The 60,948-nt window shown below is 40.9% G+C and overlaps 1 protein-coding gene and 1 pseudogene across 2 annotated transcripts; both read right to left on the bottom strand.

Annotated features, from left to right (window-relative positions):
* Positions 1-12,269: 12,269 nt before the first annotated feature.
* LOC113019242 (uncharacterized) lies at positions 12,270-20,918 on the bottom strand. Its single transcript, XM_026162804.2, has 3 exons — positions 19,968-20,918; positions 19,353-19,430; positions 12,270-15,097 (listed from the first exon to the last, which is right to left on the bottom strand). The coding sequence occupies exon 3, from the start codon at positions 15,087-15,089 to the stop codon at positions 13,986-13,988; it is 1,104 nt and encodes a 367-aa protein (XP_026018589.1). The 5' UTR covers positions 15,090-15,097; positions 19,353-19,430; positions 19,968-20,918; the 3' UTR covers positions 12,270-13,985.
* An 11,983-nt stretch (positions 20,919-32,901) lies between these two features.
* LOC113019241 (uncharacterized) lies at positions 32,902-49,909 on the bottom strand (annotated as a pseudogene). The gene is made up of 3 exons (XR_013903053.1): positions 49,461-49,909; positions 35,758-35,835; positions 32,902-33,800 (listed from the first exon to the last, which is right to left on the bottom strand). The product of XR_013903053.1 is annotated as an uncharacterized LOC113019241 (transcript).
* Between the last annotated feature and the right edge of the window lie 11,039 nt (positions 49,910-60,948).

The raw sequence follows: 60,948 nt of genomic DNA, 5'->3' as shown, positions 1-60,948 counted from the left end.
TACTTCCTTTCAGGTTTTATTCAAATGTTAGTCTTTTCAGTTGTTTCCCCATTTTTTTCCAGTTTCAAAATCAAACACCAGTTTGTGAGAAGATTATCTTCTTTTTTTTAACAGGCATTGGTTTTGCATTGGCATTGGCTAATTTGCCAATTGTATGTTAAAAATGTTCGTATTTTAATATTCAAAAATGTTTTTGCCCAAAACATATGTGCACTACATGTCAGTAAAAATACTATGCAAATATTGATGTCCTTGACTGCTGAATAAACACTGACTGATTGTATCTCTTGTACTTTATCAACGCAGTATCTAAAAACTTTGCACCATAGTGGTTAAAATCTCATTCTAATAAGAGTTAAAAGCGCATTCGGTTATTAGGTTTACAGGGTTATTGAATTATGGTTAACGGTTGGTAGAATTGTTTTTAACATTATCTGCCATTTACATCTGCTACCCTTCTCCAAATCTGTGCCTCTACCTGGCCCCCCCAACAAAAATTTTCTAGACACGCCACTGCTTGGCAGCTGCACGCTTGACTTTTCTCAGTTCATGGGCAGTTATTTTGCGCCTTGGTTTTTCCACCTGCTTCTTGCGACCCTGTTGACTATTTTGAATGAAACGCTTGATTGTTCGATGATCACGTTTCAGAAGCTTTGCAATTTTGAGACTGCTGCATCCCTCTGCAAGATATCTCACTATTTTTGACTTTTCTGAGCCTGTCAAGTCCTTCTTTTGACCCATTTTGCCAAAGGAAAGGACGTTGCCTAATAATTATGCACACCTGATATAGGGTGTTGATGTCATTAGACCACACCCCTTCTCATTACAGAGATGCACATCACCTAATATGCTAAATTGGTAGTAGCCTTTCGAGCCTATACAGCTTGGAGTAAGACAACATGCATGAAGAGGATGATGTGGACAAAATACTCATTTGCCTAATAATTCTGCACTCCCTGTATAGTTATTATATTAATCATTCTTAGTTATTATAGCAGTGAGTTTGAACTGGCCAATATTATATGTATTGTCAGATTATTATGATATATATATATAAACACCCAGCACGCCCCTGCGGGCGGTTTATCCTTCAAGCTCGGGTCCTCTACCAGAGGCCTGGGAGCTTGAGGGTCCTGTGCAGTATCTTAGCTGTTCCCAGGACTGCGCTCTTCTGGACAGAGATCTCCAATGTTATTCCCGGGATCTGCTGGAGCCACTCGCCTAGCTTGGGAGTCACCGCACCTAGTGCTCCGATTACCACGGGGACCACCATTACCTTTACACGTTACTGACATTTTTGTAGTAATTTGCACCTAAAACCTTTTTCATTTGATGAGTAACACTATAAAAGAGTTAATATTAAATTTAATTCTAGTTATGAGTTAAATTTTACTCTATATGGTAGTAGAAATTTTACTCCATGAGAGTTTAGTTTTAACTCCTATAAAGAGTTGAAAAATCAACTCCCGGAAAAGAGTTACTCTAACTCGGCACTAGAGTTCATTCGATGGTCACGCATGTACACTCAAATGTAGTTAATCTGAACTCCCAGAGAGTTTATTCCAAAGACCAGAATTTGCTGTGTAGGAGCTATTTGTTCTTATTTTTTATTATTTTGAAATTAGTTAAAGTTTGTTGTTAGTTTACTTATATTTTGGGGTTTATTTACAAGTTTATTTGTAGGTTAATATTTGTTTCAATGTTTTGTTTGTTTGATGTTACCTTGTTAAATTAGTCAGTAAGAGCTGTAGGGCCATTTTGTTTCTATAAATAAAGAGACTGGTATAGGACCTGAGACCTAGCTAGTTAAGATGAGCACTCGGCTGTCAGGGTTCGTTTAGCTAATCTGTGCAGGTGAATGAATTTACCCGACTAAAGAATTCAAGAGAAACGCTCCGGGCTACTCAGTCACTAATTACTGTTACTGTACTTTTATTACAAGTATGATACTGTAAAAGCAACAGGCTGCACCCTGCCTCAGCTCCTGTGCAGAGCTGATTATTAAATATGTGCAAACAACAGCATGTTTTCAGTCTCTTGCCACATCTGTAAAGACAGAAACATTTTTTTTTTTTAAAAAGCTTGTACTTCAGTAACTCCTCATTAATCGGGAAGTATGGATTAAAGTACAGTAGTGTACTGTAATACTGAAAAAAGAAGAGAAGAACTTCAGATCCTGAGTGTGTGAGGACAGAAGAATCAGCTTTATTTCAATTTTGAGGGATACAATTTACATTTGAGTTTGTGATGATTCTGTTGTCTTTGTGACTACAGGGGCTGCCCTCAGATTCAGACCTCAGCACCACCCAGTGACAGCAGACAGATCATCCAACATGTTCACATGTTAACTGCAAAATGAACTGATGAAAACAGTACAAAGGTTAAAGTACCACATGTGCTGTGGTGAAAGCTGCAGCTTTATTGATACAGTTAAAGACAAAAAACAAAAGGATTAATCACTCATGTAACTGTGTCACTATATATCAGCATTAACAGGACCTCAGTTTGGTGTTTCACTTAGCTGCTGATCTCAGACCTGCACAGCTTCCATTTTAAACACTTTATGTACTCAGCTGCATGAAGAGCACGTTTGAGTTTCTCTGACACAATTAAATAAAACCTGATGAAGGTCAAAGGTCGTCACTTGTATGTTGAACTACAAACTTGTGATCTGGAATTCTTTCACAGTTTTTTGCAGATACTGTGTTATTTACCACAAAGTGATTCAAAGTTATTCATACCAGAGTAACCAGAGAGGATCATATGTTTTTAAATATATAAGTTTCTACAGGACTGAATATAATATCTTTATGTAAAAGTCCGGAGCCTCTGGGGAGTATCCGAGTATTTATAACATTACACAAACCAAAGGTCTCCATCACAATGTTCATGAAATGCTGGGTTTATCCATCTCCTGGGGCGGGCCTACGGGGGAGCTCTGAAGATTTCCCTGTGAGGGAGCTGTTGGTGAAGGTCATGAGTCCTGCTTGATCAATGCGATGAGCTTCAGTGTTCCTGTTGTTTCTTAAATGATGCCTCTCTCAGTGGGTCAACAGAACATCTGGCACAGGACAGCTGTGATGAAAGAAAGGGAAGAAGTTTCTCCAAACCTTTGGACCCAGGAAACCCAGGTCTCCCTCACTAGTTTCTGTCCAGGGTGAATGTAGCCATTGATATAATATGGACTCTATTATTAAATGAAAAAAACAAATTAGACTACACTACTGAAACATTCTGCTGATGTTTTTAAAGTTTCCATGTCACCAGGCTGTAGAGGGCTCTGAAGATTTAAACCGTTTTAGATCCATTACACTCACAGTTTTATGTTAAAATCTCAAAGGACAGCATTATATTTTTGATATTAACAGTAACTCTGAGCCTCTGTAGAGTGTGCAGATGATCTCATCGCTGTCTAAAAATGGATAAAAAAAAAAACCCTAAGAAGTGCTGAATCATTCAATAACACAGACTATTAGAGTAACAGGTGTGTAGCATTTCTAACTAGCAACAAGCCTCCAACACAGTGCGTATGCTAGCGGCTAATCTAGCTAACGAATTAACAACAGAGTGATTTTAGAAACCTGCATCTGCAGCATCTGAGAGATGTTAGTTTTCAGCCCGTGTAGGGTGAGAAAACCGACATCTCACAGGTTCTGATGTGTCGGGTCCGCACTTTGTGTTTACGTCTTTGTTTTTACGTCTTTGTGTGGAATCCGTTTATCTGCTCATTTTTGCCGTTTTAGCTGTTTGGTGATTGTTGAAATGAAAGCTTTAACCTGAGATTCTGGCATTTCTTGCTAAATACATTAATATTTAAAAATGGATTGAGGATTTAATTAATTGATTTTGCTTTATTCAAGCTAAATTCGATTTTAATCAGAAATCACATAACTGAAACCCACCCCTAGTGGAAACAGGAGTATTTTTCAAACAGAACTTCTGTAATTAGGGAGCTTTCCTCATACCTTGCACCGACACCTTTTATCGCTTTTCCATGGCTGCTGCGGAGACTCAGGTCTTTTGGATTCTACTGGGGTGGCAACATCTCTGTTGGGGACAGGAAAAGACTGAACAGGCTGATCCTGAGGGCCAGCTCTGCTCTAAGGCGCCGTCTGGACACAGTGGAGGTGGTGAGTGACAGGAGAATGGTGGCTTAGCTGTCATCCCTGTTGGACATCCAGGAGACTCTGATAGCACTGAGCAGCTCCTTCAATGACAGGCTGCGGCATCCATGGTGTGGGACGGAGAGATATTGCAGGTTTTTCCCTCCAACTGCTGTCAGACTCTGAAAACTTGTCTCTGCAGATTACCACACATGTGCAGACAGACAGACAGACACACACACACACTTGTAACCGTCACCCCGATTTCCTACTATGAAATCAAACAAAACAGATTTCATTTAATATTTTATTCCGTTTTATTCCATTAATATTATTCTGTTAACATTTTTCAGTTTTATCTACACAGTGCCAAATTGCAACAACAGTCACCCAATTGGGTAGCATACAGTGTTCAGGAGTAATGGAATATATGTACGACCATTACGTATTTAAAACAAAAAATATGAGTAACTGTATTCCATTACAGTTACCGTTTAAAAAAGGTGGTATTCAGAATAAAGTTGTTTTATTGAAATAAAGGAATTACACGGCGGTATTTTCCTGTTTCATATGTTGAGCTATGCTCTCTCTATTTTTTTTGGTAATTCCACACTGGTGGAAACCCAAACAAAACACGCATTAAGAGGCGCAAATGCCTGTGTCTCAATCTCACATCTCATAATGATGTAAAGAAATATTTTTTAAAATGATTTCATATAAAGCCAAAAGGCAGAGTGTTACAGGTATCACCCTAAAGAATGTAGCCTCATGGGCAGTGTAGTTCGTGCTGCAGGGAGAATGGACTGCTATACCCGTGTCTGTGAGCACCAGGGAGGGAGAAAAAGGAGAGTGTAAAAGTACGAGCTGTCACCGACCAGAAACAGGAGCTGGAACCATGTAAATATAATAACAACCACTGCAGCCAAAAAGAGAGCCTGATGAGCCCAGTTGTAAGTAAGCTATTAAGACTGGACGGTACACTTTTTTGTGTTTTCCTCTGAAACAATAAGTTCTGTTGGAGCAGCCTTTCAACGTCTCTCTCGTAATCCAACATTGTGGACCTCATACTGTACTGTACTTACTTACAGAGCAATTCAGGATGACAGTTTCAGCCACCCTGTCCAGTACCAAAGTCCCTCTGTATGCGAGTGAATGTTAGACAGAAGCACTAAAAACCTTGGATAAAGTGCTTGTGTGAATGGGTATGATTGGGTGAATGCATGAGTTTTATAAAGCGCTTTGAGTGCTTATTGTCAAGGCTGTGTGCAGGCAGGCAGGATAAAGAACCCAATATGCAGACTCATGGAGGCGGAATTCAAAGTCCTCTGCTTTATCGTAGGCCAAGTTAAAAAACAAAACAAAAACGGAACAAAACTTAAACTGAGCCACGAACACTGAGAACAGACACAGCCATGCCAGTCTGAGGGTACAACATGACACTTACAGAAAGGAACACGGGGCTTAAATACACTGAGGGAGTCATCAAGGAATTACAGACAGAAGGGGAACACAGCTGAGAGGAATGAGACCTAATGAGACAGGGGAGTGACGCTAGCAACACTGACATAAGACATAACCCTTCAAAATTAAACAGGAAACTACTCACGAAGACACAGACTTGACACAGAACTAAACCTACAGTCGTGGCCAAAAGTTTTGAGAATTACATAAATATTGGAAAAGTTGCTGCTTAAGTTTTCATAATAGCAATTTGCATATGCTCCAGAATGTTATGAAGAGTGATCAGATGAATTGCATAGTCCTTCTTTGCTATGAAAATTAACTTAATCCCAAAAAAAACTTTTCCACTGCATTTCATTGCTGTCATTAAAGGACCTGCTGAGATCATTTCAGTAATTGTCTTGTTAACTCAGGTGAGAATGTTGACAAGCACAAGGCTGGAGATCATTATGTAAGGCTAATTGGGTTAGAATGGCTGACCTGACATGTTAAAAGGAGGGCGATGCTTGAAATTGAAATCATTGTTGTTCCATTGTTAACTATGGTGAACTGCAAAGAAACACGTGCAGCCATCATTGCGTTGCATAAAAATGGCTTCACAGGCAAGGATATTGTGGCTACTAAGACTGCATCTTAACTCATTCACTGCCAGCCATTGGCAGTGAATGAGTTAAACCCATTGACTCATTCACTGCCATTGACGGCTATAGACGTCAATGGCAGTGAATGAGTTAATCAACAATTTATAGGATCATCAAGAACTTCAAGGAAAGAGGTTCAATTCTTGTTAAGAAGGCTTTCAGGGCATTCAAGAAAGTCTCCTAAAGAGGATTCAGCTGCGGGATCGGAGTGCCACCAGTGCAGAGCTTGCTCAGGAATGGCAGCAGGCAGGTGTGAGCGCATCTGCACGCACAGTAAGGTGAAGACTTTTAGAAGATGGCCTGGTGTCAAGAAGGGCAGCAAAGAAGCCACTTCTCTCCCAAAAAAAAAAAACCCATGAGGGACAGATTGATCTTCTGCAGAAAGTATAGTGAATGAACTGCTGAGGACTGGGGCGAAGTCATATTCTCCGATGAAGCATCTTTCCGATTGTTTGGGGCATCTGGAAAAAAGCTTGTCCAGAGAAGAAAAGGTGAGCACTACCATCAGTCCAGTGTCATGCCAACAGTAAAGCATCCTGAGAGCATTCATATCTGGGGTTGCTTCTCATCCAAGGGAGTGGGCTCACTCACAATTTTGCCCAAAAACACAGCCATGAATAAAGAATTGTACCAAAACACCCTCAAACAGCAACTTCTTCCAACAATCCAACAACAATTTGGTGAAGAACAATGCATTTTCGAGCACGATGGAGCACCGTACTATAAGGCAAAAGTGATAACTAAGAGGCTTGGGAAACAAAATGTTGAAATTTTGGGTCCATGGCCTGGAAACTCCCCAGATCTTAATCCAATTGAGAACATTGTGGTCAATCAAAAACCCACAAATTCTGACAAAGTCAGTGAAGTGATTATGACAGAATGGGTTGCTATCAGTCAGCATTTGGCCCAGAGGTTGATTGAGAGCATGCCCCATCGAATTGCAGAGGTCCTGAAACAGAAGGGCCAACACTGCAAATACTGACTCTTATCATAAATGTCATGTAATTGTCAATAAAGGCCTTTGAAATGTATGAAGTGCTTGTCATAATATTTCAGTGCATCACAGAAACAACTGAGACAAAGATCTAAAAGCAGTTTAGCAGCAAACTTTGTGAAAACTAATATTTGTGTCATTCTCAAAACTTTTGGCCACGACTGTACACTAAGGCACAAGACACATACAAGACACAAAACCTAAGAACAAAACCTGAATAAACTGTAACATGGAATTATACTAATAAACAACAAAGCATAACAAAAACATCAGATTACAAACCATAATACAAAGGAATATAAGAAACTGAAAATGCTGGGTTAAAATGACCCAGAACCGTGACACATTGAGAGTAGAAAAGCGCTATTTAAGAACCAGTCCATTAACCATTTATACCCAGGGAATGCCATACCCTGCATTTACAGATCCACAAAGAAGGTGTTCCACTCAGACCCATTGTTAGCAGCATAAACTCAGCCACTTACAACATCTCGAAACACCTTGCTACCATCCTAGCACCTCTTGTGGAGAACACCCACAAGAACTCCACCAACTTCACCGACAAGGTCCAGAAACTTACCCTGGATCCAGATGAAACTATGGTGTCCTTTGATGTAGTCGCTCTCTTCAATTGCATAGCTACTACGGAGGCAGTGGAGACTGTCAGAAAACGACTACAAGAAGACAGCACCTTGGAAGACACAACCAAATTCACCTTGCCAATCAGATTTGCACATTGTTGGACCTCTGCCTTACCACCACATATTTCAAATACAACAAGGGTTTCTACAGTCAAAAACTTGGATGTGCCATGTACTCCCCGGTGTCACCTATTGTAGCCAACCTTTATATGGAGAAGGTGGAAAGAAAGGCTCTTGGCTCGTTTAGAGGGAGAGTACCTTAATCAAATCCCAAGCAGTGGAATCCTTCACTGCTCACATTAATGCCGCGGATAAAAACATCAAGTTCACCAGAGAACACACAGAGGATAACTGTTTGCCATTCCTGGACTGTGCCATGCGCATTGAAAAGAATGGAAACCTCAAAATTTAAGTTTACCGGAAGCCCACACACACGGACCAGTACCTCCTCTCTGACTGACACCACCCCATGGAACACAAACTCGGAGTAATCAGGACTTTACAACACCATGCAGGAAATTTTCTGCTCTAAGCCTGAAGGGAAAAAGAAGGAACACACACACAAGGAAGCTCTTAAAACATGTGGTTATCCTAATTGGGCTTTCATCAAGTCAGTAAAGATGCACAGAAAAGAAGATGAGACATTAGCTAGGCAGGATAAGAAAGACAAAGGCAACAACATTGACATCCCCTATGTAGCTGGTGTATCAGACAAAACTCCTAAACACAAACTTAACAATGTAGTGTTGGTATTAAAAAATTTGCATTGCCTCAATAAAGCTATGCTTTTTTATTAATAAGTGTTAAAAAGTTATACAGTGTAGTATTAAGTAGACACAGCCCTGAAAATAAAGGCATTAGACTATGTGTCCTTGGGGAGTAGAAAGCTGTAGACTTTCGCCCACGCTTGCCTGGGAAAATGTAGATAAGAGGGGACCATCTCTAGTGGACAGTTACTGAGACACAGGGTGGGCCATTTGTATTGTATTTGTATGCCATGGATCTCAAAATGGTGGTGTGCCCCTAACACTTTTATTACAGAAGCTTTCTCATTCTACAAGGTGGGCCATTTATATGGATACACCGTAATAACATGGGAATGGTTGGTGATATTAAAGTCCTGTTTGTGGCACATTAGTATATGTGAGGGGTCAATGCAACCCTCTTCTCCCACTCTTCACACACTGATAGCAACACCGCAGGAGAAATGCCAGCACAGGCATCCAGCATCCATAGTTTCAGGTGCTGTATCTTCACACCATAGACAATTGCCTTCAGATGACCCCAAAGATAAAAGTCTAAGGGGGTCCGATCGGGAGACCTTGGGGGCCATTCAACTGGCCCACGATGACCAATCCACTTTCCAGGAAACTGTTCATCTAGGAATGAACGGACCTGGCACCCATAAAGTGGTGGTGCACCATCTTGCTGGAAAAACTCAGGGAACGTGCCAGCTTCAGTGCACAAAGAGGGAAACACATCATCATGTAGCAAATTCAAATAACCAGTGGCCTTGAGGTTTCTATTGATGAAGAATGGACCCACTATCGTTGTACCCCATATACCACACCAAACCATCACTTTTGTTGTTCCAACAGTTCTTGGAGGGATCCATCCAATGTGGGTTTGTTTTGTTTGTTAACTTCACCATTCACATAAAAGTTTGCCTCATCACTGAACAAAATCTTCTGTGTGAACTGAGGGTCATGTTCCAATTTTTGTTTTGCTCATTCTGCAAATTCTGTGCGCCGATCTGGGTCATCCTCGTTGACATGCTGCAGTAGCTGGAGTTTGTAAGGGTGCCATTTGTGGGTAGCTAATATCCGCCGAAGGGGTGTTCGACTAATGCCACTCTCCAGTGACATGCGGCGAGTGCTACGCTGTGGGCTCTTGCTGAATGAAGCTAGGGCAGCCACTGATGTTTCTTCATTAGTGACAGTTTTCTTGCGTCCACATTTTGGCAAATCCAACACTGAACCAGTTTCACGAAACTTAGCAATCAGTTTGCTAACTGTAGCATGGGAGATGGGTGGTCTCGTAGGGTGTCTTGCATTGAAATCTGCTGCAATGACCTGGTTTCTGCGTTCACCAGATATCAACACAATTTTGATCCGCTCCTCACGTGTTAACCTCTTCGACATGTCAATGGCTGTGAACAAAGAGAAACTTGTAAATAACTCATGAAAGAATAAAGTTACGTTGAAACCAAGCACACCATTGTTTTTCTTGTGACATTACCAATAAGTTTGATGTGTCACATGGCCCTCTTCCTATTGAAAAAACAAAAGTTGTATCCATGATGGCCGACTTCTAAATGGCCACCATGGTCACCACCCATCTTGAGGAGTTTGCCCCCTCACACATACTAATGTGCCACAAACAGGACTTTAATATCACCAACCATTCCCATGTTATTACGGTGTATCCATATAAATGGCCCACCTTGTAGAATGAGAAAGCTTCTGTAATAAAAGTGTTAGGGGCACACCACCATTTTGAGATCCGTGGCAACGTGTCATGCAGGACGCATATCCCTTATAGAAGTAATAAAGCGTTAAATGGCCTATTGAGCAGTGTTTTGTCTTCCATTGGATGCCTCTGAGGAATCAAAAGAACTCAGCGAAGTGTTGATATTTACAATAGTGTAGAGCTGGGCGATAGAACGATAACGATATGTATCGCGATATAACTTTTACTCGATAGAGAAATTAAGCTATCGCGATAGACCTCGCCGCTCGTCCTCTTTAAAAAAAAAAAAAAATTAAAAAAAAAGGTCAGCCGATCCAAATTCAGTAGCGCAGAGCCGAACCAATAACAGCCGCAGCGTCACGTCGCGTGACTTGTTACGTACAGCACAAGTGCCAAGCCGCACGTGTGTTTGTTTGGGAAGCAGCCAGCGGGTAATGGAGGAAATGAGTGTGCCGACTAGAAAAATCAACCGAAGAGAAAACAGATGATGGTTCCAATGCCGGAGAGATTGTCGAACGGAAGAGCCATAGAAGTTCCGTAGTGTGAAGGTATTTCGGCTATTTCAAGTCTGACAAAAAACAGAGTAGCGTGCACTGTAAATTGTGCTGAAAGCAAGTCTGGAAATACAATAAACTGGTGCATGCGTCACACTGCGCGCCACGTTATTGTTTCGGTGAAATGAATTTCTACAATACTGTTAATTCTACTCTCTGCAGTGTTTAAATGCTTACATATACACACAGTTACTGTCCGTCCACACATACGACTCGGTTCTGCTTCTATGCCCCAGCTTTGTTTACTTTTTCCCACCGAGGCTTCTAGACTTCTGATTGGCCAACATTTCGGCACGGTTAGGAATCTAGCGCCACCTGCTGCTTTGGCATGTTCATAGCAGCGTTTTCCTTCATTTCTGCCTTTATGTGTGGACGGGATTATTTTTTAAAACGAAAACGGAAAATCTCCGTTTTCAAAAATACCCGTGTACGTGTGGACGTAGCCTCAGTCTCTGACTGGAAGCGCTAATTCGTCATTCGGCTTTTGTCAGACTAAAGTAACTGTTAAAAGTGTTTGAAAAGCTCAGCTATACAACAAGGAGAGATTGAGAATTTCCTTTTAGTTCTCAGTTTATTTGATATTGACAAAAGTTAGTCAGTTTTGTCTGTTCTTCTGTAAAACAAACTAAGATTTATTTTTAGAATTAATACTTTATTTCTAAGTGGAATTGACAATTTAGTCTGTTTCATTTGTTCTATTTTGAAACTTAAACGCTTTAGCGGCTGCCTTTTGTGTAGTTTGCAATATTTGCCTTTATTTATCTGAAAAAGTCTCATGTTCCTTAAGTACATCTACCCTGTTGAACTTATTATGGGAAATAAATATTTAAAAACAAGCTGCTGATAATTTCACATTTTACTTGTGAGCAACGGCACATTTAAATCTTACAAATATAGTTATTTGGCTTATATCGTGATAGATATCGTTATCGCCTGAAATGAAAAAAACATATCGTGATATGAAAAAATCTCATATCGCCCAGCTCTACAATAGTGTATGCAGTAGTGTAGCGAGGAATTCCCAGACCTCTACATTGGATAGACCAAACAACCACTTCATAAATGCATGTCACAACATAGAAGAGCCACCTCAATGGAACAAGATTAGGCTGTCCATCTCCATCTAAAGGACAAAGGTCACTCGAGGATGCCAATGTTCACATTTTGGACAGAGAAGACAGATGGTTTGAAAGAGGAGTGAAAGAAGCCACCTACGTCCACTGTGAATAATTATCTTTGAACAGAAGAGATGGTTTACGACACCAACTGTCTGCCATTTCTAATCCAATTTTGAGATCCCTTGCCAGACGCCTTAACAACCACGGTCAGAATACGGTCCTCTCAAGTTAGTATTGTCATGATGGTACTGAGTGACAGACAGAAGAAAGGACTCACAGACAGGGAAATAAACACAAAGAGGCAGATTTATTGTTGTAGCAAAAAAATACTCTCAAACACCAAAACATACAAAAACACTAATAAACAAAACCACACACATACACAACCCAAGAATTGGAGGTTTCATTAGGAACATAATAATGATGAAACAAGAATAGGTATGTCCCAACTGCTGAACACAGAAACTAAAACTAAGAAACTAAGCTGGGAAAAGGGCAAACTGGGAAGACAGAAGAGCAACACCAAACGCAGTTCAGACACAAGCATTTCATTGCATATCGTAGTTTGTATGACTGTGCATGTGGCGAATAAAATTAAAACTTGAAAGTAAAACAAACTTGGAGAAAAGGTTGATAAAACAATGTGAAAAAGAGGGTGTCAGGTTTATATTGTTGATTGTCATTTATGCTTAGAAATATTTACTCATATATGCTTAAGAGTTTATAGTCGATGTCATATTGATAGGGGTCTGATCCTTAGTAGTCTACAAGGCTTTGTGTGCATTCCAGAGTGTTCTGGCATTCACACCCACATCCTGGGAGCATGGGAGAGGTCGTACCTTCTTTTATTGTTTCATGGTAGGATAAACACATCTATATCTGTTTTAGTATAAGTGCCTTATGTTTAGATGGACTGCTGGACTTCCAGACCAGCAGGTTTAGGGAAGTCGTTTATGGGGTCACATTCTGACCCCACACACACACATACTTACACACACACATACCTACTCACACACACACACACACACAGACAGTACTCTTTGTTCACATATATACCTACGTAAGACGTCATGTGTTAATGAGCCTATGCATATTCATGTAACCTCAATAAAAGAGCAGTGTTACGAGGGAGCAGACGAGAGCAACTGGAGTCGGGCGAAGGAATGGCGCTTGTCCAGTTCTCTCCCGTGCACAAGAATCATAAAGAACTTTACCTGCTTGTGTCTTGAACGTTCCAGCAAATAGGTTTATGCTACAAACCTATCAGATAACAGAACCTAAAGACTAGAAATTACAAATATTACATAAAGCAGAAGAACAAATACAAGAACAGAAATAGAAATAAACACTAAATATTACAATATTCAATAAAACTGAAGCTAGAAACCGCCAATGCCCCAAAGCACAAAACACTGGGTCAAGACCCAGTACTATGACAGTTATAGGAGTCTGCAATCTTAAACTTAACCTCCTAGGACATGGCATCCACATATGTGGACATCACATTTTGGGTTATTTAGACCAAAATACTAAATTTTGCTTTACAAGGGCCTGATATCCACTTACGAGGACATTATACTGCTACTGTTCTATCAAAATTGTAAATGAATATCCTCATATGTGGCTCTTATTTTTCTTAAAAACAAAAATAAGGTAAAAAAAGAAAAAAAAATCTGGTAATTCTTTCTTTTGATGTTCTTGGGCCCCAATATGCCCAAATATCAAAGAGAAATTAAAAATGCATGCCGTGGAAGAGTTCGGGTCTTAGGAGGTTAAGATGATTGACCAGGACGTCCAAAAGAACTTTGTCAGAGCAATGTCACATTGGTCTGCCAGTTTTGTCATAGCACGACATATAGTGTGGATTTTCTGATGACTCAATAATATTTGTTATAAATGAAAGACTTTCCACAAATTTCACAATTACCATAATTCAACACACACTATAATTGCAGTGTGAACGATCAGATTTTTTTTGAATGTGTACATAGAAGTAACAGCCTTTTAGCACTGACTGCTTAAAAATGAATTAACTCCAGTGTGGATTAGTTGATGATTTCTTAAAGTATCCATGCGACCAAAACCCTTTCCACACTGACAACAGACAAATGGTTTAATGCCAGTGTGGATGGCCTGATGTTCTTTTAAGGTTGTATGCAGAGTAAAAGATTTTCCACACTGATCACAGATGAATGGTTTCAATCCAGTGTGGATGAGCTGATGTTTTTTTAAGCTGCCACTCTGAGTGAAAGCCCTGTCACATTGATCACAGCTGAATGGTTTAAATCCAGTGTGAGCGAGCCGATGTTGTTTTAAGTTGCCATTCTCAGTGAAGGTCTTTCCACACTGATCACAACTAAATGCTTTCAATCCAGTGTGGATGAGCTGATGTCTTTTTAAGCTTCCACTTTGAGTGAAAGCCCTGCCACATTGATCACATCTGAATGGTTTAAATCCAGTGTGGATGAGCTGATGTTTTTTTAAACTGCCACTCTGAGTGAAAGCCCTGTCACATTGATCACAGCTGAATGGTTTAAATCCAGTGTGAGCGAGCTGATGTTGTTTTAAATTGCCATTTACAGTAAAAGACATTCCACACTGATCACAGCTGAATGCTTTTAATCCAGTGTGGATGAGCTGATGTTTTTTTAACTTGCTATTATGAGTGAAAGCCTGTCCACACTGATCGCAACTGAATGGTTTAATGCCAGTGTGGACGAGTTGATGTCTTTTTAATTTGCCATTGTCAGAAAAAGACATTCCACACAGATCACAGCTGAATGGTTTAAATCCAGTGTGGATGAGCTGATGTTTTTTTAAGCTGCTACTCTGAGTGAAAGCCCTTCCACACTGATCACAGCTAAATGGTTTAATGCCAGTGTGGACGAGCTGATGTATTTTTAAACTGCTATTACGAGTAAAAGCCTTTCCACACTGATCGCATGTAAGGCTTCTGTTCCCACTGTCAATGCGCTGTCGTCTTCTGGCCTGCTTCATAGTGGTAGAAGTCTTCTCCACAGGGATCACAACAGGTTCATCTTTACTTGCAGGAACTGGTTGGGTTATGTTGCAATCATCAATGGACCGAGGTTTCGACATGCTTTCCATTCTTTCGCCTACAATGACAAAGAACCAAAACAGTCACATGCAGTTATGGAACGACCAAACCTACAAAGTGTACATATGACGCCACATTGCATTCTTAGAACCTTACTTCAAATTAAGACCATACTTCCAAGAAAGAAAATCCACATATGCATTTACGCATCTATATACATCTACATACTTATATACAGACGTGGACAAAATAGAATAGAATAGAATAGAATAGAATTCAACTTTATTGTCATTGCACATGCACAGGTACAGGGCAACGAAAATTGTTGGTACCCTTTGGTCAATGTAAGAAAAACTCACAATGGTCAAAAATAACTTTAATCTGACAAAAGTAATAATAAAGTTTTTTTTTTTATAAATCTTAACCAGTGAAAGTCAGCTGAATTACTTTAAAAAATAAATGCATGAAACAGGCCTGGACAAAAATAATGGTACCCTTAGAAAAAAAATGAAAATAATGTGACCAAAGGGACATGTTAATCCATGGTGTGTCCAATCTTGTAATCAGTCAGTGGGCCTATATATAGGACTCAGTGTGTTGATTGATGACATGGTGTGTATCCCACTCACCATGGACCAGAGGAAGCAAAGGAAAGAGTTGTCTCAGGAGATTAGAAAGAAAATCATAGACAGGCATGTTAAAGGTAAAGCCTATAAGACAACCTCCAAGCAGCTAGATGTTCCTGTGACTACACTTGCACCTATTATTCAGAAATTGCAGATCCATTGTACCGTAGCAAACCTCCCTGGGCATGGCCGCAGGAGGAAAATTGATGACAGATCAAAGAGACGGATAATCTCAATGGTAACAAAAGAGCCAAGAAAGGCTTCTAAAGAGATCCAAGCTAAAATTCATACTCAAGGAACATCAGTGTCAGGTCACACCACCTGTCATTGTTTGAGCCAAATTGGGCTACATGGGAGACAACCAAAGAGGACTCCATTGTTGAAAACAAATTATAAAAAAGCCAGACTGGAATATATCAAACTACATGTTGACAAGCAACAAAGCTTCTGGGAGAATGTCCTCTGGACAGATGAGACAAAAATTGAACTTTTTGTCAAGGCACATCAGCTCGATGTTCACTGACAGAAAAATGAAGCATATCAAGAAAAGAACACTGTCCCAACTGTGAAACATGGGGGAGGCTCGGTTATGTTCTGGGGCTGCTTTGCTGCATCTGGCACAGGGTATCTTGAATCTGTGCAGGGTACAATGAAATCTCAAGAATATCAAGGGATTCTGGAGAGAAATGTGCTGGCCAGTGTCAGAAGGCTTGGTCTCAGTCGCAGGTCATTTGTCTTACAGTAGGACAATGACCCAAAACACACAAACACCCAAGAATGGCAAAGAAGGAAACATTGGACTATTTTGAAGTGGACTTCTATGAGCCCTGACCTCAATCCTATTGAGCATCTTTGGAAGGAGCTGAAACATGCAGTCTGGAAACGGCGCCCTTCAAGTGGGCCAAAATACCTGCTGAGAGGTGCAGAAGTCTCATTGACAGTTACAGGAATCGTTTGATTGCAGTGATTGAGTCAAAAGGTTGTGCTGCAAAATATTAAGTTGTGGGTACCATCATTTTTGTCTTGGCCTGTTTCATGAATTTATTTTTTAAATAATTCAGTTGAAGCATAGTTGAAAAGCAATATCTGACTTTCATTGGTTAAGATTTATAGAATTTTTATTTATTATTACTTTTGTCAGATTAAAGTTATTTCTGTGACCATTGTGAGATTTTCTTTCATTGACCAAAGGGTACCAACAATTTTTTCCATGTCTGTATACCAGATGCTGATGTTTACTTTCCTTTTGTCATTTATGTTGGAAGTGATAACAGAGCTGTTAATTTGGTTCACAAATCCCTCAGTCAGAACATTTATTATATTTAGATGGAAGCAAGTGAGTTAACTCCTTGGTAACTTCTAACTTAGTTAAATGTCATAAATTCCGTGTTCATGGATGTTAAACTTAATTGTTACACCTGGTAGAACAGCCACACTCATCTTTTTATTGATGGTGAAAGAATTTAGACAGTTTTTCAGCTCTCAGTAAGGCTGCAGTGGTCATTTGACTTTGGGACCTGCACCAGAGTTTGGGCCCAGACATGGCTAATGACATCAGACATAAAGACTGGATAGTGCTGGTCTACCAAGTCATAACCAGGTCACTAATAGGCAAGTTAATTAATACAGTTGATACACTTTAAAAAACAAAACAGGTTAGCTGAACGAAAGCACTTATACTGCGGACAACCAATACATGTCATCGTCCCAAAAAACATGGCCGCTCCAACGGCTTCAAAATAGTTTTAAACAACAAAGATTTAATGAATAACAAAAAAAAAAAAATTGTAGTTATTCTCAAGTATGTTTTTTGTGTAGTGGAGATAATTTGTAACATATTTTGAGTAACTTGTCATAATAGTCGGGTTTCCTTTTAATGAAAGCAGGTTGAGAACCTGACCTGGTAAACTAACTGAATGATGACCTCATTGAATTGAGCTGTTTCTGTGGAATGACTCGTTCTGAAAACTGATGAGTACATACCATAAATATACATTTTTAAATATAAACAATGTTTTACAAGTATTTCACAGACAAATGAACAATTACAAACAAGTCATTAATAGCGATGGGTATCAAAACCCAGTTCTTGTTGAGAACTGGTTACCACTGTTTCAATTCCTTGGAATTGTTTGCCATTTTTGCAAACGATTCCATTATTGATTCCAGTCGCCCCGAATGACGTCACCATGTTGCGGAGCGTCATTTACCTGGCAGGAATCACCGCGCCTAAGCGGCTCAAACGCTCAAAAGTTTGGTTATACTTTACGAGAACGGATGACAACAGGGCAACTTGCAATACTTGCAAAGTAGATATTTCATTTAGAAATAGTTAGCTAGTTTAGTGTTTTCTGTTAATTTATGTTGTAAATTTATGTTGCATGTAGCACCTTGGTTCCTGGAGGAACGTTGTTTCGCCTCACTGTGTACTGTTAAACTGTATATGGTTGAAGTGACAATAAAGCCAACTTGACTTGACTTGAGGAGGAAACACTACGAATATGCAAAAGCATTTGCTCACAAAACACGCGATGACCTTAAATCAGGGCTGCCCAATCCCGGTCCTCGAGAGCTACTATCCTGCAGATTTTAGATGCATCCCTACTCCAACACAGCTGAATCACATGGTTTGATTACCTCTTCAGCATGCCATCGTGTTTGGCAAAGGCCTGATAACAAGCCATTCATTTGATTCGGGTGTGTGGGAACAAGGATGCATCTAAAAGCTGCAGGACGGTAGCTCTCGAGGACCGGGACTGGGCACCCCTGTCTTAAATGAATGTCGTGGTTTTAATTCCGCTCCAGACTCGTGAATCTCAACCCAGCAGCGGTAAAGTTTGCACGTCCTCTCCCGTTAATACGGCAGGTAAATAATCAACTAACAGTGCATATTATGTTAGCGCGATCTGCCTTATTACAAAACCTGCCATTACTGTGCATTTAGGTGACCGTGATGAGAGAGACAGACAGAGTCTGGCTCAGATGCTGGCAGTTCTCGCTGCAGTCTACCGGTAGCGTCTCCTTTCAGGCCAGGATAGACGAATGTCACCGAGCAGTGACTAAGTTTGTGGTAAAAGGCTTGAACCCATTTGCCACAGCAGATGCCCCCAATTTTCGGTATGTGAATGTGTTTAATTGTAGGCAGGGACATTACTGGATATTCTTGTGTAATTGCTACAGAATAATTTATGTTACCCTTTGTTATTGCTACAGAAGAATATTTATTTTATTATTTTACATTTACAATTTTTTTTCCTGGGGACCCTGTGCCCATTGAAAAGCCGTAGGCTGTGGATCTCTTATCTCGCTGTTGGGTTTGTAAGGCCGTGTTACTCCTAAATTTCTATCTTGTTCAACGAGAAGATATAAAACAAAGTTCTAAGCTAATCGACCTTAGTGTTCTCCTTTTTTAAAAAGAATCGATAAGAGAATCGATAAAGAATCGAATCGTTAAACAGAATCGAAAATGGAATCGGAATCGTGAAAATCTTATCAATACCCATCCCTAGTCATTAAGATATTCTAGTTGCTTTACGAAATTTTTCTTCAGCAGTGATCTGTCTCTCATTTGGGAAAGACAGGCAAAATGTCAGTGTGTACAGAATTAGATGTTATTATTATTAATAATAATCAAAATAATTACAGATTAATGTCTGTAGAATAATGTTGGTGATTTTTCTTTGTCACCTTTGATGAAGAACCAATGTTTCTGACTACAGGTGCTGAGATGCTGCTCCAGCAGACTCTTCGCCTCCTGCCAGTCACCTGCGACAGCAAAAAGATTTTTATTTTTTAATCCAGTTAAAATTATTGTAGGGCACTACTGCAGACCATTGTATTGTGTAGCATTATTGTGCCTCGTAGGTTCAGCACCAACATCAGAATCAGAAAAACCTTATTAATCCCAGAGGGAAACTAAGTTGTCATAGCAGGAAATATACAACAAACAACATGCACTCACTGAGCTTACGAAGACAGGGAGCTGCTACAACAGCCTGCCGCTAGAACAGCGTCATCTTAAAAGACACATTACTGGTTGGTGATTCTGTTATTAAATGTTGAGTCTGTTGTATTCTATCCACCTCATCAAATCATAATACTCAGTACAACATCTTCATTTGAAGGAAAACAAATAGCTGAACACAAACGATTAAAAAAAAACAAGGTCCTGCTGGAAGCTCCAAGCAGACAAAATGACAGGGGCTGAACGGAACGTACAGCCGAAAACAAAATTAGCTAAGAGAGAGAAACCCTGTAGACAGTTATCGAGTGAGGCAACTAATATGATTATAATGTACTCACCCTCGACCCCCTCTCAGAATAACCCGAACTAAAGATACCCCAGCGGAGAAGGCCGGCTTTGTAGTTGGACTAGGACTAGTAAAGACAGCTGGCTCACTCTCCTCCCATGTTAATGGCTACCTTGCAAAGAGACCAAGCTGTCCGAGCTACGAGAGCGTATATGTTTCCAATTACGCATGAGAAACAGAAACGTGATCTGCCGGAGACCAGAGGGGCAGCAGTAAGGAAGCTCAGTACAGCCCACACAATATTTGCCTCAGTCGGCTTGAAAAAAACCTCAAACTCCTTGATAACAAGTATGATGACTGTGGTTACACTCTTTCTTCTGAAGGCCTACTTTGTGCTCTGGGCGGGCACGCGCACTACGTCTTCTTCGTCTTTGTGGTTTGTCGGCGGTTGGCAACAAACGTTGGCAAACAAGGATGTGGTGCAATACCGCCACCAACTGGTTGGGAGTTTGTTCATGATTCGCTCATACCAAATAATAACACTAATAAAAAAAATAAAAATAAAAATAAATAGATGAATACTACCGCATATATACATCCTCGTATCCTTCCATACAAATCAGCCTGTTTTAGAAACAGGCTAATAAAGCCCCCAAAAACTTTCACATCTGGATTTCCTTTTCAAAAATCCTTTATATCTTGCTTAATCTTGTTTCCCCCCTGGTTTTAAATTATATAACTTCTTTCTTCCTGATCTATTTCAGAGTGCAACAGAACATGTTCTATGTTTGTCATTTATTCCACAGCGACTACATTTCCCCCCTTGATGTATCCCTGTAATGAATAGTTTACAGTTTAACCCAGTGTGTCCAAAAATTAATCTCCTCTCTCCTGGTGCTCTCTGTACTTCTTATGTGTCCTGTTTTCCTTTGAATAGAATAAAACCACCCCCTTGTCCTCTCCTCCTCCCACCGCTACCATCTTTTCCTCATTTTCTGTGAATTATCATGCTCTCCATTTCTGCTTTGCTAATACTGATATTTAAATGTATCTGATCTCCTTTAACAGTATGTTTTGCAATTTTATCTGCCAATTTTATCAGCTTTGTTATTATTTTTATAATTATGTATTATACTGACAATTTCATTCACACAGCATTCTATATAAAACAGCAAGTATATGTAAACTATCAATTCCTTTCTGCTTAGGCGATTGTGGCTCAAGAGTTGGGAGTTTGTCTTGTAATCAGAAGGTTGCGGGTTCGAGCCCCGGCTTGGACAGTCTTGGTCATTGTGTCCTTGGGCAAGACACTTCACCCGTTGCCTATGGTGGTGGTCAGAGGGCCCGGTGGCGCCAGTGTCTGGCAGCCTTGCCTCTGTCAGTGCGCCCCAGGGCAGCTGTGGCTATAATGTAGCTTGCTATCGTGAATGTGTGTGTGAATGGGTGAATGACTGAATGTAGTGTAAAGTGCTTTGGGGTCCTATGGACTAGAAAAGCGCTATACAAATGCAGGTCATTTACCATTACCATTTACCATCAGATGATATCAGCTCAGCACATAAGCAAATCACAGAAGAATGGGGCATAACTGAGAAGGTGATTGCAGTTGTCACAGACAATGGTGCAAATATAGCTGCTGCAGTTCATAAAGCTGGATGGAGGCATCATACATGTTTTGCACACACACTGAATTTAGTTGTAAAAGACAGTGTCAAAGCTGTCCCAGAAGTGGTGCAGGTGCTGGAAAAATGCAGTCGTGTCCTTTTTTCACCACAGCACAAAGAAGCTCAAGGATATTCAGCAGTTGAAAATTTCAGAACACAAGCTAATTCAGTCAGTAGATACCTGCTGGAACTCTGTCTTTTACATGTTGGAGTGGATCTGTGTGCAAAATAAAGCCGTGACCACAGCCTAGCTTTTAGGGAAGAATGCATTGTGCTTAAATGTGGGAAAATTATCCCTGATTAAGGAAACAGTTGATGAAGAAGTAACACAGGAAGTTTAATCTGAAAAACATGTTTAAGTCTCCAAAATTATTCCACTTGTGTCACTCTCATGCTCCCACTCTTAACTGTAAGCTCAACACCTACTGTTGGTTCTGTCTCAGGGCCTTCTACTTCAGGGTCTATCCCGAGTCCTCCACCCGAAGGTCCTGCTGCAACAAAAGGACAGATTTTGACATGCAGGTTGTGTCAAGCCAACATCACCTGTCAGCTTTCAGTGATGTACTAATTAAAATACGCCGGTACTCAGAGGAAAACCTAATTCCCTGAAATAAAGATCCATTGGTTTGGTGGCAAGAGCATGAACAAGCCTTCCCATCCCTAAGCAGACTTGCAGTGAGATACCTAGGAATTGTTGCTTCTTCTGTACCTAAAGAGAGAATCTTTTCAAAAGCAGGAGAGGATGTGAGCAAAAAACGGTGCAGATTTAAAGGGAAAACTGTAAATATGCTTTTGTTCCTAAACAAAAACCTGTGAATAAGGGAATGTGTTACTGTCAAATGTTTTTGCTGAAATGTAAAGCCAAGATAAACGTTAAATGACATGTTTAATTATTTTGAAGGGGAGAATCTTTGGTTGCCAGTCTTGAAGAACACCAGCGCATATCCACACATGAAAGATGGAGGGTCCAGATACTTATTTTACACTTAATGGAGCACTGTGGGGAGTATTTCTTGTATATAAACTATATCAGCTATAAGGTTGTTCGTGGTTTGTGTGTGTTGTACGCACACATGCACACACATACACACAGACACACACTCTTCATTTTCATGACTATTTACATTGTAAATGCTCACTAACTGAAAAACATAGAAGTAGGCATTAAAATTTACTGCCTAATTTACTGACCTCTACATTGGAGAGACCAAACAGCCACTTCACAAGCGCATGGCACAACACAGAAGAGCCACCTCCACAGGACAAGACTCAGCTGTCCATCTGCATCTTAAGGATAAAGGACACTCTTTCGAGGATGCCAATGTTCACATTTTGGACAGAGAGGACAGATGGTTTGAAAGAGGAGTGAAAGAAGCCATCTATGTCCACTGTGAGCGACCATCTTTGAACAGAGGCAGGGGTTTACGACACCAACTCTCTGCCATCTATAATCCAGTTTTGAGATCCCTTCCCAGACGCCTTAATGCCCACTCACATCCTGGGCCATCTGATCTCAGGAATTCGCATGATAAGGTGGGGCCAGGTTTCACAATGAACTTACCCGAAACTCTGGCGGATTGGGTCCCACACCCAGTTTCACACCTTGGCTCAGGCGATTAGAGGATCATCAGGGGGTCCTTTTGTCCCTCTGTGGGGGGTTACTCCCACTAGGTTTATATCTGGGACTCTCCACCATTTGACCTTAGAACTGAAGAAGCTTCTCGGATGAGAGGTGAAACGTCTTCAAGTAACTTAAAGAAGTCCAGACGCTTTTCTTTGCAAACTCCTTCGACTTTCTAGCAGTCCTTCACAAACAAGGAACAGTCTGACTGTTCTCTCCATCTGTCAGCTGCTGCTGGCTCTTCCTCCTCCTCTTCCCCACACTGCTGAGCCCAGGGTCTTTTGGAGTGTAATTTGTTTCATAGTTAGATACCTGACTGCCAACTAGGGATGGGTACCGGTATCCGGTGCCATGATGGCACCGGTTCTGTCATAAACGGTAGTAACCAGACCGAAAAGCAGCGCACATTTCGGTGCTTTATTTTTTCCTGAGCTGTGATACACTTTAGATTCTAGCCAATCATTTTACGTTTCCGAGGATAGTAGGCGGGTCCAGGTACGTACGTTCTTTTAGAGCAGAGCTACAGCAGAGGCGGAGCCAGATATTTGAAACACCCGGGGCTTAGTCCAAAAGGGTAGTATGCATGTGGGATTTTTTTTTTTTGTTTGGGGGGGGGGGGGGGGGGGGGGGGCAGAAATGACTGAAAGATTAATAGGCTCTGTTTTGAGTTTTGTTCAAAAAAGAATGACTTGATATAGGGAAAAATATGTATCACATATGCAGGACACCTTAAACTAGTTTTTTAATTAAGCAGCAAAGCAGAACAAGGTCAGGGCTGTATCAAGACACGAGGACTAAACCCCAATTCAACCAGACCCAGAACTGATCTGGAATTAAGACAGGATTACAACAGTTCAAAGTCAGGACTACTGAGGACTTAACCAAGACAGAACCAGAATCAGAACTAGATGATAGTAGCACTAAAATCATCATAGACCTGCACTACACTTGTTTTTTAATTCTACCAAAGTCCACTATTTAGACTAAGAAAAGTTTATATAATTATTTAGCCTTGTTGTGCAAACAAGCTGCATAATGTAATAAATGTAGAATTTGAAAAATAACAAACCTAAAAAGAAACACTAGGTACAAGATACAGTACATGAGGACCTATGATACGGTGATACTTTTGGTAAACAACCATTTGAACAACAGGTGTGTCTCACCTGCTCATATTCATCTCTGTTCTGTCCTCTCTCTCCCTCTTTGTGCTGACAATCATCAAATATACAGTTGAAACCAGATATTTACTCTTCAGATAAAAACACTTTTTTTAATTGTAACATCAAATCAGACTAAATGTTTATTTTTTTTAGATTGATAAATATAAAAAACATATTTGTTAACTTTAAGAGTAAAGAGAGAAACTGTCTGTATTTCTTAATTGTAAATGGCACCAAATTGTATTCAAAATTGAGCCACACTTATGGAGCTCCACAGTTCTTTTCCTGGTGTTTTGGTTGACATCTCTTGATGTTCCCATGTCACAGAAACAGGCTCTGTGTTTTGCCTTATATGCATCCACAGCTGTGCCACTAATTTACTCACATGGACTCTACTAACCTGTCAGAAGCTTCTTCAGCTCAGAATGGAATCGTCTGGAGTTTTCTTATTAATTAAAAATAAACTTAGTGTACATGTACTCCTACATTTGATGAAAGTGATGATAAATAGACAGCTCTGTCTCTCTTTATTCTGACATTTAACTCATTCAAAAGATGTTTCAATATTTATCTAAAACAAAAGTTTACTCTAAATTGATGTTGTACAGTAAAAATATTTTATGTTTTCCCCCTAAAGTGTAAATATCTGGTTACAAATGTGAATATCCTGCTGCGTACTGAAATCCCTCTTGTTTTGCATAGAAATATACTGAACAACATACAAAGCATAATATATAAAATAACATTTACCTGAGTTTTTTCTTTGAAAGAAGCCTCTAATGTCCATTCTTATATTTCAGTACATAACTGAAACCGATTTAGTCGGGGAGGGTAAGAACTGAAAATATGAAATAAACACACATGTAAGCTAAGACTCTCTAAAGAAACAGCATTGTTGTTGTTCGGCTTTTCATTTCGCCATTTGTTGATTCACTTGAAGAGCAAGTAACGTAATATTGGTCAAGTGATCAGTTTGATATCAATCTTTCGTGATACACCGTCATATTTACATTATTTGTACAGTAAGAATGATTTGCTTTGGTACCTGCTCAAACTTAAGCTCTCCTTAGTATGGCTGGCTCCGTTTCTCCAACAGTGCACTCACAGGCAGCAGCTGCCCCGCCCCCTCGCTCAGTCGCTTAGTGCCTGAGCTCGGATCATACCAATATCAGGGGGGATTCACGCACAGTCGTAAATTCCCACAGTGCACTATGTGCTTCGAATATTGTGTGTAGTAGTGATGGTAAATTTGATTCTTTTTACTGAATCGAGTTTTAATGAGTCACTCACCAAAGTGAATCGGCTGTTTTGAGTCATTTGATTCACTGAGTCAGTTGACCAGAGAGTGCAAAAAAATTTACATTTTCACCCAAACTTAATTTGTTTCTCTTTTCATGTAAATCCCACTGCTAAGATGAATGATTCTAAAAAAAACCACAAAAAAACCCCAACTATTTTATAGAGCAAAAAAAGCGCAAAAACATTTCTAAAATTAAGCAATTTCCTATCAAAATTGCTTAATAAACATTTATTTTTGTTTATTTTTATTTTATTAGTATTTTCCTTAAATGTGTTAAATATATATTTTCTCATCTAAATGTCGACTGAGCTGTGAGCCAGGGGGCGGTAATGCGCCTTAACATTGGTTGCCAACCAAGAAGAAGAAGAAGATGCGAGCCAGGAGGGAGGGGGTGAGTGAGTGATTCGTTCGCTCGTTCTATGATTCAGGACAGGAGGGAGGGGGTGAGCGAGTCCTGAGTGATTCGCTTAAGCTTACGATTCAGCACAGGAGGGAGGGGGTTACTGAGTTCTGAGTGATTTGCTTAGGCTTACGATTCAACACAGGAAGGGAGGGGGTGAGTAGCTCAAATGTGTTGTTAGCATGTTAGCAGAGCAATGCTACTCTGAACCGAGGAGTTATTTTCTTGATGTGAACTTCTACTCAGGGTTTTTTCTTCCAGTTCAGAGCAGAAATGCTTTTGTTAAGAAACTGGCTGTTGTCCCCCCCCGCAATTTTAATTATAAGCTAGATATATTTCTACTAATGGAATTAGTTTGCTAACAGCAACAGGGATGAGTCAGTGAGTCAGTTGGGCTTGTGAATCATGATTCACGAGTCAGTAAAGTGATTCTCGAGTATTGAACGATTCGTTCACGAATCGAACATCACTAGTGTGTGTGTATTTTTGTCCTAGATTGTCTGACGCAGCAGTTAGGGGCAAACTCTATGTCCAAGTTTGTCTTTGCACAAGCAGTGCAGAAATGGCTCCGATACGCCCCAGATCGTTTGGGTGGTGCAGGACGCACATCATGCATCCCCATCCCAGAGTAAAAAATTACAAACTTCTGTGAAACATATAAATGTAAATCGGAAACTGTCTTTTAATAAAGTATTTAGCAAACGAAACATACCTATTGACCTTTTTTGTTTATTATTTATTGCGGATCATCTATACGGATGTGGCGGTTAACTGAACCGTGTTTCCCCAGGTGTTAGTTAGCCCTTTTATGATTACTGCGTTTGGGATTTTAATTGCCTCTTTAAGTACTACGTCCATTTTGTCAAACTAGGTTTTGATTGTTTCTTATCGTTGTAATACTTAATAAGATGAGTTTCATGCAGTTTCAAATCAAATCAAATCACTTTTATTGTCACATCACATGTGCAGGCACACTGGCACAGCACATGCGAGTGAAATTCTTGTGTGCGAGCCCCACAAGCAACAGAGATGTGCAAACACAACAACACAAACGGGCAAAATACAAGAATGGCCAACCTGAAACTAATAAATATATGTACAATATATAATAGTGTATGCATTTCTGGATGTGTATACTAAATATTTTCCTACGTGTGTGTGTGTGTGTGTGTGTGTGTGTATACACATTTTTACAAATTAAATAGTAAAAAAAAATAAAAAAAAAATAAAAAAATAAAATAAAAATAATAATAATAATAATAATAAAATATATAAAATATACAGAGTTGAATATGTGCAAAACAAGTGGCATTTATATACAGTGTGGAGTGCATAATGTTGAAGTTCCAGTAGTGAAGCTGAGGTGTCTATGACGTGTTCAGCAGTCTGATGGCCTGATGGAAAAAGCTGTCTCTCAGTCTGCTGGTACGGGACCGGATGCTGCAGAACCTCCTTCCTGATGGAAGCAGTCTGAACAGTTTATGGCTGGGGTGACTGGAGTCCTTGATGATCCTCCCCGCTTTCCTCAGGCACCGCTTCCTGTAGATGTCTTGGAGGGAGGGAAGCTCACCTCCAATTATCTGTTCAGAACACCGCACTACTCGCTGGAGAGCTTTGCAGTTGTAGGCGGTGCTGTTGCCATACCAGGTGGTGATGCATCCAGTGAGGATGCTCTCAATGGCACAGTGATAGAAGGTCCTGAGGATGCGGGGGCTCATGCCAAATCTTTTCAGTCTCCTGAGAAAGAAGAGGCGCTGCTGCGCCTTCTTCACTGTTTTGTTTGTGTGTACTGACCACGTAAGATCCTCAGCCAGATGTACTCCAAGGAACCGGAAGCTACTCACTCTCTCCACAGCAGCGCCGTTGATGGTGATGGGGGTGTGTACTTCTCTGCACCTCCGGAAGTCCACTATCAACTCCTTTGTCTTTGCGACGTTGAGGGTGAGATGGTTGTCTTGACACCAGTGGGTCAGGGCGCTGACCTCCTCCCTGTAAGCCGTCTCATCACCGTTGGTGATAAGACCCACCACTGTAGTGTCGTCCGCAAACTTCACAATGATGTTGGAGCTGTTAGTGGCTGTGCAGTCGTAGGTGTAGAGTGAGTACAGGAGAGGGCTCAGTACACACCCCTGTGGAGCACCAGTGTTCAGTGTGATGGAGGATGAGGTGATGCTGCCCAGTCTGACCACCTGGCGTCTGTCAGACAGGAAGCTAAGGATCCAGCTGCAGAGGGAGCTGCTCAGTCCTAGATCCTGCAGTTTCCTGTCCAGCTTCGAGGGAACGATGGTATTGAATGCTGAGCTGTAATCTACAAACAGCATTCTCACATACGTGTCTCTCTTCTCCAGGTGTGACAGGGCAGTGTGTAGTGTCAGGGCTATGGCATCATCAGTGGACCTGTTGTGGCGGTATGCAAACTGTAGAGGGTCCAGTGAGTCGGGTAGTGCAGAGCAGATGAAGTCCCTGACCAGCTTCTCAAAGCATTTGCTTACGATGGGGGTCAGGGCTACAGGTCGCCAGTCATTCAATGAGGAGATGGTGGAGGATTTCACAATAACTCCTGGCTGGCTCGCCAACTTGTAATACTGATGTGCGTGTTTCGAATACTCCCAGATCAAAAAAAAGAGTATGTCACCCAAATTTGACACCAAAGAGCTCAAAGATTTGGCCCAGTAGGTTCGGCTATGTACAGGAGAGGCGAACTGAATGAGACTCAGACAACCGCGAGTTTTGAAAAATAACCGGAATTGTATTTTTCTTCTCAATTAGAAACAACAGGACATTATGACAAACATACAAAACATTTACAAATGAAATTATTCCCTTTCGGTACCAGTACTCTCTTAATAATATCTTTTGGCAAAATCACAGTAATCACTCGATGGGAAAGAAATCTTACCTGGGTGCACCCTTTCTAGAAGTACAGTTCACATCCAACAATGAACCACAATTTCAATCATCAGCATATAAATGTTAACACTTATTTGCATTTTCACAGACTTCGTTTACTGGAGGGCTATTTCCGACCGCTCACACTCACTTTTGTCCACATTCATGGAATGTACAGAGTCCGTAAAACGTGTCCTTAAAACCACCTGCCCGTGAGTCCAGGGGGATGTGTGTGAAGAAGGGGGACTACGAGTACAAAATGGCGTGGTGTGTTTCTGTTTTGTTGCATCTGGCCTACCACACTCTGATGTGCAGGACAGAACAAAGTCATTTGATCCTTCAACGGGGTTGGCTCGCCATCAATTTCAGGATCCGTTGGAATGCACCAAGAAGATACAAACCAAAGAAACAAAAAAAACCAAAACCAAACAAAAAAAACCCTGACCGATCTCAGAATTAGAAAGACTAGATATATTTCTACTAATGGAATTAGTTTGCTAACAGCAACAGGGATGAGTCAGTGAGTCAGTTGGGCTTGTGAATCATGATTCACGAGTCAGTAAAGTGATTCTCGAGTATTGAACGATTCGTTCACGAATCGAACATCACTAGTGTGTGTGTATTTTTGTCCTAGATTGTCTGACGCAGCAGTTAGGGGCAAACTCTATGTCCAAGTTTGTCTTTGCACAAGCAGTGCAGAAATGGCTCCGATACGCCCCAGATCGTTTGGGTGGTGCAGGACGCACATCATGCATCCCCATCCCAGAGTAAAAAATTACAAACTTCTGTGAAACATATAAATGTAAATCGGAAACTGTCTTTTAATAAAGTATTTAGCAAACGAAACATGCCTATTGACCTTTTTTTGTTTATTTTTTTTCTGTTACATCACATGCAATGCTTTCTTATTTTAGGATATTAATATTGACATGATACATTGTGAGACATTTGTTTGTTTTTTATAAAGGGTGTCCAATTTGAGGAATAAGTACAATGTGTGTTTAGGTGGTTTAAGTATTGATGGAAACATACTGTAGTTTAGTATTGGTTAAAATACCTATGAAGAAAGGTAGATTTCCAATCATGATTTAACTGTTGTTTTAATAAAAGGCAACTGTGCGAAAGAGGTGGAAAATCAACACCATAGCTCAACAGTGTTTCAATATCAGAATCTGACATTGTTTCAATATCAACAGTATTAGAAAACATAACGTTGAATCAATGTCAGGTTTCAACATTGATTCAACATCAAAACCTGACGTTGTTTCAACGTTAAAAAAGGGTGCAAGAGTGACGTTAGGTCAACGTCACACGTCAACGTTGATTCAATGACATCGCCTGATATTGACTCAACATAGTTTCAATGTTTCCTTGCTATCTGGGTCACCACTCCGCAGTCTTCCCCCCCAGCCCACATCATAATGCCCTGCCCAGCTTCCGGCACCTTTCGTCACTCCGGCAGAACACACAAACCGACACAGCTTTGCGATCTCTCCAGCATGCAGAGTCTGATGTCGAGGCCTTCCCTATCCGGTCGTTAAGTCTGACGTCACTAGTCGTGTCTGGGCCTAAACTCCGCTGCAGGTCCATATAGCAAACGATCACTATGGCATTACTGAGAGTTGAAAAACTGTCTAAAGTCTTTCATCTTTAATAAAATGCTCAGTGTAACACTGATGTGCGTGTTTCGAATACTCCCAGATCAAAAAAAAAGAGTATGTCACCCAAATTTGACACCAAAGAGCTCAAAGATTTGGCCCAGTGGGTTCGGCTACGTACAGGAGAGGCGAACTGAATGAGACTCAGACAACCGCGAGTTTTGAAAAATAACCGGAATTGTATTTTTCTTCTCAATTAGAAACAACAGGACATTATGACAAACATACAAAACATTTACAAATGAAATTATTCCCTTTCGGTACCAGTACTCTCTTAATAATACCTTTTGGCAAAATCACAGTAATCACTCGATGGGAAAGAAATCTTACCTGGGTGCACCCTTTCTAGAAGTACAGTTCACATCCAACAATGAACCACAATTTCAATCATCAGCATATAAATGTTAACACTTATTTGCATTTTCACAGACTTCGTTTACAAATAGCAACAGTTAATCAGCTGGAGGGCTATTTCCGACCGCTCACACTCACTTTTGTCCACATTCATGGAATGTACAGAGTCCGTAAAACGTGTCCTTAAAACCACCCGCCCATGAGTCCAGGGGGATGTGTGAAGAAGGGGGACTACGAGTACAAAATGTACTATTTGTAATATTTGTAAATTACACAGCTACTTTCTCGCCTTAAAACATGTTAAAAGTTTATTTTGTGGCCCAGAAAGATTAATAAGAGTAATTTTCAAACTTAGTAGCGGCCGCCATGGCCGCCATGGCCGCATTATTGTCAGCTGAAATTTGACTGGGCCGCGCTATGAATTCTGGGTTATGGTTTGCCACGAAGCACACATCCGACCCATCCTTCAAATTCGGGGAAATGAAAGACGCATTTGTCAGCTGCATTTGAAGGAGTCGACGAATTGGGACAGCCTTCGTCGCCTGGCTGTGATGTAATCGGCCTTCAAATGCGGCCTCCGGAGGATGCTGCCGACGTTTTGGGACACAGCTTCAGTCTCTCACTGAAGCTGTGTCATGGAGTGGGTGGGAAGTATTATCCATGACTGTCTTTATCTTGAACAACATCTGCCTTCAGACACCACCCTAACGGAGTCCAACATTACTGGCCTTGTGGATCAGTTTATTTAGTCTGTTGGCATCTGTGACCCTCAACCTGCTGCCCCAGCTTGCAACAGCATAGAGCAGTGGTCCCCAACCTTTTTTGCGCCACGCACCAGTTTATGGTAAATGGTAAATGGCCTGTATTTTATATAGCGCTTTACTAGTCCCTAAGGACCCCAAAGCGCTTTACACATCCAGTCATCCACCCATTCACACATACATTCACACACTGGTGATGGCAAGCTACATTGTAGGATTATAATGGCTGTTTGTACAAAATTTGAAAACTATGCATACTCTCTCTCTTCATAGATAGATAGATGCGTGTGTTTATGTTTATCTGGCTAAATTCGATATGGTTCCAGCAACAGTTTTTACAGTAAGATATGTTTTATATGCATGTACAATCTTTAATATACATATATACACATGAAAACATACATATATGTTATCTGTGGGTGTGGGGCAGAGAGGGTGTTCGCCCAGGGCACCAAACAGGCTAGGACTGCCACTGCTGACAAAACACAGAATGTGAAAAAGAGGGGAGGCATGATAACAGAACCTAAAGACTAGAAATGACAAATATTAGATCAAGCAGAAAAACAATTAAAAGAACATAAATAGAAATAAACATCAAATATTACAATATACAATACAATACGAAAGAAATTCCACAAATTCAATACACGCTACAATTGCAGTGTGAACAATCTGATTTTTTAAAATGTTTACATAGAATTGGCCGCATTTCAGCACTGACCAATAAAAAAATTAATTAACTCCAGTGTGGATTAGTTGATGATTTTTTAAAGTATCCATGCGACGAAAACCCTTTCCACACTGACAACAGACAAATGGTTTAATGCCAGTGTGGATGGCCTGATGTTCTTTCAAGGAACTCATGCAGCTAAAAGATTTTCCACACTGATCACAGCTGAATGGTTTCAATCCAATGTGGAGGAGATGATGTTTTTTTAAGTTTCTACGCCGAGTAAATGATTTTCCACACTGATCACAGCTGAATGGTTTAATTCCAGTGTGGATGAGCTGATGTTGTTTTAAATTTGTAATATGAGTAAAAGCCTTTCCACACTGACCACAGACAAATGATTTAATTCCAGTGTGGATGAGAAGATGATCTTTTAAGCTTTTACTATGAGTAAAAGACTTTCCACACAGATCACAGGTGAATGGTTTATCTGTAGTATGGATGAGCTGATGTTCTTTTAAACAGTTACTATGAGTAAAAAACTTTCCACACTGATCGCAGCTGAATGGTTTAAATCCAGTGTGGATGAGTTGATGTTTTTTTAAGCTGCCACTCTGAGTGAAAGTCTTTCCACACTGATCGCAGCTGAATGGTTTAATGCCAGTGTGGATGAGCTGATGTTGTTTTAAGTTGCCATTTTCAGTAAAAGCCTTTCCACATTGATCACAGCTAAATGGTTTTAATCCAGTGTGGATGAGTTGATGTTTTTTTAAGCTGCTATTCTGAGTGAAAGTCTTTCCACACTGATCGCAGCTGAATGGTTTAATGCCAGTGTGGATGAGTTGATGTTTTTTTAAGCTGCTATTCTGAGTGAAAGTCTTTCCACACTGATCGCAGCTGAATGGTTTAATGCCAGTGTGGACGAGCTGATGTTGTTTTAAGTTGCCATTTTCAGTAAAAGCCTTTCCACACTGATCACAGCTAAATGGTTTAAATCCAGTGTGGAGAAGCTGGTGTTTTTTTAACTTGCTATTTTGGTTGAAAGCCTGTCCACACTGCTCGCAGCTGAATGGTTTAATGCCAGTGTGGACGAGCTGATGTCTTTTTAAGTTGCCATTCTCGGTGAAAGTCTTTCCACACTGATCACAGCTGAATGGTTTAATGCCAGTGTGGAGAAGCTGGTGTTGTTTTAAGCTGCTATTATGAGTAAAAGCCTTTCCACACTGATTGCACATGAAGCTTCTGTCTCCACTGTCAATGCGCTGGCGTCTTCTGGCCTTCTTCATAGTGATGAAAGTCTTCTCCACAGGGATCACAACTCATTCATCTGTACTTGCTGGCATTGGTTGGTTTTTGTTGAGGTCATAAATTTGGAGAGGTTTCAGCACACTTCCCCTTCTTTTGCCTATGATGACAAAGAACTAAAACAGTGACATGCACTTCACAAAACCTATTTAGTGTACATATACATACATATATCTATACTAGGGCTGCCACAAACGATTATTTTGATAGTCGACTAGTCACCGATTATTTATGCGATTAGTCGACTAATCAGATCATCATCCACTGGACGTAAAACGTACAGCTTATTGCACCAGCAGCATCTGCTCTTATATAACTATCATTAGCTTACAGCTTTAAGCTTTTAAGGTGCTAACTAAAAATAAAGACAAGATGATAGTTTATTCAGTTTTAATGAAATTTGCAGATTGTTTCGGTAAAGTTTAATAAACTCCTTGCTATCTAAAATATAACAGGACACCGGAGTATATTCTCCAGCATCTCACACTTCTGATAATCAGCTGTCTGCTTGACGTTCATTCAGCTGTGTAAAAACTATAACTTTAATCTCAGCCAATCCGATTTGCTCAGGAACAAATAAAATACAAAAAAAAAAAAAAAGCCAAACAACAACATTTTTAATTTATCTAAGTGACTCATATATATTTAACCTGAGTAGCGAAAGACGGCGGTGGGTTTGAAAACAATTTGCCGGGAGTCCGGTGTTCTAACGGCGCTAGTGACCTAGCCCCCGGCTAGCTATCGAGCTAGTGGGTAACAGACGTCTCCGAAAACGTCGGAGCGCTTTTGAAAATATGTGGTGTCCTGATAAACTGAGCCGATATTTGAGGTTTACACAGCTACATTCTCGTCTGAAAATATGTTAAACGTTTATTTTGTGACCCAGAAAGAATAATAAAAGTAATATTAAAACTAACTAGCTACCGCCATTGTTGGAAACTAAGCTGGGCCGCGCTATGAATTCTGGGACACAGCTGCTTCTTCTTCTTCGGGGTTTAACGGCAGCTGGCATCCTTGTACATGCAGTGCTGCCATCTTCTGTTTCAGTCCGTTATTACACTCTTAAATCCTGCTACTTATTCCTGCGTCTTTTGTGATCTTACAAAACTTCAAACGACACGTCGACTATTAAATCAGTCGTCGACGATTTTGATAGTCGACGTAATCGTGACTAGTCGACAAATCGTGGCAGCCCTAATCTATACACACACACACACACACACACACACACAGTGTGAAAAATAGTAATCAATACAAGGGATGGCTATTTTAAAGAATCTAACATTTTTAAGAATCTAAAATCTGAGTATGTTTTGAGTTATTTAACATTTTTTTGTCTCCTAATTCCATATGTGTTCATTTGGAGTTTTGATGGTTTCAATTAGAATCTATAATGTAAAAAGTCATTATAAAACAGAAAAATCATGAGAAGGTGTGTCTAACCATTAGACCTGTGGCTTAGTCAGCCTGGCTACAGAGCTGTTCCTGTTTTCCTCATTTACTAAGATTTCATAACTTTATAGAGGGCTTTTTCTTGTTCAGGTCAAAAGAAGCATGAATTAGTCTTCAGTGTAGGTGTACTTATAAGTTCTTCCAGGGAGTCAAACTTCTCTGGTTTGTTGCCTTCTTTTTCAGAGCAGCCAAAGTGTGCAGAGGATGTAATACTATTTACAAAATACGCTATCAGAGATTATCAGAGGAAATAAAGCACAACTGTGTATCAGCTGTGAAAAATGTATCATGTGCAACACTAGAACATATTAATAGATACTTTATTATACAACATGTAGAGTGTGTAAAGGTTAAAAAAAAATCCAGGACCAAAAACTGATCCTTGAGAAGCTTATTTTCGGGAGGGTTAAAAACGGCTAATTTCATCCATCCATTGATTTAATGTAAGCAGGTTGAGAACATTATTTTTCTTCAGCAGTGATTTGTCTCTCATTTGGGATAAGCAGGCAAAATGTCACTGTGTACAGAATTAGATGTTATTATTATTATTAAAATAACAACCAATTAATGTCTGTAGAATAATGTTGGCGATTTTTCTTTGTCACCTTCAGTGAAGAACCAATGTTTCTGACTACAGGTGCTGAGATGCTCCTCCTGCAGACTCTTCGCCTGCTGCCAGTCGCCTGTGACAGCAAAAAGATTTTTATATTTAAGCCAGTTAAATTTATTGTATTATTATAAGGCACTACTGCAGACCATTGTATTGTGTAGCATTATTGTGCCTCGTACTAACATCACAAACCTCAGAATCAGAAAAACCTTATTAATCCCAGAGGAAAACTAAGTTTTCATAGCAGGAAATATACAACAAACAACATGCACTCACTGAGTGTAGAAACAGAGTTATGATGGATAAATACTGGATAGTAGGAACAAAAAGAAGGGGGGGGAGGGGGGCGCTTATGAAGACAGCTGCTACAACAGCCTGTGTTCCAGATCTACTGGCGTTTAGATCAACTGGCGTTGGTCGAACAGATGTGTGACAGTCTTGCGTTTCAGGAGCTGCTACCGACAAACCAGCAAAAGAAAAAAAAAAAAAAAAAAAAAGCCAAATGTCTTGATGTTGTTGAACAACAAAATGTTTAAAAATGTGGCGAGTTTACCTGGTGATATCCTCATGTGCGACGCGATCGCGAAAACAGCAAACAAGTAATACCACGCCGATGTTGTTTACGGGACGGCAAGAGTAAACGATCGGGAGACTCTTGTCGTCGTTATCGTTCTCCTCGTATGGTTTATTTCTCCGGTTTCAGCGTTTTTGCTCCACAACTACAGCGAGCAGTTTACTTTATGCACTAACATGGAGTCGAGTCAACCAGCGCCACCTCTGGCCAAGTGCCACAGCCTACAGCCAGATCAACTTGTGACACACATCTGCACCACGTCTGAATTCGTTTCATGCACAACACATTTGTACTAGGGCTGCCACGATTGGTCGACTAGTCACGATTACGTCGACTATCAAACTCGTCGACGACTAATTTAATAGTCGACGCGTCGTTTGAAGCTTTGTAAGATCCTGAAAGACGCAGGACTAAGTAGTAGGATTTAAGAGTGTAATAACGGACTGAAACAGAAGATGGCAGCACTGCATGTACAAGGATGCCAGCTGCCGTTAAACGCCGAAGAAGAAGAAACTGTCCCAGAATTCATAGCGCGGCCCAGCTCAGTTTCCAACAATGGCGGCACCTAGTTCGTTTTAATATTACTCTTATTATTCTTTCTGGGTCACAAAATAGACGTTTAACATATTTTCAGGCGAGAATGTAGCTGTGTAAACCTCAAATATCTGCTCAGTTTATCAAGACACCACATATTTTCAAAAGCGCTCCGACGTTTTCGGAGACGTCTGTTACCCACTAGCTCGATAGCGAGCCGGGGGCTAGGCTAACTAGAGCCATGAGAACACCGGACTTCCGGCAAATCGTTTTCAAACCCACCGCCGTCTTTCGCTACTCAGGTTAAACATGATATACAAGTCACTTAGAGAACTTAAAAATGTTATTGTTTGGCTTTTTTCAGTATTTTATTTGTTCCTGAGTAAATCGGATTGGCTGAGATTAAAGTTATAGTTTTTACACAGCTGAATAAACGTCAAGCAGACAGCTGATTATCAGAAGTGTGAGATGCTGGAGAATATACTCCGGTGTCCTGTTATATTTTAGATAGCAAGGAGTTTATTAAACTTCACTGAAACAATCTGCAAATTTCATTCAAATTTAATAAACTATCATCTTGTCTTTATTTTTAGTTAGCACATACCTTAAACACTTAAAGCTGTAAGCTAATGATAGTTATATAAGAGCAGATGCTGCTGGTGCAATAAGCTGTACGTTTTACGTCCAATGGATTCATGATCTGATTAGTCGACTAATCGCAAAAATAATCGGTGACTAGTCGACTATCAAAATAATCGTTTGTGGCAGCCCTAATTTGTACCCTTCAATTGTGTCTGTTTGTGCGTCATGCAAATAAACCTTTGAAATGAATGAAATGACCCTAATATTTCACTATTGTTGTAACATCACATGTCGTTAGCGTAGTCTGTCTGCGTCTTTTCTCTGCGAGCAAACATTTTAGAGTTGGTTGTTATATACAGTCTGTATAAGTGTGGTTAATCTAATAAACATTTGTAAGGAGATGGCAGTTACTGTGAATGTACAGCAGGTGATCAGTAATAAACAGTCAGACAATGACTCTGACAATCTCATTCAATCTTGCAGACTGAATGCACCTTCTGTGGAAAGTGGTACCACACAGTCTGTGTGGACTTCCCCTGTGCAGAAGGAGACTACAAATGTTGTGGGTGCTAAATAAACAGAAAAAAGTGATCCCTGTTGTCTTTGCTTACTGATTGTTTTTAGTGTTGACAATCCACATTGCTGGGATTGCATCTTTCAACATGTTTGTGGGTAGATTTGGATGTACCAGGGGTTAGTGCAGCCACTCAGCCTCTACTCAATGTGATCATAGCAGCAGGTGCAGATGTGTCACAAGTTAATCTAGTAGTAGGCTGTGGCACTTGGCCACAGGTGGCAGTAGTGGACTGACCTCCATTTGAAACTGGTCCAGCTGCTGTGTGATAGTGGATCTGCTACAAATTGAAGATCATAAGCAAGTTTTGGAAATGAACCCTTGTATTATGTTGAAGAACAAAAAAATGACATTGATTTTGTTGCGGGTCACTTGGTGTTCGCTTGCTCTGCGGTAGAGTATCACTTCCTGTTCCTGCTCAAACACAGTGGTGTTTCTGAGTAGCTTATTTGCCTAGCAATTTAATTAACAACTTTTAAATACATTCTTCTTTCATAGTATAATCTTCACGTGCTTCATCCGAAGCACACTTTCTGTGTACTCACTACCTAATTTATAGCCAAAGTATTCACTCACTGTCTCTGTACTGTCTCGCTAGCTTAGCTTAGCTCGTAGCTGACTCATTAGCACCATGGCTACTTCACCTGTCCCTCCTGCACTTTCTTGCTCATTGTGTCAGATGTTTAGTTACTCCTCGGCCTCCTTTAGCAGTAATGATATCTGTAACAAATGTAGCATATTTGCAGCTCTGGAGGCCAGGATTACTGAATTGGAGACTCGGCTTCGCACCCTTCATTCACCCGTAGCTAGCCAGGCCCCTGTAGCTGGTGCAGCCGAAGATAGCGTAGGCCCCGCTAGCTGTTCCCCGGCAGATCCCAAGCAGCTGGGGGAAAGAGGGCGGCTGGGTCACGGTGAGGAGGAAGCATAGTCCTAAACAGAAGTCCCAGGTACACCACCAACCCGTTCATGTGTTTAATCGTTTTTCCCCACTCGGCGACACACCCGCCGGGGGTCAAACTCTGGTAGTTGGCGATTCTGTTCTCAGACATGTGAAGCTAGAGACACTGGCAACCATAGTCAATTGTCTTCCAGGGGCCAGAGCAGGCGACAATGAAGGAAATTTAAAACTGCTGGCTAAGGGTAAACGTAAATTCAGTAAAATCATAATTCACGTCGGCAGTAATGACACCCGGTTACGCCAATCGGAGGTCACTAAAATCAATATTGAATCGGTGTGCAACTTTGCCAAAACAATGTCGGACTCTGTAGTTTTCTCTGGTCCCCTCCCCAATCAGACCAGGAGTGACATGTTTAGCCGCATGTTCTCCTTAAATTGCTGGCTGTCTGAGTGGTGTCCCAGAAACGATGTGGGCTTCATAGATAATTGGCAAACCTTCTGGAGGAAACCTGGTCTTGTTAGGAGAGACGGCATCCATCCCACTTTGGATGGAGCAGCTCTCATTTCTAGAAATATGGACAAATTTATAAACAAACAACTTAAACATAAACAATTACAAAGAAAGAACAATACAGTATCCACATCTGAACCAAAGAGTAAAACAGTGAAATGTGGATTATTAAATATTAGGTCTCTCTCCTCCAAGTCTTTGTTAGTACATGACTTAATAATTGATCAACAAATCGATTTACTCTGCCTTACAGAAACCTGGTTGCAGCAGGATGATTATGTTAGTTTAAATGAATCAACACCCTCGAGTCATTCTAACTACCAGAAATCTCGAAGCACAGGCCGAGGGGGCGGTGTGGCAGCAATTTTTCCACACCAGCCTATTAATTAATGAAAGACCAAGACAGACTTTTAATTCATTTGAAAGCCTGATGCTTAACATTGTCCACCCCAGCTGTAAAACTCAGAAACCAGTCTTACTTGTTATCATCTATCGTCCACCTGGGCCTTACACAGAGTTTCGGTCTGATTTCTCAGACTTTATATCTAATTTAGTTCTGAGCTCAGATAAAATAATTATTGTGGGTGATTTTAACATCCATGTAGATGCTAAAAATGACAGCCTCAACATGGCATTTAATCTGTTATTAGACTCAATTGGTTTCTCTCAAAATGTAAAAGAACCCACCCACCACTTTAATCACACTCTAGATCTTGTTTTAACATATGGCATAGAACCTGAACATTTAACCGTGTTTCCTGAAAACCCTCTCCTGTCTGATCATTTCCTGATAACATTTACATTTACAATAATTGATTACACAGCAGTGGAGAGTAGACGTTTATCAGAGTAGATGTCTTTCTGAAAGCGCTGTAACTAAGTTTAAGAATATAATCCACCCACTGTTATCATCTCCAATGCCCTGTACCAACACAGCAGAGCAGCTATCTGAACGCTACCCCAACAGAGGTCGATTATCTTGTTAATAATTTCAACTCCTCACTACGTACGACTCTGGATACTGTAGCTCCTGTGAAAACTAAGGTCTCTAATCAGAAGTACCTGACTCCGTGGTATAATTCTCAAACACGTACCCTAAAGCAGATGACTCGTAATCTGGAGAGGAAATGGTGTGTCACAAATCTAGAAGATCATCATTTAGCCTGGAGAAATAGTTTGCTGCTTTATAAGAAAGCCCTCCGCAAAGCCAGAACATCTTACTATTTGTTATGGCCCTAGCTGGGCCTCCTGATACTGCCCTTGTGTGGGCGTGGTGTTTTTCTACGCCTCCTCCTCTTTTGCTCCACCCCTCTGTCTCTCTCTTGCTCTCTCTCTCTCCCCAGGACACAGCTGCTGCTCATTGGACTCACTTACCACCTGGGCCCAGTCAGCAATCACCTCTCTGAGGTCATATAAGCTGGGGATGAGCTGTGAGCAGGGTGTGGGGTGTCTCTGCTTGGTGTGTAGGTAGCCTGCCTGAAGTGTGGAGTTGTGGAAGCAGTATAGCTGCTTTACGTGAGTAGTGTGGGCTTGTGGGCCTTGGCAGCAGTAAAGCCAGCTACTGTTAGTGACAGGGTGAGCTTGTGGGCCCCTGGAAGTGCCTCCTCGTGGTGTGGAGTTTTTGTTTGGTTGTTGTGTTCTTTGTTGTTGCCACCTTTTTTCGGCATGTTATTGGTAATACGGCGTTGCCGGCTCCTTATGTTATGATTATCTACAATAAAGACTATGTTATTTACTAAGAACACCTGTCTGTTTTCCTTTCATTCTGTTCTGGACTCATTTGTTACTGGTCCCCTCACTCACATGCCTAGACCCCTTTGGGGGGGACGTAACACTATTCATCACTGACTGAAGAAAATAAGAACAACCCCAGGTTTCTCTTCAGCACTGTAGACAGGCTGACAAAAAGCCAGAGCTCTTTTGAGCCAACCACCCCTTTAACGTTAACTAGTAATGACTTCATGAACTACTTCACAAATAAAAGTTTTATCATTAGAGAAAAAATTACCAATAATCATCCCACAGATGTAATATTATCTACAGCTGCTCTTAGTACCATTGATGTTAAGTTAGACTCTTCTTCTCCATTTGATCTTTCTGAGTTAACTTCAATAATTACTTCCTCCAAACCATCAACGGGTCTTTTAGACCCCATTCCTACAAAACTGCTCAAAGAAGTCCTGCCATTAATTAATTCTTCGATCTTAAATATGATCAACCTATCTCTAATAATCGGCTATTTACCACAGGCCTTCAAGCTGGCTGTAGTTAAACCTTTACTCAAAAAGCCATCTCTAGACCCAGCAGTCTTAGCTAATTACAGGCCAATCTCCAACCTTCCTTTCATATCAAAAATCCTTGAAAGAGTAGTTGTCAAACAGCTAACAGATCATCTGCAGAGGAATGGTTTATTTGAAGAGTTTCAGTCAGGTTTCAGAGCTCATCACAGCACAGAAACAGCTTTAGTGAAGGTTACAAATGATTTTCTTATGGCCTCTGACAGTGGACTCATCTCTGTGCTTGTCCTGCTAGACCTTAGCGCAGCATTCGATACTGTTGACCATAATATCCTATTAGAGCGATTAGAACATGCTGTAGGTATTACAGGTACTGCACTGCAGTGGTTTGTATCATATCTATCTAATAGACTCCAATTTGTGCATGTAAATGGAGAGTCCTCTTCACACACTGAGGTTAATTATGGAGTTCCACAGGGTTCAGTGCTAGGACCAATTCTGTTTACATTATACATGCTTCCCTTAGGCAGTATCATTAGAAGACATAGCATTAGGGCTGAACGATATATCGCATTTGCGATAATATCGTGACATGATCAAGTGCAATTTTCTAACCGCAAAGGCTGCGATTATACTGCGATTATAAGGCTGTCCAAATTACTACCATATCCCAGAATTCATAGCGCGGCCCAGCCAAACTCCAGTTTCCAGCAATGGCGGCCGCTACTAAGTTTTAAAATTACTCATACTAATCTTTCTGGGTCACAAAATAAACTTTTAACATATTTTCAGGCGAGAAAGTAGTTGTGTAAACATCAAATATCTGCTCGGTTTATCAAGATATCCCATATTTGCAAAAGTGCTTCGACGTTTTCAGAGGCGTCTGCTACCCACCAGCTCGACAGCTAGCCGGGAGCTCGAGGATTACTGATGCGGCCGAGAACGGCACAACTCCCGGCACATCATTTTCAGATCACCGCGGAGTTTCGCTGCTCGGGTTAAATGTAATATATAAGTCACTTAGACAACCTAAAAATGTTATTGTTGGGCTTTTTTCAGTGTTTTGTTTGTTCGTGAGTAAATCGGTTTGGCTGAGATTAAAGTTATTAGATTAGATAAAATAAAACTTTATTAATCCCCCGGGTGGGTTCCTCCTTGGTTTTCACACAGCTGACTAAACGTCAAACAGAAAACTTATTAAACAGAAGTATGAGACAGTCGAGAATTTACACCAGTGTCTGGTCATATTTTAGATAGCAAGAAGCAGACGGCCGAGTTTATTAAACTCCACCGAGACAGCGGTGACGCTAATCAGAAGGCTAGACCGTCCAATTTCACGCCTTTAAACTTTGTATTTTTTATTTATTAGTTTTATTTATTTAATATTATTTTTTAATTGAATGACTGTCTAGTAGTTCACAGATGTCGAAAAACTGAGTGTGGTAAAGCCACTGATTTTTTTTATGTATATTTCTGCAATCTGCACATTGTACTGACTTTCATTTTAATGTTTACACCAGGGTTCCTTGCCAGCACTTTATGCTCAGATGTTTGTAAGCTAAAAATAAACTATTGTGTATGTTCAAATATACTGTTGTGATTGAAGAAGTTAAATAAAAATGTCAGTCATCAATTCATGCATCACCTCATGTCATCATAACAGAGGTCTGTCTTCCAGGAAAGAACAGTTTAAAATTAATGTAATATAGTATTGGCCATACTATATGATGTATTGCTTGTCTTTGTTTAATAATACAGAAGACAAAGACCTTAAAAAATAATCGCATATCGCATCGCAATCGCAATATTGGGGCAAAAAATCGCAATTAGATTATTTTCCATAATCGTTCAGCCCTACATAGCATACATTTTCACTGCTATGCAGATGACACCCAGCTCTATCTATCCATGAAGCCAGATAACACACACCAATTACCGTATTTTCACGACCATAAGGCGCACTTAAAAGTCTTAGATTTTCTTCAAAAAGTACAGCGCGCCCTATAGCGCAGTGCGCCCTGTGTGTTGTAAGGAGGACGTAGTAGAGAACACCATGAGAACGCTAAAGGGTGAAGTGTGGGCGCAACCCTGAAAATGGCAAAGAGACACGCTTATGAAGCACAGTTTAAACTGAAGGCCATCAGCTACGCGGAGGAACATGGAAATCGAGCAGCGGCGAGAGAATTTAAGATTAACGAATCGATGGTTCGCAAATGGAGGAAGCTAGAAAACAAGCTCCGGCAGGTCAAGAAAACGCAGCTGAGTTTCCGCGGACATAAGGCGAGGTGGCCCGAGTTGGAGGAAAGACTCGAGCGGTGGATCATCGAGCAAAGAACGAGCGGGAGAAGCGTTTCGACGGTCACCATTCGGCTAAAAGCAGTTTCACTTTCACTTTTCATGAAACTGTGCCATTTTTCCATCCGGACCAGGACTACGGTAGCGCAGCAACTTCCAGCGGATTATAAGGAAAAGCTGGCCATCTTCCGCTCCTACTGCAGCAAACACATCGGGGACAAAAACATCCAGCCCAGCCACATCACAAACATGGACGAGGTCCCGCTCACTTTTGATATCCCGGTGAGTCACACTGTGGAGAAGAAGGGGACCAGCACGCTAGCGATACGCACAACGGGGCACGAAAAGTCTTCTTTTACTGTTGTGCTTGGCTGCCATGCTAATGGACAGAAACTGCCGCCTATGGTGATTTTTAAGAGAAAGACTTTGCCTAAAGAGAAGTTTCCAGCAGGAATCATCATTAAGGCAAATGAAAAGGGCTGGATGGATGAGGAAATGATGAAAGAGTGGCTGAGGGAGGTGTATGTAAGGAGACCAGGTGTTTTTTTTTTTTTTCCACGCATCACCATCGCTCTTAATTTGTGACTCTATGCGTGCCCATCTCACAGCCGATGTGAAAAAACTAGTGAAACAAATGAACTGTGAGCTTGCTGTCATTCCGGGAGGCCTGACAAAGGAACTCCAACCGCTGGACATCGGTGTGAACCGCCCGTTCAAAGTAAGGCTGCGAGCGGCCTGGGAGCGATGGATGACCGATGGAGACCACAGTTTCACCAAGAGTGGAAGGCAGCGCCGGGCGAGTTACGCCACAATTTGCGAATGGATTGTAGATGCTTGGGCTAACATGTCTGCTGGCACTGTTGTTCAAGCTTTCGCAAAAGCCGGCATCATTTCCGAGGAGCCGCACGGCACGGAAAGTGACTCTGACGGTGAAGAAAGTGAACCTGGCATGTTTGATGGAGATTTAGCGCAGCTGTTCAATTCAGACACAGAGGATGAGGACTTCCATGGGTTTGATGATAAAAATGTGAGTACCAAACTTCGTTTTGCTCCTGCTTTATTTTTAAATACGCACACTTGTATGCTTGTGTGTTGTTGATGATGACGATTACTGGTAATAAAAATGTGAGTAAGGTATCGAACTCAGGTTTGCTCCCGCTTTATTTTTAAATACGCATACGGTACTTGTATGCGCCCTATGATCCAGTGCGCCTTATGTGTGTGTTAAATACAGTAATGGCACACATAACTGAGACTGCGCCTTTTAGTACAGTGCGTCTTATGGTCGTGAAAATACGGTAGTTAAACTGCAGGAATGTCTTAAAGACATAAAGACCTGGATGGCCGCTAACTTTCTGCTTCTTAATTCAGATAAAACTGAGGTTATTGTACTCGGCCCTGAAAATCTTAGAAATATGGTATCGAACCAGATTCTTACCCTGGATGGCATTACCTTGGCCTCCAACAACGCTGTGAGGAACCTTGGAGTCATTTTTGACCAGGACATGTCCTTCAATGCACATATTAAACAAATATGTAAGACTGCGTTCTTCCATTTGCACAACATCTCTAAAATTAGAAATATCCTGTCTCAGAGTGACGCTGAAAAACTAGTTCATGCATTTATTACTTCCAGGCTGGACTACTGTAATTCATTATTATCAGGATGTCCTAAAAACTCACTGAAAAGCCTTCAGCTAATCCAAAATGCTGCAGCAAGAGTACTGACAGGGACTAGAAAGACAGAGCATATTTCTCCTGTTTTGGCTTCCCTTCATTGGCTTCCTGTTAAATCCAGAATTGAATTCAAAATCCTGCTCCTCACATACAAGGTCTTAAATAATCAGGCCCCATCTTATCTTAATGACCTTGTAGTACCATATCACCCTATTAGAGCACTTCGTTCTCGCTCTGCAGGCCTACTTGTTGTTCCTAGAGTATTTAAAAGTAGAATGGGAGGGAGAGCCTTCAGTTTTCAGGCCCCTCTTCTGTGGAACCAGCTTCCAGTTTGGATTCAGGAGACAGACACTATCTCTACTTTTAAGATTAGGCTTAAAACTTTCCTTTTTGCTAAAGCATATAGTTAGGGCTGGACCAGGTGACCCTGAATCCTCCCTTAGTTATGCTGCAATAGATGTAGGCTGCCGGGGGATTCCCATGATGCATTGAGTTTTTCCTTTCCAGTCACCTTTCTCACTCACTATGTATTAACAGACCTCTCTGCATTGAATCATATCTGTTATTAATCTCTGTCTCTCTTCCACAGCATATCTTTATCCTGTCTTCCTTCTCTCACCCCAACCGGTCTCAGCAGATGGCCGCCCCTCCCTGAGCCTGGTTCTGCCGGAGGTTTCTTCCTGTTAAAAGGGAGTTTTTCCTTCCCACTGTTGCCAAAATGCTTGCTCATAGGGGGTCATATGATTGTTGGGTTTTTCTCTGTATCTATGAAGCGCCTTGAGGCGACTTTTGTTGTGATTTGGCGCTATATAAATAAAATTGAATTGAATTTTGACCCGTACTGTGTAAATCCACTCAGAATTGTCAAAAAACTGCAATAAAACAATAGCAACTTTACTTCCCATCAGATAAACATGTAGAACACAGACATACAACTGTTAGACTTTCCATAACTATTTTAGGTACAATTTGGTTTTTCATTCTTACAAACACATTTCTTTTGAACTTGCCCAACGTTCTCAGTTTTTCAATGCTCAACATTTTCAATTTTGTCCACATGATGGACAGAATGTAACTGTGTGCTTTCTGCAGATGTACTTCTTGCATTTCTCACAAAAAGTGCTTGTTTTCAAACAGGAATCTTCCTAACTAAGATTTAAAACAAAAGATTCTACGTCTCCTCCAGTCTCACAAACAGATGACAAACCAAGCGACACACCTGAGTCACTGACTTTCTTAAATCCACTCACTCTCACTGGCTATGTTTATTACTAATCACTGTGTAACTGCTGTGAATTCACAGTAACTGCCGTCTCCTTACAAATGTTCATTAGATTAACCACACTTATACAGACTGTATATAACTACCAACTCCCAAGTCATGTTGATGGATTGCCTATATTGGCTGGAAATATTAATTTCCAGGGAAAAGACACAGGCAGACTCTGCTTACAGGATGTGATGCGACAACACTAATGAAATATTGATGTGTCATATTTGTCCAAGGTGTATTTCATTGTTATGGGAAAAGAGAATATTAAAATCATGATGACCAATTGGAGTGGTGATTTCTATGACTTTGTGTATATAATTTGGAATTTTGTACAAATGTAGGCCAATAAGGAATATATGATATCATTTCATTCTTTTCAAAGGTTTATTTGCATGACGCACAAACAGACACAATTGAAGGGTACAAATGTGTTGTGCATGAAACGAATTCAGACGTGGTGCAGATGTGTGTCACAAGTTGATCTGGCTGTAGGCTGTGGCACTTGGCCAGAGGTGGCGCTGGTTGACTCGACTCCATGTTAGTGCATAAAGTAAACTGCTCGCTGTAGTTGTGGAGCAAAAACGCTGAGACCGGAGAAATAAAACGTGCGAGGGGAACGATAACAACGACAAGAGTCTCCCGATCGTTTACTCTTGCTGTCCCGTGAACAACATCGGCATGGTATTACTTGTTTGCTGTTTTCGCGATCGCGTCGCGCATGAGGATATCACCAGGTAAACTCGCCACATTTTTAAACATTTTGTTGTTCAACAGCATCAAGACTGACGGAGTGTGTTTGAGATAACCTCACAAGTGTCACAGGTGACACATTTGGCGTTTTTTTGCTGGTTTGTCGGTAGCAGCTCCTGAAACGCAAGACTGTCACACAACTGTTCGACCAACGCCAGTTGATCTAAACGCCAGTAGATCTGGAACACCTGCCGTTAGATCAGCGCCATCTTAAAAGACATTACTGGTGGTGATTCTGTATGGGCTCAAAATATGGTCATAAATATTTTGTACTTGTAAAAAAGATGTGTGTGTGCGTAAAAAAGATGTGTGTGTGGACTTAGAAAAAAAAACCCCTGCAAGTTACAAGTACGGATTTTGACCCTATTTTTCTTTCTTTCATCTGATTGGTCAATGTCATGTCAATCACAAATGTAACAATCCAATCAGAGAACAGATGGGTTTGGCTGTTGGAGGGGCGCTTTTATGAACTGCAGGTCCTTGAAGGGTGATACAGTTTGAAGCTGGAGGATCGCTATATAAATATCCAATAGCAGGTAGGTCCCCTAACTTTCAGTAGCTGTTGAAAGGATAAAGTTGTGGTATATCAGTGGTTAGAAATACCATTATTACTTTAGGATTAGTTTAACACAAAGTCAGGGCCGACCCAGGACCATTGCTGTGAGTCACAGTGCGCAGCATAAAAGTCCTTTCACCTCGGACACAGGATGTGCTGCTAATGCTAACTGCTAACTAAAAGCAAAGGATCCAGAATTTGTTACGCTGGCTGCTGGGCTCTGTGGGTTTTTGCAGCAGCTCTACCTGTACTAGATGCACCTGCTCCTTGTCTTTTCTATCTCTGACTTTATGTCCTCTACAAGAGTTTGTTTTTTTTGCTGCTTCTTCAAATGTTCAATAAAAACATGTATGCTAATTCATAACGAAGAAAGCTTTGTAATGAAGACTGTCATTTCCAAAACACTGCCCGCCCCCACCCCGCGGTCCGCAGCGCTGTTGAAAAGGCTGTGGAAGTCCCTGTATTAAACACGTAGTCCTGTGACACAAAAATCACCAAACTCGGACGACCACAGACTGTTTTCCTTCGTGGTGATGAAGGAAAACGCTGGGTTGGCATGTAAAAGGGCATTTATTCCCTTCAAAGACCTGCAGTTCAAAAAAAGTGCCCCTCTGACAGCCAAACCCATCTGTTCTCTGATTGGATTGTTACATTTGTGATTGACATGACATTGACCAATCAGATGAAGGGAAGAAAAATAGGGTCAAAATCCGTACTTGTAACTTGCAGGGTTTTTTTTTTTCTAAGTCCACACACAAATCTTTTTTTACACACACACACACAAATCTTTTTTTATACACACACAAATCTTTTTTACGCACACACAAATTCTTTTTACACATACAAATCTTTTTTACGCACACACAAATCTTTTTTTACACATACAAATCTTTTTTTACGCACACACAAATCTTTTTTTTACACATACAAATCTTTTTTACAAGTACAAAATATTTATGACCACATTTTGAGCCCATAATTCTGTTATTAATTGTGGAATCTGTTGTATTCTATCCACCTCATCAAATCATAATACTCAGTACAACATCTTCATTTGAAGGAAAACAAATAGCTGAACACAAATGATTAAAAAAAAATAAGGTCCTGCTGGAAGCTCCAAGCAGACAAAATGACAGGGGCTGAACAGAACGTACAGCCGAAAACAAAATTAGCTAAGAGAAAGAAACCCTGTAGACAGTTATTGATTTAGTAAGCTATATAATTATAATGTACTCACTCTGGATCTCCTCTCAGAATAACCCGAACTAAAGATCCCCCAGCGGAGGAGGCCGGCTTTGTAGTTGGACTAGGAGAGAGACCAAGCTGTCCGAGCTACGAGAGCCTATATCTTTCCAATCACGTATGAGAAACATAAACGTGATCTGCCGGAGACCAGAAGGGCAGCAGTAAGAAAGCTCAGCACAGTCACACTATATTTGTCACACCACAAAAGTCTCCGTCGTAGATAACAAGTATGATGACTGTGGCTATAATCATTACTCGGTAAGTCTACTTTCCGCTGTGTGCACGCGCAGTACTTCGTCTTCTTCTTTGTGGTTTGTCGGCGGTTGGCAATAACGACTCATTACCGCCACCAACTGGTAGTGATGTGTCCTGTGTGTCAAAGCTTCGAAGCGTGTGTCGGCTAATCTTGGGGGAGTTTTTGTAAAGCGCGTATCGAGGCTTTCTTTGATTACGTATGCAGTGACGTTCAAGGCCTCGCGGGCAGCCCGTACCATGTGACTGATTCAGGAACTGGCTCGCCGGTTCGCGCCAGATTCGAAATAAAATTGGCGTCAAAACACAGCTGATTTCCCCCATCACATTGTGTTGTGGAATTAGATTACGTACGTGCTACATAGATACTTGAGCATTTCATCGTCGATAGAACCAGCAAGGTAGAGATTTTTTTAATCTCCTCTCTCCTTATCTCATCTGTTCTTATAAAGTATGCACACAGTAATACATATCCCAAATGATAAGTACCATAATAAAAATAAACAACATGACTGACTTTAATTATCCATAAAATCATCACATTCTCTGTAAGATTAAGGTCAACTATTGAATGGTGTATATTTTAAAGACTTTAAAACAAAGTTAACGCTGAAAGTACTAACATCACTTTTTTTTTTTTGGACAATTTCTGGACGATTCTAGCACCAGTTTTTTACAGAACGTTGTGTGAAATCAAGGAAAATATGGAACGCCAGGACTGCCATAATGAATTAATTAAATACACCATTAAATCATTAGTTAAATGTGTCAATATTTAATTAAAATTGGAATTAATTAATTAAATAAATAGTTATGACACATGTAATTAATTAATTATTGACACATTTAATTAATTATTTATGTAATTCACATTTTAATTAATTATTGACACATTTAATTAATTAATTATTGACACATTTAATTAATTATTTAATGGTGTATTTAATTAATTCATTATGGCAGTCCTGGCGTTCCATACGAAAAGGGCAGACTTCGATCAAATATGAATTCTGAAAACATTAATTTCCTGCTAAAACCAAGGAAAAACCCTGTATATCCCTCAAGCTATCGTCCAATATCCCTTATAAATGCAGACCTTAAAATAATCTGCAAAGCTCTCTCAAAGAGACTAGAGAAAATAAACCCCCTCTTAATTCATCCTGACCAAACTGGTTTCATAAAAGGTAGGCACTCATCAACAAATACTTAATTTGATAGATTACTCATACAGTAAAAACCTTGAAACTACAATATTTTCTTTAGATGCAGAAAAAGCATTTGACAGAGTTAACTGGAAATTTCTATTTGCAACTTTACACAAATTTGGTTTTGGATCCTCTTTCATTAACTGGTTAAAAATATTATATAATTCCCCAACAGCTTGTGTCAGAACAAATGACCAAACATCCTCCAGTTTCTGTCTCCTGAGGGGCACCAGGCAGCGATGCCCACTCTCCCCTTCACTGTTTGCAATTTTTATTGAACCACTAGCAGTAGCAATTAGACAGAATTCAGTAATTAAGGGCATAAAATGCAAGAACGTGGAACATAAAATCAGCCTTTATGCGAATGATTAGGGATGGGTACCGGTGTCCGGTGCCATCATGGCACCGGTTCTGACATAAACGGTAGTAACCAGACCGAAAAGCAGCGCACATTTCGGTGCTTTTTTTTTTCCTGAGCTGTGATACACTTTAGATTCTAGCCAATCATTTTACGTTTCCGAGGATAGTAGGCGGGTCCAGGTACGTACGTTCTTAGAGCAGAGCTACAGATTAAAAATGCCCAAGACGAAGCGGTCAAAAGTCTGGCTGTACTTCACAGCAAAATATGCAAACTCAGCAGCCTGCAACAAGTGCTTTAAGCTGATACTGTGATACTGTCAAAGGAGGTAACACCTCAAATCTGATGAAACACCTGGCGACACATAGCGTTTTTTTTTTTTTAAAGCCGAGAAATGCGTCGTATTTGATAGCTTGCTGCGAGAATAGACCTCACACCGTGCACATCTACTGCGGGTGGGTTGCCAGTTATCGGACCGGAGCAACATCCCCCAAAAACACGAAGAATGGAGTCCTGGCCCCTAGCCCTGCCAGTGTAGCAGAAATGATGACGGATGATGATGGCAGCAGCAGCCGTTCTTCTCTGCGTGAGTAGCTTAATGTTGTTCGTGTGTAATTTACATTGAGTAGGCTAACCACGTTATTACATTAATGCATGTAAGGTGAACTAGCAAACATCATCATAGCTACATGCGGCTGTCTTCTTGTTTGATGGCAGATGCTCCCTTCACCCTGGCCCAAAAGGCTAAAATGACCAAAGAAAAAGTGGAAAACAGCTGAACATGAGAGGTTTTTGGACAAAGTTTGTGTTTTTTCCGTTGTTTAAGCACTGCTTCCAGCCAAGAGTGATACCATATATGCCCCATAGCTGCAGAAAAGGCTAACATTGCTATCTTTTTACAAAAAACCAGCTGAACATGAGAGGTTTTTGGACCAATTTTGTGTTCTCCATTCTTTAAGCACCGGTTTGAGCACCGTTTGAGCACCGGCACCGTTTCAAAAGTACCGATTTGGCACCGGTATCGGATAAAACCTAAACGATATCCCTACGAATGATGTGTTACTTTTTCTCCAAACCTCACAAACCAATATCTCTGGGGTGATTGAATTTATAAACTCTTTTGCAAGAATATCAGATTACTCAATTAACTGGTCAAAATCTACAGTCCTTCCGATTAATTGCTCCTTCCATAATTCTTCTTCTACACCACTGCTATCAGGAAATATAAAATATTTAGGTATTAATGTTTCTCCCAAGCTTGCAGATCTGACTAAATTAAACCATATCCCACTTTTAAAGTAAGTAGAAGGTGATCTGGCTACATGGAACTATCTACCCATATCACTCATGAGAAGGGATTCTGCTATAAAAATGATGGTCTTACCAAAAATAAATTTATTCTCAGTGATCCCAACTAAACCGCCTCAAAATTGGTTCAGATGTCTAGATTGATAGATGTCCAAATTCCTTTGGAAAAATAAACCCCCACGTATAAGCTTAAAAACACTATAAAAGACCAAGATTAAAGGATGACTAGAACTGCCTAACTTTCAGCACTACTTCTTAGTCAACAGGCTTCAATTTATCTCAGGATGGCTAAAACATACCCTCTTAGATTAACCTTGGTTAGATGTAGAACAAGCACTTTGCAATAATCTAGAGATTTCAGATCTACCATTTATCAGCTCAAACATCCAACGACATGAATGCTTCAAAAGCATCAACATCAGCTCTTCTCTGACAGCATGGTGGGAGTTTCTAAAATTGACGGAGTCTTCACTAATCCCATGCAAACGTACACCTATCTGGAACAACCCTGACATATTACAAAATAATAATATGATAAACCTTTCAGATTGGAGTGGTAAAGGAATCAAATATTTAGAACATATATTAGAAGGAATAGAATTTATTTCATTTGACAGACTAGTTACACAATATGGGATCAACAAGAAAAGATTTTTAGAATATCAACAAATTAAATCCATAGGAAAAAAGAAATTTAAACCAGGTCAAGTTGAACTACAAACACCACCAAGTGTGGTTCAATTTCTTACTCTTAAAACCCCCAAATTACTTTCCAAAATATACAGAATGCTTTCTAAAACAGATGAGTCAATATCACTTCCTATTGCAAAATGGGAAGAGGATTTATCAGTTAACTTAGACCAAAACTTCTGGTCTCAGATATGCTTAAAAACCTTTCGGTAGGGATGCACCGATACCGATACTGGCATCGGGTATTGGGGCCGATACTGTAAAATGTGTGTGTACTCATACTCGTAAAAGTTAACCGATACCATGAACCGATACTAACTTATTTCATTAATCAGAGGGTGGCATGTCATTTCTGTTGTAGTTTTTTAGATTGGCCACTAGGGGGACACCTCGCGCTAAACAGGCACATGGTTAGGCGAGTGAGACTGGCAGCTCCAGATAAAAAAGAGAAACTGGAGGCTGCTGTAGCTAGGCTAAGCAAAATGTCAGCAGTGTGGAACGGAACAGCCAACTTTAACTCAGGTTTTGGAAAAACGATGAAAAATGTCAAGAGAAAATCCACGGGCAGTTTAAATAACAGAGGCTCTGACTCATTTTATCGCTCTGGATGACCAGCCAATGCCTGTGTTCTGACAAAACGTCCTACCTTGTCAAAACATCCTACCGTAGCGTAAATTTATGGTCTTATCTATCAATCCGTGCTACCTTATCAGAATATGCTACCTTACGTAGTTAATGGCTCGGTCGTATAGGTAGGACGTTCAGATGGCCAAATCACACTTAAAAACTTTGAGTTATTTCGCTAGGACGTTAAGAACGTGCTTCCTGCTGGGATTTATTTAGGTAGCATGTTCAGATGGCCAAATCACACTATTAAAACATGGTTCCTGCATTTGGGTAGCATGTTCAGATGGCCAAATCACACTATTAAAACATGCTTCCTGCTGGGATTTATTTGGGTAGCATGTTCAGATGGCCAAATCACACTATTAAAACATGCTTCCTGCTGGGATTTATTTAGGTAGCAAGTTCAGATGGCCAAATCACACTATTAAAACATGCTTCCTGCTGGGATTTATTTAGGTAGCATGTTCAGATGGCCAAATCACACTATTAAAACATGCTTCCTGCTGGGATTTATTTAGGTAGCATGTTCAGATGGCCTCCAGCACACAATCATCTAATGTTGACAACGAATGCAAAGAGACATGGAGGGGAAAAGACAGCTGTTTATATTAGAAGTTGTTATGTGTTTTCCTTACATTTTTTGCATTTATATTCTTGGTTGCTCTCTTTATATTTTGCACATGCAAAATGTGCCCATCTTTGGCAAGATTCACACTGCACCTGGAAAGGAAAAATAAATAGCTCATATTATGTTTGGTGAATACTATTAGTCAACATTTTAAACATGATTAGCAAGTAATGATACTAAGACTTATGTGTTTCTTTTGTTTTGTTTTGTTTTACCATTTCAATCATGCTGCGGTCAGCGTCATTTTTTTGGAATCATTCATCTTAGCAGTGGGATTTACATGAAAAGAGAAACAAATTAAGTTTGAGTGAAAATGTAAATTTTTTTGCACTCTCTGGTCAACTGACTCAGTGAATCAAATGACTCAAAACACCCGATTCACTTTGGTGAGTGACTCATTAAAACTCGATTCAGTAAAAAGAATCAAATTTACCATCACTAGAACCAGTAGTCCATGTCCGTTGCTATAACAGTAGTTCATGTTTAGAATAAAAGATCCCAGCTCACTGACTTAATAGGGGCAATAGTGTGCCTAAAATGTTACGTAATCTTGCTGATCGATCTTTTACTTTGTGGTAATCTTAGATGAGTAGCTTTATGGACAAAAACCACCAGGTCATTCAGTGTTCCCTTAGTGCTAATGTGTAAGAGATGTTGGTGTACTATAACTGAAGTAATGTTGTTAAGTCCTTAAAGTCATATTATTTTATTGTCATGAATCTATTTTTATCTTTGTATGATACCTGATATATATGGAATATGGCTTAAGTAAACTAAAGCCTAAAATACTTAAGTAATTTAACATTATATAATTCACATATAAAACTAAGAATTGTAATTTTAAATGGTTTAAAAACATGTAGAATAGCATATGTAGGCAAGCATATTTCTCCTTTTTTTTATTTTTATTTTTTTTATTAAGAAGCAAAGACAAGAAGGGGGGAAAAAGAAATCGGGCAGGGTTTGGTGGTTGAATCATCTGTCCCCACCAATGCCAAAACCTAATCTATGCCCTTGGATTGCAGAAAGTACTCTCTCTGTTCGTGTATTTAACCCTTTAAGACCTACCATAGAGCCAAGGCCGCCAGAGCTTATATTATATTTTTACATGCTGTGGAGCCATTTTTGGGAGCATTTCAAGTTGCTATACACCAATACAACCATTATAGCCCAGATTTTAATAATATGTATTCATTAAGTGCATAGTAATTACATAAATTGCAAAAAAGTGCAATAAACTAAAAAAAAATTGAAAATCGTTTTTGCTTTTTTAACATATATTTGTAGTTAGAGAAATTTAGGAGGCTTATCCCTCAAAACTGTAAATACAAAAAAGTTGCACAAAATAGTTTCCCACCACAGGAAATTTATTTTGAGCGTCTTCATAGTTTTATTTTTGAAATACGCCAATTTTTATACACTGCAGGAAAAACGAAAATAAATATTATACTGCAAATTTGCAAAAAAGCAGCATATGCATCAAAATAAACTATTTCCAGCAGTGCAATATGAGTCCTAAGCATCCCAGAAACGACACAGAAAGTCATAAAGTCAAAGATAACTTTTAAAAAGACCAGTATAGGCCCTGAGGGTAAAAAAGACTACATTTCCGCGAAAATGACGTCACTTCCGGTTTCGGGCAGGTAATGGCGGAAATGCAAAAGTTCGCGCCGACGTCTATTCCAACGCAGGAAGTATTATGAACAGCTGATTGGATCGGCAAAGCGTGTTTCTGGAATATTATGTTTTTGTTCCTGCAAGCGCTTTTTATGCAGTTTTTGCAAAGCTTTATGTGGAAGGAAACCGTGACCTAGGACAAGCTGATGGCATAAGATGTAAGTACAACTCCTCCGGTTTCATATGCAAAAAAAATTTTTGCGCTAGCTTACGTGGTTGCAGTGCTACTGGGATTTAAAAATAGTTACGCAAAACAGAGCGTGCCCGCTCCGATCGGCTCTAAAGGGTTAAGGGCTACAGCAGATGCAGCTGTTTTGGTGGGAAAGAAGCAGCCTTTGTGATTGGTGGATTCAAATTTAGCAGCTCCAGGCTGTTTGACTGACCTAGACACACAATGGCCAAACTCTTAAAAGCGCCAGTGTGTGTGTGTGTGTGTGTGTGTTTCGATGACGCAAATTTCGGATGATAACACCTACTTCTTTCTGGCAGAAATCATCATGCCCCTCCCATGTAATACCTGTAATCGAGAGTATAGAGTATGTCTGGGGAATGTGAATGGGTGTATAGTGTTCATTTCTGTTTTTTCTCCATGTTGGGCGAGTGCTGAGTATTTGTATTTCTGTTAATAAGGGTGGGAATGTATGCTTTTGTCTGTGTGTGCCAGTTTGTCTATATCTATGAGTCAGGTCGAGTCCCCACCTCCGCCTAACTTGGAATATCTAGCCTACCTTCACCCACCTCACTACCTGCTGGTGGCCGATGCCCTCAGTCGTCGGTGAGTTGGTGGTTCTCTGCGTTCAGGGCTGAGCACTCGGGTGTTTATCCAGCTCACTCCTGATGGCTGCTTGGTGGGGCATGGCGCCTGTGGCCAGATCGGGCCCCTTCCGATGAGGTGGTGTTGCCTTGGGTCTCTGTGGCTCGGTCCACTCTGGTGCGACTTGCTACCGGCGGGCCCTGTGGGCTCGTCACTGCGGCCCTCTGTGGCTTCTGCACCGTGGTGCTGGGTGACCCCACATCTGCAGCTTTCCTCAGCTCTTTCAGGGAGGGTGGTGCGGTTGCCTCTCTGGTGGTCCTCCATTTGCACTGTGGATGTCCGGCCCTGGGTCTCCTCTGCGCCCGCTTCATGCTCTTGGGGGGTAGGGCTATGGCTCCCCAAACCCTCAAGCAGATCTTTGCATGGAGAAACCTTTTGAACTCAAGAGCGCTCATGTGCACAGTTGTACACAAGGGTGCTCACATACACTACAGTAGGTACCAAAAGTATTCAGATTTTCACTCTTTGTTATATTGCAGCCATTTGCTAAAATCATTTAAGTTCATTTTTTCCTCAATGTACACACAGCAACCCATAGTGACCGAAAAACACAGAATTGTTGACATTTCTCTAGATTTGTTAAAAAAGGAAAAACTTAAATATCACATGGCCCTAAGTATTCAGACCATTTGCTGTCACACTCATATATTTTACTAAGGTGCTGTCCATTTCTTCTGATCATCCTTGAGATGGTTCTACACCTTCATTTGAGTCCAGCTGTATTTGATTATAACCAACTGGTGTGGTTTTCCATAATGTTTAGTGAAAGAAGAGATCATGTCAGAATTTGCTTGTCTCATGTTAGCATTGTCATGATGGTACTGAATGTAAAATAGAACACATGACTCACAAACAGGGAAATAAACACAAACAGGAAGCTTTATTTTTGTGGCAAAAAATACTTTCAACTGCAGAAAAAATTAGAATCGTTTTTTTAAGGAGGCGTTCACGGAGCCATATCTTGACAAACACACACACACACAGTTGCTCTTTGTTCACATATATGCTTGTTTAAGACATCACATGTTAATGAGACTATGCATATTCATGTGTGTAAATAATAAAAGCAGCCTGCAGGGGGAAGCAAGTTGAAGTGAGTTGGAGACAACTGCTTCCCTCTCGTGAGTGAAAACTTGAGCTCTGTGTGACCTCGTTCCTGAGTGAGTTTCTGTTTATCCAGCAGTATCAGGGGTAAAACTCTGACAGGGGCGACATGGGCGGTTGCCCAGGGTGGCGGCGGCATCACGGGCATCTCCCAAAAAAAAGTTGCTCGTACTCATACTGCCCAATCATCAGCCAGTGCATTTTGGAGATGGCATAGGCACCGATCAGTTTTCTGCCGTCCATTTTCTGCGAGTAAAGGTACCCTCTGTTTGCAAGGTGCACCTGCTGCTTGTGGCACAGAGAAGAGAGGGCGGGGCTGCGGGGGATTCTCTGGCTGGCTGGAGCGGCATCTAATAACCAACTTGCAAACTAAAACAAAATAAAAACAATCCAACAAACACGAAAACACCAGACATTGTGATACAGACTTATAATTTGCACCGATGTTTTTTCGAAATTCTATTAGTATTAGTCCCACACGTGGGAAATTTGTTTTGTCACAGCAGGAAGTGGACAGTGCAAAAGTTATTACGCAAAAATTAGAATACAATAAGAATAAATACAGTACACAGCTGTACAGAATAGAATAAAATAATATACTATATACAGTAGAATAAAATAGAATAAAAATATACAATAAGATAAAAATAGAATACGAATGCTATATACAACTGAGTAAAAATACAACGATGCCAGAAAAGATTATTGCACTTAGTGTTATTGCACATGTGTGGATGTGTGTGTTTGTTCAGTTAAAGTCTTTGTTGTGGAGTCTGACAGCAGTGGGGAGGAAAGACCTGCGAAATCTCTCCGTCCCACACCGTGGGTGCCGCAGTCTCCCACTGAAGGAGCTGCTCAGTGCTGTCACAGTCTGCTGCATGGGGTGGGAGACGTTGTCCAACAGGGATGACAGCTTAGCCGCCATTCTCCTGTCACTCACCACCTCCACTGGGTCCAGAGGGCATCCTAGAACAGAGCTGGCCCTTCGGATCACCCTGTTCAGTCTCTTCCTGTCCCCAGCAGAGATGCTGCCGCCCCAGCAGACCACACCATAAAAGATAGCAGAAGCCACCACAGAGTCATAGAAGGTCTTCAGGAGTGGGCCCTCCACCCCAAACGACCTGAGTCTCCGCAGCAGGTACAGCCTGCTCTGCCCTTTCCTGTAGAGGGCGTCTGAGTTATGAGTCCAGTCCAGTCTGTTGTTCAGATGAACACCAAGGTACCTGTAGCTGTCCACAGCCTCAATGTCCATACCCTGGATGTTCAGTGGTTGCAGTGGAGAATGCTTGTGCCTGCGGAAGTCTACCACCAGCTCCTTGGTTTTACTGGCGTTGATCTGGAGGTAGTTCAGCTGGCACCAGTCCACAAAGTCTTGAGTCAGTCCTCTGTACTCCTTGTCGTCCCCATCAGTGATGAGGCCGACTATTGCAGAGTCATCAGAGAACTTCTGCAGGAAGCACTGGGTGGAATTGTGGGAGAAGTCTGCAGTGTAGATGGTGAAGAGGAACGGAGCCAGAACCGTTCCCTGTGGGGCCCCCGTACTGCAGACGACCCTGTCCGACACACAGCCCTGAGTCCTCACATACTGTGGTCGGTCGGTGAGGTAGTCCAAAATCCAGGTAGTGAGGTGATGGTCCACTCCAGAGTTCTCCAGCTTGTCCTTCAGAACCGAGGGAAGAATAGTGTTGAAGGCACTGGAGAAATCAAAGAACATATACACTTTAGGACTAGTGGTAAAGGGATTAATGACAATTTAAAATTTTACAGTTTGATGATTTAAAGTCTCACACAACCTGTCGACAGAGGAGGGGGCCCTGCTGCTTCCAAATAGGGCACATTTCAATCATGATGTCGTAAATCCAATCCCATTATGTATTCATGATTTGAATCCTGGGTTGTGTGAAATCCCAGAGAATGACTCGGCCTCTGCTCTGTGTGGAAAGGTTTTAGGAATATCACCAACTACAAGCCTAAAACCCCCCACTCCACTGATGACTTGCTCTTAGCCAACACCCTTAACGACTTCTACTGCCGTTTTGACGAGCCATCAGGCAGCCTTCACACCTCCAACGGCCCCAACAATAGAGACACTTTGGACACTCATTCCCCCACCTCTCCCCCCTCCATAGAGCCATCACCACCTTCAAACACTTCACCTACAACACCCCCCTCCTCACCCCACACAGAAGAGGATTTCACACCACCTCCTCCCACCACAACTCTTCATATTCATGAAGCAGGTGTGAGGAAGCAGTTTAAGAGTCTGAATGCTCGAAAAGCTCCCGGCCCAGACGGCGTGTCTCCTGCCACCCTCAGACACTGTGCAAACGAGCTGGCCCCAGTGTTTTCTGGCATTTTCAACTCAACGCATGTCATGTGCCTGCCTGCTTCAAGTCCTCTACCATAATCCCTGTCCCCAAGAAACCTAGGATCACTGGACTAAATGACTACAGACCCGTGGCTCTGACATCTGTGGTCATGAAGTCATTTGAGCGCCTGGTTCTCTCCTACCTCAAGACCCTCACGGCCCCCCTCCTGGACCCCCTGCAATTTGCATACAGAGCCAACAGGTCTGTAGATGACGCCATCAACATGGCCCTACACTTCATCCTGCGGCATCTGGACTCCCCAGGAACCTACGCCAGGATCCTGTTTCAGCTCTGCCTTCAACACCATCCTTCCAGACCATCTCCAAGGCAAGCTTTCCCAGATGAATGTGCCTGATCCCATCTGCTGGTGGATCACTGACTTCCTGACGGACAGGAAGCAGCATGTGAGGCTGGGAAAGAATGTCTCGGACTCCCGGACCATCAGCAC

This window comes from Astatotilapia calliptera, chromosome 3 (assembly GCF_964374335.1).
Source record: "Astatotilapia calliptera chromosome 3, fAstCal68.1, whole genome shotgun sequence".
NCBI lineage: Eukaryota > Metazoa > Chordata > Actinopteri > Cichliformes > Cichlidae > Astatotilapia > Astatotilapia calliptera.
This window is presented reverse-complemented; position numbering and strand designations above follow the sequence as displayed.

Bases quoted from the DNA above. Each gene is read 5' to 3' on its own strand.
- LOC113019242 (XM_026162804.2), bottom strand. From the start codon at position 15,089: ATGGAAAGCATGTCGAAACCTCGGTCCATTGATGATTGCAACATAACC.